The sequence below is a fragment of the Empidonax traillii genome, unplaced genomic scaffold (genome assembly GCF_003031625.1).
Source record: "Empidonax traillii isolate 1590-97213 ecotype Southwest subspecies unplaced genomic scaffold, ASM303162v1 scaffold1004:size452305, whole genome shotgun sequence".
NCBI classification, from domain to species: Eukaryota; Metazoa; Chordata; class Aves; order Passeriformes; family Tyrannidae; genus Empidonax; species Empidonax traillii.
This window is the reverse complement of record NW_020956197.1, coordinates 257,419-326,321: the sequence shown is the minus strand read 5'-3', so window position 1 is coordinate 326,321 and position 68,903 is coordinate 257,419. Positions and strand designations below refer to the sequence as shown.

General features: G+C 52.8%; 2 protein-coding genes across 23 annotated transcripts in view; both read left to right on the top strand.

Moving 5' to 3' along the window:
• The window catches only part of PCBP3 (poly(rC) binding protein 3), a 54,260-nt gene extending 32,214 nt beyond the window's left edge, over positions 1-22,046 (top strand). For 4 of the 22 annotated variants that reach the window (XM_027903990.1, XM_027903992.1, XM_027903989.1 and 1 more), the window contains 7 exons: positions 1-58; positions 2,564-2,605; positions 6,560-6,638; positions 7,147-7,206; positions 10,398-10,450; positions 13,192-13,361; positions 21,680-22,046. The exon at positions 1-58 is cut by the window's left edge and continues 86 nt beyond it. In XM_027903990.1, coding sequence (XP_027759791.1) covers positions 1-58; positions 2,564-2,605; positions 6,560-6,638; positions 7,147-7,206; positions 10,398-10,450; positions 13,192-13,361; positions 21,680-21,725 — 508 coding nt within the window. In that variant the 3' untranslated portion in view covers positions 21,726-22,046. Of the gene's footprint in view, positions 59-2,563; positions 2,606-6,559; positions 6,639-7,146; positions 7,207-10,397; positions 10,451-13,191; positions 13,362-15,129; positions 16,090-21,679 lie in introns of those variants that run through there. The other 18 variants (XM_027904008.1, XM_027904000.1, XM_027904007.1 and 15 more) reach the window with 15 other exon arrangements.
• A 7,569-nt stretch (positions 22,047-29,615) lies between these two features.
• COL6A1 (collagen type VI alpha 1 chain) lies at positions 29,616-51,651 on the top strand. The gene is made up of 35 exons (XM_027903985.1): positions 29,616-29,927; positions 30,671-30,800; positions 32,423-32,623; positions 32,854-33,013; positions 33,179-33,301; positions 33,397-33,417; positions 33,610-33,630; positions 33,730-33,774; positions 34,101-34,154; positions 34,921-34,965; positions 35,071-35,097; positions 35,380-35,406; positions 35,506-35,550; positions 35,789-35,842; positions 36,399-36,461; positions 36,966-37,028; positions 37,200-37,253; positions 37,336-37,371; positions 37,512-37,574; positions 39,459-39,521; positions 42,885-42,947; positions 43,648-43,710; positions 43,822-43,872; positions 43,959-43,994; positions 44,566-44,628; positions 45,088-45,153; positions 45,578-45,613; positions 45,926-45,962; positions 46,796-46,804; positions 47,583-47,716; positions 48,845-48,954; positions 49,249-49,432; positions 49,640-49,814; positions 50,195-50,224; positions 50,970-51,651. Exons 1-35 carry the CDS (start codon positions 29,816-29,818, stop codon positions 51,578-51,580), a joined length of 3,075 nt encoding a protein of 1,024 aa, XP_027759786.1. The 5' UTR covers positions 29,616-29,815; the 3' UTR covers positions 51,581-51,651.
• Positions 51,652-68,903: the final 17,252 nt, after the last annotated feature.

The window sequence follows — 68,903 nt, the reverse complement described above, 5'->3', positions numbered from 1 at the left end:
CCCGCTTGCAGCCTCCACTGCCAACCTCAGCCTTTTACTGCAGCACCAGCCGCTGCCCGTTAGTGCACTCAGGTTTCTTGCCTTCTGACTTGCATGGTGTCATCCCATCTGTTGTGTGCCACGGCAGCTGGACTGAAAGCTCTTGGTAGAGCCGATGGCTTGCCTCCTCTAATGGGTGCTGGAGGCTGAGAGGAAGGAAGGGGCCAGCCCGGAGAGGCAGGGTGTTAGCTCTGCTGAGTGCTCACGCACAAAGAAAGCCTGGAATTTGCTTCACTAGGCCCAAATTCAGTATTTGTCAGTGGTTAGGAAGGAGAAAATTAGAAAAGCATCACTGAACAAGAGGCCGTGACTGCTTTCTGGCGTCTCCTGCCCAATTAAAAATATCTTTGGCGAGCTGTAATTGATCCAAGATAGGAAGGGCTTATCCCAGCTCCTGAGGGGCTGCGCTGAAACCTCTGCTCAGGGCAGCCTCTGTGGAAGAGTCATGTCCCCATTCCTCAGGATGCTCAGCCGTTTTGGGGTGCTGCCTCCCCCCAGCAGGAGAGCCTGTGTTGCATTGCCCTCGGTGACATTGCAGCCTCGCAGACACAACGTGCTATTTCTGGCCACCCTTGGGGACATTTTGCCTCTCCAGGATAACTGTGGAGGTTACTCTGCAAACAAAAATCAGCGGATACAGGAGCAGTTTTAAGCAGACAGCTGTTTCTAAGCAGGGAACTTGCACCATCGCTTTTTCCACCTCACCTCACCCTGGTGACTGAGGACCTGCCTGTAGATGCCACCATAACGTGGTACATCAGATCTAGCAGTAGATGTCCCCTTCCCAAGAGCTCCTGCAGCCAGGTAGGGCCAGCACCATGAAACCGCAGCTGATGCCACCCAGAGCAGCTCCAAACGAGTTATTTCATCTCTCCCCAACCATAATAAATAGGAGGACAAACTAAGGATGGGAGCAAAGCCCAGAGCACAGGCTATTTCAGGCTGGATTAGTCACTGCCGGGATCAGGAGGAGTGTGTCACTCGGTCTGAGCAGCCATCCTGGAAAAGAGCTTTGAGTCCAGCTGCTTGGTGAACTATCTTCTCAAAAGGGAGAGTAAGATGGAGGTAGCATTTCTCCTGCTGGTGAATGGTTGGTGTCTTGGACAGAAGGGATGTCACGGGAAGAAGCAACCACCTCTGAAATGAGAGCTCTTCCCAAGGCTGGGGGCCCTTTGGCTCTGCCCGAGGGGTGGCACGGGGTGGGTGTGCAGGGGACAGTGACAGTGGTGACAGGTGTTTGGGGTGGGATAAGCCTTCAGGAGCTCAGCAGGCTGAGGGATGCAGCAGCTGATGGCAGCTGCCAAAGGGACCAGCCCCATCGCCCATGGGCAACGTCAGAGTTGAGTTGCATCTGTCCAAGACATCTTCCTGCCCTTAATTACCTTTTTGCACTCAATTTTTCTAGTCAAAAAACAGTGACCAAATTGCACCACCAGGACAGGCAGCTCTTCAGTGAAGCCTCTGCCATATCCCCATCATGCCAAGGTGTCAGTGGGCCCTGGGATGGCCATTTCTGTGTTCCTCCTTCATGATTTTGGGGGTTTTCCTCGCACAAAGCACTTTGCTATTTGCAAACAATGTGGCAAATTTGCAGGACGTTCCAAGGGCCTTTTTTTTTCCTTTTTTTTTCTTGGCAGTCTTTACTCTCCCTTTTCAAAGTGTTGTCCATCTCTTTTGTCATTTCTTTCAGAATCATCTGAATAATGTGTCAACCAGTGGGATATGTTTTGCTAGCTGGTTAAGTCCTAAATATTGGGCTCTCTAGTGTCTGACTCTTCACCCACATCCGTGCTTATTTTTGGGTTATTTCCAAAAAAAAAAAAAGTGGAGAAAGGATTGTTACAAAGGATGGAAAAAACACACAAAGCCATTTGCCTGGCAGATATCTGCATGGATTTATCAGTTAAAGCTGGTGAAAGGCATTGCAGTGCAGGCAGCCTGGCCCTGAGCCCTCACCTCAATGCCTTTCCAATGCCCCAGCAGAGCACTGGAATATACTGGGTGGATGTTGGGCATCCACTGGGAGTCGTGCACCTGAAAATATGGATGGGCCCACATCACTGGCTTGCTTTCTGGGATCACACCGAGGTGTGAGGGGCAGCGGTGATGTCACTGTGCACCCGCCACACGGTTAATTAATTCTGCTCATCAATGAATCACAGAATGGTTTGGGCCGGAAGGGACGTTAAAGGTCGTCCGGTTCCAACCCCCCTGTCACCGATCCTTATTTTTTCGTACTGCAAAGCCCAGTCACGATCTGAGATTCCTGCTCCATGCAATGCTGGCACCTTTAAAGAGCTGTTTATTTCCCTTTGGAAAAGCCAAAGCGAGCCCAAGCCCTTGAGGTCAGGTAGCTCAGGACTGCGCCAGGTGGGATCAGGGGTGTGTGCGTCTCCCTTCCCGCCCCAAGGATTTGCTGCCCTGGGGAATGTAATGTGGCAGAGGGGGGTCCCAGCAGAGGGATGGAGTGTTCTCTCACCCTGTCCTACCAGCCCTAGTAACATCTTTTTTTTTTCCTTTGCAGGCCTATACAATTCAGGGACAATACGCTATTCCACACCCGGATGTGAGTTTTACCCTAATTTTTCTTATACCCTTTTCTGCCACCTGCATGCTACTGTTAATTCACATAATATTAATATTAGCCAATAATATTAATAACATATTTTCAAAGTAACTGGCCGTTTGCAGTATCTGTAATACCTCGAGTAGCCTTTTAACCTGTTAGCACTAAGCTTTGTTACTTCCGAGGACTTGGCCTGATGCTAAATTGTTTCCATTGTTCAGTGCTATCCCTTCATTCCCAGAAAAACCACATTCTATGCATTTTGTGCTTCAAAATGATCAAAACAAGAAGAAAAAAAAAAAAAAAGAGGAAAAAATTATACTTTCCCCCGTATTTTCCCCTCATCCTTAAAATGTTGGTAAGCCAAGGGTGTATTTAGTTGCTGAGTGCCTTGGTGGACTGGGGAGCAGCCAGAGCTCCAGGGCAGGGCAGGTCAGGGGGACATGCCTTTCAGGGAGGGGAAGGGCAGGGGGGCCTCCCAGAAATTGGGAGCCTCTGCATCTCCCAGAGGGATGGAGAGGGTGCTGCCTCTCACCTTGCTGAGGGCTCAGTGCCTCCCCACAGGAGCGGCGGGACCTCAGACTCATGTGGTCACCCTGGGTTTGACGGCTGTCTCAGTGGGTTTGGGTGGCTGTCACCCAGGGCAGGGACATTGTGGGGACAGTCCCCACTCCATCTCAGGCTCCTTGGTGCAGGCACAGGCACCACTCTGACCTGGGGTTTGCTGATACTCAGATCCCCTGGGCTCCCAGCCCTGTGGCAAGACATTTTGGTGGGGGGACGTGTAGGGCTCGTCAACTGCAGTGTCTGCGCCTAAAATTACCCACAGAATCAGAAAATTAATCTGTTTAAAGGATTTCTGCATGGAAAGCAGAGAAGCACCGTGATGCCAGCAGCTGCTTGGCTTCTGGGGTGGTCTCAGCTCTTGGAAAACGCTGGGACTTTCTAAATGTGTTTCCCGAGGAGGTAAAATGAGTTCCGTTGCAGGGGGGGTCCCTCTTGCTGTGAGTCAGGGATCTGCAGCGGGGCTGAGGATGTGGTGGTGGGTGGAAAGCCTTCTCTGGCCATCCCAGCCCTGGGAAGGGTATGATGGAGCTCAGTGTTCCTCTTTCCAGTGGGTGCATTGGGTATTAAATCACGGAATTGCTTTTTCCGTAATCGAGGAGGTGGCCAGGCTGGTTGATAACCACAAATGATCTCTCCACATGGGAACCTTTAGGAGCCGTAGGCTGGGTTTTCATCTTAGGAGAAGTGATTTCACTGGAATTAGTAGAATCCAGGCTTTGGCTTTCCATGTGACACCGGTATGTGTGTACTCTGAACAGCCTGCTGTGATGGTTGATAAGAAATATTCTTAGCTGTGTACTGTTTGCTTTTGTTCCAGAAGCAGAATATAAATAAATAACCTGTGTATTTAGGGTAGGTCAATATGGTCTTTATCCTAGTTTTTCTTTGCAAGTGATGCTAAAAACTTAAGTCTTTTCCTTCTTAGCATATTCCTCTGATTGTCAGGACTGAAATACATTTTATATGTTTGCTGGCTGAGCTCTGCCCCACTCCCGGCAGATTTGCTGAGGCCTGGGAAGAATTGTTGGTACAGGGCCCACACACTCCATCCTTTACTCTCATGGTGCTCTCACAGTGATTGGTCATTTTAAACAATGTTCAGTGCAGGATCCAGTCATGAACGAGATTTTAGGGTATTTTAAACACATTCTAGATGGCTGTGTTTAGTGGGTGCCTTTGGCAAAGCGGGCAGGATTTTGAATTACAAATGCATGCTCCTGCCCTGATTTTCTCCCCTGGAAAAAAAACTGAGGACAGGGGCAGTTTTGGCTCATGAAGAGCTTCAACACTGCCTGAATACTTGCAGGCAGTTTGGGATGTGATGTGTAGGTGCCTGCCTTCCCAAGAGTTGTGGGATGCTAGAGTCACAGAATGGTTTGGGTTGGAAGGGCCCTTAAAACTCATCTCATTCCAACCCCCTGCCATTGGCAGGGACACCTTCCACCAGCCCAGGTTGCTCCAACCTGGCCTTGGACACTTCCAGGGATGGGGCAGCCACAGCTTCTCTGGGCAACCTGTGCCAGGGCCTGCCCACCCTCACAGGGAACAATTCTTTCCAAATAATATCCTGCCTAACCCTGCCCTCTGTCAGTGGGAAGCCATTCCCCCTTGTCCTGTCACTCCAGACCCTTGTCCTCAGTCCCTCTCCAGCTCTCCTGGAGCCCCTTTAGGACCTGGAAGAGGCTCTAAGGTCTCTGTGGAGCCTTTTCTTCTCCAGGCTGAATACCCTCAGCTCTCCCTGCCTGTGTCCAGAGCAGAGGGGCTCCAGCCCTCGGAGCATCTCCGTGACCTCCTCTGGACTCGCTCCAACAGATCGATGTCCTTGCTGTGCTGGGGACCCCAGAGCTGGATGCAGTACCCCAGGTACAGTCTCACCAGAGTAGAGGAGAAGAATTCCCTCCCTTGAGCATGGAAGATGAGCTGGAAGAGACGGATAGAGCAGCTTCCACTGTGACACCTGGGTGCAGCCATGTTCTCCTCTCACAGCCTTATTTATTGTTCTAATCATGGGAGCTGGCTAAATACCACTATTCAGATTGTGTCTGAAAAGTCTACTAGATCAGCATTAGAAAGGATTTTGGTGTTTCCCCAGACATAAGCCAAGTAAAGCCAAAAGAAGCGTGGGGAGGGATGTGCAGGCACCTCTTTTCGTGGAGACCTCTCACCAGAGCCGGTGGAGGCTGGAAGTCTTCAGTGCCTCTGCAGGGAGAACAGGGATGCCATGGGTACCTCTCTGGGGACTTGCAGGTGTTTCACCAGTTCCTGCTGCCTCCCTCCAGCCTCCCCGCGGTGTGTGCAGCCTCCCAGCTCAGCTCCTCCCAGCATTTTCCCCTCACTGCTGCCGAGCCAGACCTCCCCACATTCCCTCCCCAGCCATGCTGCAGGAGCAAGGAGGAGTTTGAATCTTACTGACCCCCAAAACCTTGAAACTGTAGCTCCTGCCTCTCCATTGCCAGGGATAATGGGCACAACAAGCAGTTTGAGTTTGGGGGATGATGCGATGCTGGCAATCCCCACCCCGAGCACCTGTGAAAAGTGGGAGGTGATAAAGAGCCTCCCTCCTGCTCCTTGCCAGACTTAAACCCCCTTTGGTTTGTTTGTTTGTTTTCCTTTATTCTTTTTTTTGTTGTTGTTGGTTTGTTTTTTGGTTTTGTTTTTTTTTATTTGGAGCAGTGAAACCGAGCACAAAATGTATTCCAAACAAAACACTTCTCTATGCAACCGCTTCCTGACCGGGCACCAAAACCTACCCAGCACAGCAAGGGATACAAGGATCTGAAATACCTACTGGTCACGGCTGAAGCCCATAAATCCCCCCTATTCCTGATGAGTTGACATTTAGAAACACATTTTATCCGTCTCCCGGAGGCACCTCCCATCAGCGGCACAGCACGAGAAGGTGTGCTGTGGGGGACAAGGGGTGACAATCTGGTCCCCCAAAGAGAGTCTCTGGGTGCTGGTTGTGATGCCCACCAGCTGACCCTGTGCCAAGGTGGAGGAGCTGAAACTATAAATGGGCTTCTTTCTGGTATCGTACTTCAGACCCTGACCAAGCACTTCTGCCCAAGATTTGGACTTTATTGCACTATAACCAGGCCAAGTCCTTCTGCTAATGTTTTTGCCATGTCTCACCATGGCTCCCTGCTTTGGTTTTTTTTTTTTTCTCTTTTTTTTTTTTTTTTTTTTTTTTTTTTTTTTTTTTTTTTTTTTTTTTTTTTTTTTTTTTTTTTTTTTTTTTTTTTTTTTTTTTTTTTTTTTTTTTTTTTTTTTTTTTTTTTTTTTTTTCCCCTCCCCTTCCGAAATAATTTTGTTCTTGCTTTTCGGTGTGACTTGTTGTAACTCTATGACAATAACCTTCTTAGCTCTAATGTCCCTCCTACCCCTCAGCAGTTGACCAAGCTCCACCAGTTGGCTATGCAGCAAACCCCCTTTACTCCCCTTGGACAGACCACCCCCGCTTTCCCTGGTACGTACCCACACGCCCTTTCAAGATATCCTTCTCTTACCTGTAGAGTTTCTCTCTCTCTTTCTAAACTCATGCTATGTAATGGAAACGAGCAGGGCAGGTAAAAAAGTTGCAATGTCCACGGGGAAAGGCTAACTAGAGGTGGATATTTTGGGGGTCCTCGAGGGCCAGCCCTCAGCCCTTTGCCTGGACTCGCTTCCCAGCTTTGCTGGGAGCCAGGCAGGATGGCACTCCCGCAGCAGGAAGGAGCTGTGGCTGCAGGGGGGCCGCGTTGACAGGAGCACAGCCGGCCCTGGCGTGGCTCAGAGCCTTGTCCTCAAGGCTGGCACGTTCACGGTGACCTGGGAAGCAGGTAGAGCACAGGGGATGGAGATGATACTTAGAGGTCTGGTTGGAAATGCCTTTTCTGACAGTATGTTCATCATATTTTGAGCTTCCTAGATGAAGTGACATTGCTTATCTCCTTGAAGGCAAAAAGCATTAAACCTGTTTCTTCTTTGCTCTTCAGGAGAAAAGCTGCCCTTACATTCCTCCGAAGAAGCTCAAAATCTGATGGGCCAGTCATCAGGTAAAACACAAAGCTAGAAGGGAAATAAGCAGGCTTTGGTTGAAATATATAGATATATTCTGTTATAGGACCATGCCACTGTTGTGCTCTGAGAGAAATTGTGGTGTTTGTGGAGCAGACAGCAGGTTTTCTTGGTGGGCAGGGAGAGGCCAGGCAGCACCGTTCTCCTCTGGTACAGCATGTAGAAAGAAAAGTGCCTGCACTTTATTGCCTGGTTTTGTGATATTTGTGTGTAACTGCCATAGAATCACAGAACATCCTGAGTTGGAGGGACCCACAAGGATCATCGAGTCCAACTCCTGGCCCTGCGCAGGACAGCCCCAAGAATCCCATCATGTGCCTGAAAGTGTTGTCTAAACACTTCTTGAGCTCTGTCAGGTTTGGGGCCGTGACCACTGCCCTGGGGAGCCTGTTCCAGTGCCTGACCACTGTCTGGGGGAAGAACCCTTTCCCAATGTCCAGCCTAAACCTCCTCTGACACAGCTCCAGCCGCTCCCTCAGGTCCTGTCACTGGTCATCGGAGAGCAGAGGTCGGTGCTGCCCCTCCACTGCCCCCCATCCGCGATGAGTTCTCCCTCAATGCCATCCGTGGAACAGGAAGATGCCAGAGCCATCACCCTTATTCCTTCATTTAATCTTGCCTAAACTTTGCTCAGAAACAGCAGAAAAGTGCCGGTGGGAACAGCAGTGACATGCAGCTTTAGCCATCTCCAAGCCATTCAGGGTGAGTTGCAGTTTTAGTGGGACAGGACCCTGAGGAGCCAGAGCGTGGCTGCAGCCTTGGAGAAGCTGTGGTGGCAGAATGGATTTGTCTTTTGTCCCCTGCTGTTGCTTAGAGGAGCTATCCTGAGACCTGGAGGCTCACAGGCAACATGAACCAGACCTCCCTGGGCATACCTGGGCCACGCAGCCGTCCCATGCATGCCTCAGAATTTTGGGGACGTCACCTAGCTGTGAAAGCAAACGCAGCCCAAGTAAACAGACCCCCACAGGACTGTACAAGTAGAGATTTCCTGATGCTGACCTGCACAGCCATGTTTTTTCTGCATGTCCTCCTTGCCCTCTGCAGTCACCCAAGGCCACTAATCCTGCCCTGGCACCTTCACTGCAGCCTCAGGGACTGCTTGTGCCTATCAGAGAGGGAGGATCTGGAGTGCTAAAATAAACCAGTGTCCAGGTAATGGGGAGGCCACTCCTTGATGGCTGTGTGATGCAGGGATGGTGCAGTACCGTGGCACCTTGTGTCCCAAGGGCTTTCAGCAGCAGCCACGGCACCTGAGGGCAGGATGGGGCAATGCCACCCGTGAGTCTGGGGAGCTTAGCTCGTATTCCCAAAGACCCCCTCAGTGCTGCTCTGAGCCCAACCCCAGTGCTCTGCTCCCTTCAGAAGACATTTTCTGCCATGCCCAGGCTGCTGCTGAGCTGAGCTTCGTGATGTATGGCCGAGAGGCTGGGACACCCTCCTCTGAGGGGAATATCTGTGTTACCTGCAGTCCACCTTGCCTGAACTGTGAAGAAGCTCAGTGTGCAAGACAGTCCACAGCTGGTGAAATGTGTGCTGTAAAAGCCAGCGTTGAGCATTGCCTGTGGTGTAATACCTGGGCAGGATCTGTTTTGTGCAGGGTTTGGCATTTAGCACCCCTGGCAGGGTGGAGGACAGCAAAGGGCTGCCTAGTGGAGGATTTGCATCCCCAGTCCTTTCCATGCTTTTTTCTCCTCTCCCTGCTCCCAAGTGAAAAACGTGGTGAGGAGACCTCCTGCAAGGGAGGTGTGTCTGGGAAGCTGCATTCAGGAAAGCACAGGACTCATAGACTCGTAGAATCATGGAATCATTTGGGTTGGAAGCAGCCTTAAAGCCCATCGTATTCCAACCCCTGCCAACCCCCACTAGCCCAGGTTGCTCCAAGCCCAATCCAACCTGGCCTTGAACACTTCCAGGGATCCAGGGGCAGCCACAGCTTCTGTGGACAATCTGTGCCAGGGCCCCACCACCCTCACTTCTTAACAGCCTAACATCATGCACAAGCACATCAAAGATACCTGGAGCTCCTCTTTCTCAGTGCTGATGCCCTAGATGGAAATATGTGAGGAATTTGGTGCTGCTGCTGTCTTCTGTTGCAGCAGCCCTGCATTTCCAGCCTCCTTATTTTCTTCATTCTGCACCTACTTACTCCCCTTTCCACAGATACAGGCCTGGCAGTCTCTTGTGCTCTTAAAAGCCTTTATCAGTGGTTTATGTCATAAGGATAAGGGTGTGGGTTTTTTCCAGTTACTGAGAATTCCTGTCAGCCACCAGACAGCTTCTTTCTTGCAGATTTGGCATAGGACATCCCTGCTTTGGCACTGAGGTGATTTAATATGGAAAATCGTGGGAGAGGCAGGCTTTGACCTGGCATGGTGTCCTCTCACCTCTGGAGCTGCACACACAGGGTATGCTGCTGGCTCCAGCAATTCCTACCATGGAGGAGAGAGCTCTCCCTGATCCAGGAGAGGCTGGGAGGAAGCACGCCACTGCCTTTGCTCTTTGACGTGTAATTTTGTAGGGAAGCAGGATCTGAATCTCCACACCGTTTATCTTGCTTTCCCTTGGGACTGAGAGGGACAGCTGGTCCTGGGTCCAGCTAGGTTGCATGTCTTAGCAGTCTGGCTTAAATTTAGGGTGAGTCTGCGGGGCTTTAACTTGCAAAGGACCTGTGCCAGTGCTGCCGGATCCCCAGGGGAAACCGGTTTGGGGGCACCAAGCTGATGTCATACCCGAGCAGCTCAATGGATGCTGCTGCATCCAGAGAGGGCTGGAGGGTGCATGGGCAGCATTCCTGCTGGGCTGGTGGGGGTTCTAGCCGGCATGCTCTCTGCTGCTGCGTGGAAAGGTGTTTTTCCCACCTCTCCCTGGCGATGCTGGAACCTTGCACCCTCCTCTGAAGCCGTTCCCAGCGGGAGGAGGAAGGGTGGGAAGGAAGCGAGGCACTCATGGGGCAGCTCAGGGGATGCAGGGAAGGTGACACGCAGCTCCAGCAGAGTCAGGTAGCAACCATCTTCCCCCTCCTTGTCCCAGAGTGTGTGATCCCCTTCCCCTCCCATCCCGGAGCAGGACGCAGCCTTTGCAGTGTTGACTGTTGCGGGAAAGCAGCGGAGCTCCACCGGGCTGCCTCTGCAAGCTCTAATAACCCTGTCTCCTTGCATATGCCCAGGTTTGGATGCCAGTCCCCCGGCCAGTACTCATGAACTCACCATTCCCAATGATGTAAGTAGATCCAAGTGCTTCCTTGGCATGTCTGTGTGTGTGTCTGTGTGTATATATATAAGTATAAGCTGCAGCCAGATGGCTTTGTTAAATATATTTAGAGATGCCCCTTCACCATGTTCCTCATCCATGTGCAGTCCGTTGGGTATCAAGCTGCAGCATAAAGTGCTCTGTCGGTAGCTTCCCTAGGTACAATCCTTAATGCTCTATTTCCCTTTCCAAGTGAACTCAGTGCTCATGAAACATGCCCAGTTGATAGCACTGGGAAAGGGAGAGAGCTCCCATGCCAGCCCTGATTAAACTCTTAATTGCTTAATCGGGCACTGGCACGTCTGAGACGATGTTTCAGCTCAAGGGTAGTGGAGGGGGCTGGGGGTGGTGTGGAAAAGGAGGTAAGTAAATAACATTTCTCGTGCCACAAAGTGCCACACGAGCATGTGAAGGGCGGTGCGTCTCATCTTAGTGCTGGTGGCAGGCAGCTTTGGGGTCTCACAGATGGAGGCGTTGTGGTAATGTGGGTGTTGGACTGGGATAATTGCCGGGACGAGGCCGGAGTAACGCTGGGCAGGGTGCTTGGGGATGCTCCGGAGGTGGGATGGAGAGCACAGCACAGCCAGCACCTGGATTCACGTGTCTCGCTTGCTTCTGGACTGGCCCACCGGTTTCTGTGGATTAGAGAACCGATCTGTGCTCAGATCAGGAGGAGGGCAAGCAGCAGGAGGACAGCCAGCCTCTGTCCCCAACTCCATCACCAGCAAGCACCTTCAGCCCCTCCTTATCAGGGGTTTCTGGATGGGGTGTGGCAGCTGTTGCTGCCTCTTCCTGCTGTTCACTGGCACCCAGCAGCGCGAGGGAAGGGCAGTGAGCCCGGCTGAAGCTGCCAGGAACCTCTGCCAAGACCTTCTTCTGCCCGAGAGACCTGGCAGTGCCACAGCCTCTGAGCATCTGCCGGCTGAAACCCCCCAGAGATGCTTCACCCCGAGGCCAACCACCATGGAAGGGATCTGCAGGATCTGCAGAGTCTGCGGGAGATTGATCCCCAATCATCTGCCTCTGTCCGCCCAGCAAGGACCTCTCCCCAGGATACTTCAGGGAGCTCCGCAGGTGCTCCCGAGGTTCCAATAGCTGTGTCCCTGTGGAGCTTGGAGGATCACAGCAATCTTCAGAAGTACCAAGAGACCCCTTGCAAAAGGGTAGGAGGAAAGGATGCGGGGGACCTCCCGGAACCCAGGAGCACTCAGAGCGTTCACTCGCCGGGGACCCGGCTCTCACCAGACCTGGACAACTTTAAATGTCATCACCTGCATCTTGAAAAATTCCTCCCTGCCTCTTCTTCCTGTTGTTTTGGAGGCTTTTAAATGCTCACAGCCACCTTCCCTGGAAGCAGAGGACCGGTTTGATTTTCTTTAAGGGTCTCCTGGCATGTTTTAGTGGTATAGCTTGGAGTTGTGCTGCAGTTGAAGGGAGTCTGATTATGAACATCTTGCCCCTTCTCTGACTGTCAGGAGAAACTTGAATGCTGTTCAACTTGGGTGTTGCTGCACATCTGCCTGAATGGTTTGATTCCTCGGGTCTCCCTGTCAGAGTTTAATTTGCTGAAACATCCCCGAGTTATTTCTGTGCTCTGAAGACCAGGATGGGCGGCCATTGGGCTGAACAACCCACTACAGCCCCCAAAACAGTTGATGCCCTTCCAGTGTATATTCAACTCCACATGGGACAAACCACCACATGGGAGCCCCATGGCCTGACCAAAGGATCAGCGAACATTTGGAGGAGTAGTCGTCTCCACTTCTGCCGTGGCAGAAATCCAGCAGCTGCCAAGATGAACATCCCACAGATAAAATGCCCAGGCGCAACCTCGGAAGAGAGCTCAGAGGTCCAAAAGGGGATGCAGAAACACCTCATGCCTGTTTTTGGTCAATCTGGATATCTTGGTATGTGCCACTAAGCTTCAGAGATCAGGTCTGAGGGAACTATCGTTTGATGCACAAATGAGCAAAACCAAAGACCACTGAGGAAATTCAAACCACTGAGGACCACTGAGGAAATTCAAGGGATGGATGTTTGCGTGTATTCAAACCCCCAGCTGGCTCTGATTTTTTCACAAGAGTGTGAAAGGTGTGTTTTTAAGTAGGAGTCACCTCTTCTGCGGGTCTCCCGTGCATGCCAGTGAGCTGTTGGTTTGCACTGAAAGAGACAGAGGGGGTAACAGAGGCAGTGAGGGCATCCCAGTGGGACAGGAGGAATGTGGGATGGGGTGACTGCAGCAGCTGACAAGGGGGCTCCTGGGGTTGGGCTGTCCCCAGCAAAGGCAGAGGGCTTGTTTCCTTCTAGTAACATGTCCAAACCACCTCTGGGTTTGCTGTAACTGGCAAAAGGATAAGTAACTTGCAAAACGTCGGCCATTTATTAGACCAGAAAAATTATTATTATTATTACTGAAACAAGCCCTCCTTGAAGCCCTCTGAGATGCTGGGCATGGTGTGGAGGATAATGCAAGGGTTTTTTTACCCCCCTACCCCAAGGAGCAGAGCAGGACAGGCTGCTGGATGAGTCCTGGGAGGACCATGCTCGTGTGCAGGTGGGATTCACACCCCCCGCCCCGGGCTGTCCCTCTCCTGTTTTCATGAGCACTAAGGTCACCCGCGCCCCAGGGCCACGCAGCTGCGCTCGCGTCGCACCCGGCGACGGCCAGAGCTGCCGCTTCTCAGACCTTCCCTCCGTGCTTTCTTTCCCAGCTAATAGGCTGCATAATCGGACGCCAAGGGACCAAAATCAATGAAATTCGGCAGATGTCGGGAGCGCAGATCAAAATCGCCAACGCCACGGAAGGGTCATCGGAGCGCCAAATTACCATCACAGGAACCCCAGCAAACATCAGCCTTGCGCAGTACCTCATCAACGCCAGGTGAGACCCCCCGCAGACCTCCGCCGCCTCCTGCCACGGCCGACCCCCGTCCTGCTGGCCTGGTGGGAGCAGCCCTCGCTCCCGGCACCGCTCCCGGGCCAGGAGGGGCTCCCTGAGGCGGCTGGGACGGAGGGTGTTCTTGCTGAGACCTCTGAGCGGGGACCAGACGTCGCCAGCGGGACATCTCCCCCCGGGCTGGCGCTTTGGCTGGGGACCGGGAGCCTCTTCACCGCCGGCGGGCCGCGCCTGCCCACCCGCCACCCTCGCTCAAGGATTTTGCTCACGGGTAGGGCAAAATCGCCGCCGTCTTTTCTCTGTGGATGAGGCAGGGGACAGGGACAGGGATGGAGCTGAGCCGATGGCAGGGAGGCGTCACCTGGGACCTGCTTGCTGGGATCCCAGCATCGCTCGCTGCCTCTTCCGCCGCGCTTCCAGACCTCCCAGAGGCTTTCCTCCATTCAGTGAGAGTAATCAGCCCAATAAACACAAGACGTGGGAGCGGCCTGATTGCTTCCTTTCCACCACGAAAAGCTTGGCGCAGCAGGACTTCACAGCGGCCGAGGGTTCCCAAAACTGCCGCAGGCCTGGGGGGAGATGCAGCCCGCGCCAAGGGGGACCAGGGGTCCAGCAAGGCGCTGCGAGGGGAGCGTGCAGGGGAGGTGTAGCTGGAGAGACGAGTCGGGGTCTAGCTCCTTGCTGGCAGTGAGCTGTGTCCGGGGCGCTCGCTCAGACCTGTTTGCCTGTGTCTGTGGACTCACGGATAGCGAGTTTAAAAGGGGATGCGGGACCTTCACGCTGGCTTTACACCCGCCTGGCACGGCCGCCCGAGCAAGCCCATCCACCCGTGCGTGCCCTCGGCTGCGGGCAGGATCGATGCCGTGCCAACGCGTCGGATGTGTGCAGCTGCAGGAGGCTGCCGGCAGGGTCCCGAGGACGGGGGGCTGTTGGCGGCGACTCTGGCGTTTGTTGGGGTGTGGGCTGGGAGCACCGGTGAGGTCTGTATGTGCTTTCTCCCCCTTGCACCCAACCCGCCTCAGCCCCGACCCGCAATTAGACCCCCGTCATCCCTACCCACCCTGCTGTCCCACTGCCCATGCCCGTGGCACCTCTCCACCTCTGTAGGTGAGGGGTGGGGCCAGGCCCCCCCCCCCCAATCCTCCACGGGCATGGCTGAGCAGCTTTCCCGCAGCTCCTTGCAAATCCCCCCCCCTCCCACCTCCTGAGACAAGAGAGAGAAAGAAAAGAAAACCAAGCGGCTCTTCACTGCTGGGAAGGGCTGGCTGAGCTGCCACCTGTGCAGAGATGACCTGATGGGCGGGGAGGGGCAGGATGGGGCTCGGCTTTTCTCCCACAGTTTCCAAACCAGAGCAAAACAAAGCAGCCGGGGGAGATGGCACAGCTGCCTGTCCCCCGTGGGAGGGACGCTTCTAGAAGGGAAGCCGTGCGCTGGGTTGTCTCCTGCCTCTGGTGGGTGACATCTCTGCTACAACACGGTGATGGTAACGGGCACTACCTGGCAGCTTGTGAGGAGTGGGGAAGGCAGCCAGCCATTATGGTGGCTCTGTGCTCCAGCCCCCCCCCCCCCCGCCGTGCCCTCCACAGGGGACCCCAAGCCACCCAGAGCTGCTCTGCCCACCCCGTCTAAGCAGGGCGTTGGCAAGAGGAGGAGCACTGCCCCACGGGGTCTTTGTTTTCTTTTCTGCTCCGGTGATTAAGCGCTTGTTTTTTGTCTCCCCCCCACCCCTCTCTCTGCCCCTGTCTATTCTAGGCTGACGTCTGAGGTCACTGGAATGGGCGCACTCTAATTTCCACCCACCATCCTCCACTCCGCACCACCCGACCCTCTCCAGCCACCGGCACTCCACCCAGCCTGTACTGCCTGTACATTTACCGTCTTCCCTTTGCCTCCACAGATACTCTTTTCTTTACTAACGAATATATATAGATATATATAAACACACACACGCATATGCACACACTGGAACGGGTCTTTACAAGCTCCTTGCTGTGCTCCCGAGGCTGCTCCCAAACTCTTTGGTTATGGTCCTTGTTTTCAGCGTACGGTGTTAATATTTCATCTGCTTTTGGGGGATGGGGGAGGGGGGAGAGGGGTGGGGTTTTTTTCTCACTGGTGAGACTTCAGGAGATGACAGGGTCTCTCTAGTGTCAGTCTAGCGTAGCTACTTACACGTTTGAGTTGACATTGGCGGTACTTTCTGTAGCCTATGGACATATGTGATGCCAACCAGAGCTGTGCGTGCTTCAGATGACTTACTTTTCTCACCCTCCTTCCTTTGGTGCTCCCTCTTGCTTGTCCTGGCTCACCTTTGCCGCCTCACATCCCTGCCCTTGGGGGGTTAGGGCGTAGTTTTCACCCTGTGTTATTTGGGAAGCGGAAGGTGGGGGAGCCAAGGTTCACCCGCAGGCTTCTCTCTTTGAACATGGCATGGTCCAGACAAGCCCTTTTTCGTGCTAAATTAAGGGAATCACACACACACACACACACATACACACACACACAAACGCTCCTTTTTTTTTTTTTTAACTAATCAGAAACTGGAAGTGGGAAGGACTCAGCTGTATGGGATTCACACCCCCAGGGGCCTTTGGAAGCGCTCTTTTGGCAATTCCCCCCAGGCAAAACCTTTGGACGATAGCTCAGGAAGCTCTGTGAGCTGGCTGTGTTTGTCGTTGTTTGTGTTCAATAAATGTCTGTGCAGCTCTGGTACCAATGGGCTCCGACTGTTCTTCTCCTGGGTCGCCCCACCAACTCCAGCCCCATCCTTCCCTCTGCATTCTCCCACACCTTTTTAGCTGCTTGGAGGGAAGGTGGGGGTTGTATACCATAGTTCTTCATTGCTATTATTATTATTACCATCACCATCGTAATTTTTTTATTTTATTTTGTTTAGAGAAGGTCCCCACGAGTGATGCACTTCCTAAGTGATTCCACGCTTTCTGTCCTTTTCCAAAGGGAGAGTATTTGGCTTGCATAATCTTTTGGTTTTCCTTAAGATTGATTTTCAAGTTATGGTACAACAACCAGCATCTCTCACTGCCCCCTTGTCTGGACGGATCTGCCATGTCTGTGCCCCACACCCTTCCCCAAGACCCTCTATGCCCAGTCCTGCCTTCTGTTTCCAAGCTTCTATTCTCTCTCCTACCTCTCAAACAGGAAAACAAGTGTGTTTTCCACCTGTTAATTCCTGACTGTCCCTTTTCTCAGACTGCAAATGAGGGGATCATGATGCACCATGTCCCCAGACAGCTGAAGCAGCCGCACGGTACAGTTTTGCACTGTACCACATGGGAAATATATTGTTTTTCCAGGTGAGCCCCAAGACTTCATGGCCTTTCCCTCTCTTCCACCCTCAGTGCCAGCAGGGACCACTGGCAGCTTCCCACCTTTCTTCCTGCTGGGATGCTGGATCACTTCTCCTCCTGCCTTCAGCGCTGGCTGCTCAGCACTCACAGGGACCTCGGGTGATGCCACCGCATCAGCGGAGCCAAAGATGGGCAGGGGGTTGTGGGCTCCAGCAGGGAGCTGGCAGGGATGAGAGCACAGCTGAGGGGCTCTGGAAGGTGAAGGTGGCTGCCAGCCCCTGCTGCCGGGCATCAGTCATTTGCTCAGCCCTGGTGTCCTAAAACAGATACATGCTCGGCTCTCCGGAGCATTCGGAGCCTCTGTGGTTACAGGTGCTCCCAGATCCTCCATAAGATGCTTTGTTGCCCGTTCCCAACCCCTTGCTCTGCTCCTCCTGGCACTCTGGGTTCAGCTGTGCCTTTTGGGGTGGTCCAGCAGCAGACATACTGAAGACCACCCCCTGATTCCCCATCTGGAGAAGTGGAGATGCTTTGGGCAGTGCTGCCGTGGGCTCAGGTGGAGCCAGTAGCGTCCGCTGGCATCACCTCCCCCTTGTATTTGTGCTGATGCTGAGGATGGAGGGTGTCAGGCACCAAATGGTGCCTCCCCCAGGTTGGTGACTGTCCAGCACAAGCACAGAACCACCTGCCAAGGTGGTGAGTCAGTTGTGGGCAACTGGCACTCCTCATCTTCTCCTGTTCCTCACTCTCCTTTAGACCAAGTATTTTTCCCACTGAAGGGATGAAATATCCATGTGTGAGACCCAGCATGAAAATAACCACCCAGCAGCATGCCCAGAGCCACTCTAGTGGCCTGGGGATGGGGGGAGAGCCATGGCAAAAGCTCCACATCCCACTGCCACCACCAGTGGGAGCAGTGGCCTGGGGTGATGCCCCCTCGGAGGGGAATGGTGCATGGAGAGAGCCAGCCCACCTCGCCATTGTCAGCTCTTCCATGGGGCTGGAGAACGAACCAGAGCACAGGGAGACCTTCCAGGTGATGGAGACACAGCAGCAGCAGCAGCAGCACCACCACCACATTGACCAAGGCCGAGAAATCCATCACAAGCCAACAACACGGTTGTGGGGTTTGTACATCTGGGGGCACCAACAACCGCATCCCGATGGCAGCGAAGGTGGAAATGGCTTTGCCTGGGAATTGGTGGTTTCTGCAGATCACATCTGCCCTGAATTCCTTTGCTCTGTGTGCGCTGTGCTCCCAGCGCCGTTCCCCACCTCCACTGAGACAGCACTGCCCAAAATAGCAGATGCCAGATTGGGTCTGCCAGATGCAGCCGAGCTCAGAGGCTACTGGAGAGGGGGAGCAGACAGCAGCAACTCCTCTACACACCTCCCCACGCCAGCAAACCCACGGATAACATCCCCCTGCAGGTGCCATCCCCAATCCAGCCACGCTGCCACGCATCCATCAGCCAGCCAGACTGCGGAAAAGCCACCACAGGAATGGATGGTGAAGGAGAGGAGGTTGGATATGGATATGGATACCTGTGCTCAGGGGAGCTCTCCAGGGAATGGTGGACAAGGCCACAGGGGACAAGGGGCAGTCCAAGCAGTAGCAGTCACCTCAGGAGAACTGTACAGTCATAGAATCGTGGAATATCCTGGGATGGAAGGGATCCACAAGGAACATACTGGCCCTGCACGGGACAACCCAAGGCACCCCTCCTGCTGGCAATCCCTTTGACTTTGCAACATCTCTTTAGTCAAGCTTATCCATCATCATCTGGGCTTGAAGGTGCTTTGGAGAAAGAGGTGTTGGAAGCGCTGCAGCATCCCCTGGGAGCATGTTGATGACAAGGAGGATAACAACAAAATCACAAGGAATGGATCAAGCTCGGCTTTGGTTTCTTCAGGATGGCTTAAAAGGAGATTTGCTGCTTTCTTTGGAAGGAGCCTCGGTGTTTTGCTTTTGATTTGCGATAGGTCTTGGGTTTCCATTTTGGATGGACTTAAAAATGCTCCAGTGAGGCATGCACATCCATGCCTCTGGGAAAAACTTCTAATATTGTGCTGAATATTCCATACAAGCTGAATGTCCCAGCTAATCAACAGAATAGCTTTTATACGTTGCTTTTCTCTCCCAAAACAATGCATTTTATCCAGCCAGAATAATTCAACATTTCTAGAAGCATCCAGCTCAGTCAGACTCTTTGGGAATGAGTTATTTTGTGGGAAATTGTGACTTTGACTGGAAAGTATTGGTCCAATGCCCCCAGAGTGTGGGGGTCTCCATCAGGGAGGGGCCAGCTGAGGTCTTTCTTCAGCCCCTTGTCCTCAGCTGAAGGTCTCCACTCCCCCCATATATCCTTGTTGTGCCCCCCAAATTGTTTGGAGTATTGTTATATACTACTCCCCCTCCCCCCACCCCCACGACTGTATTTGCAAATCTAGTACATAATAAGGTTGAAAAAAAATAGACCGTTTCCCTTAAGGGAAAGTGACTTTCACCAGGGAGACTCTTTAAATTTCATACTCTCTTTGAGCTGTTTTTCGGGGGTTTGTTGTGTATCCATGCTAGTCACTTTTAATTATGCTAATTCCAAGCTCATGGCCCATTAGCAAGGGTAATTTCCCCCCTCCAGTGCCAGCAGAGGTGGGGTTTCTGAGGGATCGCTGCGTGCCGCGGCAGGGATCAGTGCTTCGTCTCATTTTCTCCTTGGCCCCAGGGAGGGAAGGCATCTCTCCCAACCCTGCCTGGCCGCAGCCGCCAGGCCCGGGAGAGGCATCCCGATCCCCAGCCCCGGGGCCCCCTCGGCTGGTCACTAGGTGTCCCCATTGACCAGCTTTTGTACGCCTCCTGCTCCAGCCGGGATGTGGGAAGCGCCGGGACGTCCACTGCTTCCAGCTTCTGATCCATCTCGGGTCATACCGGCCGTGCCAAGGGGTGAGGTCGGTGGCACAAGCCACCACGTGCTGCTGGCCCCAGGCCGCTCAGTCTGGCAGAGGGACAAGGTTTTGCAGGAGAGGTCCCGAGGGTTTCCATCCCTTGTGGCCTCCGGGAAGGCCAGCACTCCCGGGCGGGATGCTCTGTCCTGGCTGGCAGCAGGAGCGGCTGCAGCTGGCGGGATGACTTACAGGAAGGTCAAGGTCTCAGTGCAATTCCCCTGCTCCCACGTTGGATATCACAAGGAGCTGGGACTCTGCTGAGGGGGGGAATATTTTTGCTTTTCCTTCGAAGAGAATGCAGCTGCAGATCTTAATCTGCTGTGCTGTGCAGCGAGCCTCAGGCCCCTGTCCAAAGGGTAACGTGGCAGTGACTTTTAGGAAGTACTGAATGTACCAGATGTGCAACTCCTTCCACTCCAGATGTGCAGTCCTCCCCCCCACACACACACTGCCTCGGCGCAGTTGTCCTGCAAAGAGGAAGATGAGGCTCCAGATCACTCAGAAAGCATCCCATGGACTAAATCCAGCCAAGTGCAAAGCCAGACTGGCCCTGGATTCTCACACTCATGTTTAGGCAGTTAAACCACAGGATGTCTCTTCCCAGAAATGATTCTCGTGCCCGCTCCACACGTGGGGAATAAAGCCAGCCAGAAGACGGAGAACAAGATGGAGCAGCCGGGAAGAGGCTTCCCATCTGAGCGCCTCGCTGAGCCACAGCCCGTGGCTGATTCAAAACACACGTGCTATTTCTAGAAGGAGCTGCTTTGATCCCAAAAGAGGAGGCTGTGATGTGCATGAGGGCTTGAATATTTGAAGCACTCTTTGGAGCACTGTGTCCCGGTTCCCTGCAGGCACTGTCACTATTTATTCCTAGAGAAAGCCTGTGTCTAAGAGCATTTACATCTGGATCAAAAAGGGGGATGAGTGACACTTGGCTCTGGAGCTTCTCCAGGTTTTGAGGCATCAGATGAGACTTGGTGGCGTGGGATGCTCCGTGGAAGCAAGGGCACAGTGGAGGAGTGAGATGCGTTGTGGAAGTGGGGGCATGGTGGTGATGGGCCACCACAGCCAGCTGGCAGCAATGGGGAGAGCAGGATGGAGGGATGGAGCAGCATCACTCTGGAATCCAGGGTTGCATGCATAGCTTGGGATCAAACCACAACGGATATCCGACGGGATTTCCCAGTTCAAAGGGGGGCAAGACGTGATGTGCTCATCCAAAAGCACTCAATTAGTGGTGTGGGGTTCTTTTTTTTTTTTTTTTTTTGGTGGGAAGACATCGATGTAGCAAGGATGTAGCCTGAGGCCTCTGCTGCAGCTGTTGATATGGTTTTCCCAAGGGATGCTGCTAAGCACCCAGCCATGCTCCCAGATGTCTTACAGGAGAGCTGCAGAGGAACTGTCTGTACAAATCCAGTTAGGGATGCATACCCAACAACCAGGGAAACCACCATCTCCTTGTTTAAAGCAAATTTCCAGTTGCATAGCTAAAATTTATTTCCTTGCCATGAGTAGATCTCCCTGCACAGGATGGTGCAGTGCAAATGTTGTGCAGGGGTGTGTGCCCTTCCCCACTGTTCCTCCCTCAGCTGCCCATCACCCTCAGCCCTGCGATGCCCTTGCTCATCACCCCAAATCTTGCTGATGGGGGCCAGCAGCACCAGCTCTCTCGGTCACCATCCTCATAGTGATGGGTTTGTAGGGCACAGAGATGGCTCCTCTGAAGCTCCCAAAAAGTCACTCTCAGCGTCCAGTGACTGTCCACAAGGCAAACACACAGCACACTGGGCAGCCACCTCGGCTCACGTGGCAGCCCAGCTCATGTTGGATGTGTTTAGGTGCAAGTTGCCCTGGGAAAAAAAGGGAGGCTTGTTGTGGCGTAGCAGAGCTCAGCGTGGGCACAGCTCCTCCAGCTCGGCTTTTGGGGTGTGGGTGATTCCAGCGTCACGCTGCCGAGTTTCTCCGTGTCTGTGTAGCCTAAGGGGCCGGGAGGCACCGGTGTTGGAGCCCTGGCTGAGCCCTGACCATCTCCCTTGCTTGCCCCCCAGCTCTGCAGACCCTGATCCCCACGGGAGGAACACCTTTACCGCCTGACCGGAGCGCCGCAGCTGACGTGGTGCCAGTGGCTGACGCTTGAGCCCCCTCTGAAGACGCTGCCGGCTTCCCGTGAGCTTCTCCAACTCCTCCGTGGCACCCTTCGGGCCAGCTGCCCAATTCCCCCTGCCCGTGGCTGCCCAGGCCCTGCTGGGGCAGCAGCGGGGCTGGGGGGGCTCGAGCAGCGGCTCGCAGGGGGACAGCAGCTCGCAGCCAGTGCCCACTCCCGCGAGCCAGCGCTTCCCATCGCCCCCCTCTGCGCTCCGTCATCGCCCCCCGCGCCCCCGCCGCTTTGCAATGTATTTCGTGGCTGATTTGTGTCATTGCAATAAAGCTTTTGTTGCTCGAGGTGCCCCCTCCGTGGTGAGTGGGGTGAGGCTGGGGAGCCACGGTTTGGGCGGTGGGGTGTCCGTGGGGAGGGTGATGGGAGGGATGCTGGGGGTGAGCCCCAGTAGCACAAAAGCCTCGTTCCTCCCAGGATGGTTAACAGGGAATCACAGCCCACACAGACCCATGGAGCAAACCACGGTTTGGAAAATGGGCCTCAGAGCCCTGGCTCCACTCGGCATCAGGAAATGATCCCACACGGGAACAGAGCTGCCAGGAGGGGAGGGGGGAGAGGGACTGCGAAGAGAATCCAGAGCTTTCCCAAAAGGCGGCGACAACCGGGATTCATTATCCATCGGGAGACGTGTTTATAGCCAGCGTGAGTCACTGCTGGGCCCCGGGTGGGAGCAGCCCACGTCAGGGGCTGGCACCGTTTGGGATGGGTCTGGGCTGCCCACCCAGCCCCACACAATGGCAGCTCTCAAACCAGCCCCACCAGGGCGCCACGCGCCAGCCCTGGCCCTTGGAGCAGACCTGGTGCTATTTTTGGACACCTTGGGGCATGGTGGTTTTTTTTTTTTTTCCCTCTGGAATGCTTCATTTCTCACTCGAGAAGAGAAGCCAGGGCACTGCCCCAGCTCTGCACGTTGCCCTGATGCAGCGAGGGCCTCCATCTCCAGCTGGTCCAGCCGTGGGTTTTACACACATTCAGGCACTCACAGAGGCCAGCAGTGCCTGCCTGGACCTCTGCCCCAGGGGGAAACAAAGGCAAAAATGCCCATTTTGACCTTTTTCTCCGTATAGAGTTATCTTTTCCAAGTGTACATCATCCCTGCTCCTGTCTGGCCCTATGAAAGGGCTGTGGGCAGGCAGGCAGCCCCCCTGGGTTTTACCCCTATTTTCACCCTTGCACAGCCTGCTCCCCAGGGAACACCATCCCCAAATTTCTATGGAAGCTGGAGGTCATCCTCCCCTTGTTTGTGCTATCCCTGACACTCCCTTTTGGCTAAAAACCAGAATTTTCTGGGTTTCTCCTCCCAGAAACTGTTAGTAGGCTTTTGCTTGGAGAAAAGCCCCCTGTTCCTGTCCCATTCCCAGAGCAGCAGCACCACTGGAGACCCTCCCAAAGCTAAGATGGGTGCTCTGGGAAAGACGGCTCAGGGCTTTCTTCCCACCTCCCTGCAAGACTTCCACAAAGCACCTTGCCTGGCCACACACCCCTTCGCTGAACTGGGAGACAGGGACAGCCCTGGGGAAAGGACTCGGTGAAGCTGTGAGTGAAAACACTTCCAACGTTGTAACCACCACACAGGGCTAAGAATCCCTGCCCAGGCTGGACAGCTGGGATGCAGAGGGGTGTTAACTACCTGCCTGCACTAACCTATCCTCATTAGCTGAAAGAGAAAGCATCTGTGCCCAACCGAAAGCATTTAAAGGTGCACATGCCTTAACACCCCTGTCTGTTGCCTCCAACCCTTTGCTGGAGGGCGTCTGACTGCGGCTCCCTGCTGAGAGGGTGAGTGTTTGGAGATGAGAAACAGCGTGTTTGCTTTTGGCTGGGCCTCTAAAAGATAATGAAGTAGTGAAAGGGAGATGCTTATCTTTAGGGCTTGCTGGGATTCCCCTGGCTGCAGCTTGTGCTGGGAGCTGCTGCGTGGAGCAGGGCGGGTAGGCTTGAGGACAGCAATCACTGAATCTCAGAATGGTTTGGGTTCGGAGGGACATTAAAGCTCATGTCATTCCACCCCCAGGTTGCTCTAAGCCCCGTCCAAGCTGGTCTTGGCCACTTCTAGGAATGGGGCAGCGACAGCTTCTCTGGGTAATACTCGCTAGTGCCTCACCACTCTCCCAGCGAAGAATCTCTTCCTAGTATCCAGTCTAAACTTACTTTCAGCTTAAAGCCATTCCCCCTTCTCCATGGCTGAATGCTTCACATTTGCTCCTCGCTGTCTGTGAAAGATCTGAGGAGGATGCTTGGCACTGCTCGGAGTGGGCTGGGAAGGCACCTTTGCCAAGAAGGGTGGCTGCCTTGTTTTAGCCTTCTAGGAACAAACAGGCTGCAGGCTGGCTCTGACTCTGGTGTGGAGAGCTCAGCTGCACGCCTTGCTGCATCCCAGGACTGCTCTGGAAGGGCACAGCCACCCCCAGAGCTGCCATGGCTGCTGAGGTGGTAAATGTGACGAGTATAAACATGCACACAGAAAAAAAAAATGTGAGCAGGAGCAGCCTGGGAAGGGGCTAACGGGGACCTCTGGGGGTTTGCCACGTGCAAGCTCCTGGATTTGGGTGGATCATGCCCACGGAAAAGCATGGAAAGGGGGTCGAGCTTGCCCTGTGCTGCACTGAGCCATGAAGCCAGTGAAGGAAGATGCTTCTCTGTGCTTCCTGAGGCTGTGGGATTTGATGCCCACTTCCACACGGATGCAGAGACGGGGGCTGTAATCCATGGCAGAGGAAAAGCAGCGTTTTGCCCCGTCCCAGGATTTTGCAGTTTGGTGATGCAGGCTGGGTCCCGGGAGTGTGGGGCTGGGTGGGACGAGCCAGAAGCACTTGCAGTCCCCCCCCCCAGCTGCAGGCAGGGCTGCGTCTGGCAGCTGCTCGGCTGTTCCTCGAGCGCCTGATGCCTCCCTTCCCCAAGGAAGATGTGCCCAGCCTGGCAAGCACGCTCTGCTCCCTGGGAATCGCCCAAGCGACGCCTTTTCATTGCAGAGAGACGGAAAATTTTCCCTGCTCAACTGCCAGAGGGCTTAGAACTCTGGGGTTTCCACCCATTTTTCCTGGATGTGCTCCACGAGAGAGGGGTCCTCTGTCCCCTGTTCTGACAGTGGTGTCCCCAGGGCTGGGTGTGGCACCTCCCGGGGTGCTGCTTTATCTCTTAAGAGCAAAAGGACACTGCAGGTGCTGCTGATTTTTCCAGTTCAGGCCAGTTTTATGCCCGAACCACGATGCTCCCAACTCCCCAAAACCCCACGCTTTGGGCTCTTTCTGTTTTCTGGGTGTAAAGGGAGGGGGGGGGGGGAGCCCTAGAAGTGAGCTTTGCTGCTTGCTTTGAAGTCTCGGGATGAGAGTAGGACTCTTTTCACCAGGACACTGTGGGGAGGCCCTTCCTAGTATCCCAAATGTGTGACGTCCTGGTATCCCGTGGTCCCCCCCTGTGAGTCCAGGATCCCTGCAAGCCCTGGGGTGGCCCAGAAAAGGGATCCCGAAAGCGTTATCTCCTCTCCTCCGGCTCCCACGCCGCATCCGCAACCTCCCCTTCTCATTCGACCCTCTCATCTTTCCTAAGAAGCTGAGCCAAGCTTTCCCACAGACCCAGACAGCTATTAGGGAAATATTGTTACCAGATGGTTTGGTTTTTTCCATAAGAAGAGGCCAGCGTGAGGTAATGGGGGAAAAAAAATTAACCCACCATGCGCCAGCCTGGGCGTGGGGATGTGGATTTGGTGGTGGAGCCGTGCCACATCCTGGCTGTGCCAGCGTGGAAGTGGTTTGAAGGGGGAGGGATACTTGCACCCCATGTGTGCTGGAGGGATGGCAGCTGGAAACCACCCACTGGACTGGTGGTGACCCCTTGAGGTGGCTTGGGAAGGAAAGAGTGTATCCCCAAACAGTGCTGGGAGGGAGGGAAGGGTCCCCCCAGGCCAGCTCGGGCTGGTGGGAGCAAAGCCCAGCTGGCAAACAGCACAGCAGGGGAGTTTTGCCAGGTCAGCAGCTCGGAGAAGCGCCGTGTCCTAGCTGGGCTGCCCCTTGTGGGGTCAAAGGAGAGGGTGGCAGGAGGGCACTTAGAGTAGGGGTGTCAAAGGCTTTGGAAGATGGAGCTGTCTCTTCCCCTGGGTGTTTTTTGGAGGTGGGTGGTTGAGGGCAAGACCCTCTCCTAGTGCTGCCAAGGCCCACTCTGTGCTCATGGTGGGATGCCCAAATGGCAGCACCTGCTTGTGCTGAGAGAGGGTGATGCTTTCCTGCCCAGAGGGGTTTCTCCGCTGCCTCCTCCTGCGGAGAACTGCTGTGGGAAGCTAAATTACCATGTGCAGAAGCACCACAAGCCGCATTCCTTCCAGTGTGGGGTCCGTGGTTCATGCTGTGCTGGCCTCGCACCACGGCTGCTCCTGGTGGAGGTCTGAGCGTGGAAGAGGGGAGGGTGAGCCTTGGGGGGGGTCCTACAGCCAGTCTGGGGGAGGCACAGCCCTTGGTAACCAGACACGCGGAAACCTCTCCCTGAGAACGTCCATCCTTCCAAACGTTTCCACCCTTGGGCACTCAGGTCCCCAGGGGTGGGGGGAAGGTGGCAAAGATGACGCAGGGCAGTTGTCAGGAGACCAGGGTGGTGACGACCAGGGAAATGTCAGTGCTCCTTAGAATTGTGGCATTTCCCAGCACCGTGTGAAAGGACAAAGTAGTCCCAGCTGCAGAAGATGGAGCTGGAAACCTGACACTGGATGCTGCTTTCCAAAGCACCCTTTGGTTGTGAGCACGCTGGCAGGTTCAGTCCTGGCTTTTCCCATGGGAATTCATTTTATCTCACTTCCATGTTTACTGTGGAAGCACAGTTTTCCAGTTCCAAGTAGACTTGACTAAAGGGAAGGAGAGGTTTCACGAAAGAGTTAACATCAGAAAAACAGAGCAAACTCGTTTTCTTCTCAGTCTCTGGGAGGAGAAAAAGCAAAAGTTCTGTCCCGAGTGTAGATTCTTTTTTCTGCACCCAGTTTGGTCTGGAATTGGACTAAGAGTTATTGCAGTGCTGTGGGACTTGGGAAGGAGAACTCCCATTCCCTGGGGCACGTTGGCCCCATGGAGGAGCTCCCCTTGCCCATCTGCACGGCATTTGGGAGGGAGGCTGATAGATGGAGGAGGTCCCCTGCTCCTGGGATAGGGCAGAGGCACAGGGCTCAGTTTCCCTGACCTCCTCTGAAGAGGAAGGGAAAGGAAACATTCTTCACAGGCATGTGTCCTTGGATTTCAGGACATGATGGCATGCTGCTAGTCCCAGTGATCTGGGAATTTTTTTTTTTTTTTTACTGCAAAACTAGCCCACACTTTCCCAAGAAAATGGCTATTCAGTGTCCTGGGGACGCTGCTGGCTGTTGGCCACGGTTTAGCAGCGCAGACCCGGAAAAGGCAAGGATTTAAAATGCTTTTGGAGCTGGACACTGCTCAGATCCCGCTGTCCAGCCAGATGCTCCTGGGACATCACGCCTGATAACAGCCCCTGGGGGGTGGTGGGTGGGCTCTGGGCACAGATTGGGGTCCCCAGTGAGGCGGGAGGAGCTCCCTGGGGCACACAGAGTCCGAGAGGCTGCAGCTGTGGGGAGCCATGTACGGTCAGCAGGCGCCTTACACGGGCCATACCATTATCATTAAGTCTTTGCTGACGCAGCCAAACTGGCCTCCAGATTGCTCCAGCTCCACTGGAGCTGTTCCTGAGCGGGGTGTGCTTCTCCCTTCCTGCAGGGAGAGGGAGATCGGGTCCTTCTGCTGCTTGGGATAATCCCCTGTGAGGGAAAGGGAGAGAGGAAGAGAGAAAGCTAAGAGGAAATGCCTCTGGTGTGCAGGTTCACAGGATGACTCTGCTAAGCTGAAGCAGGAATACAGGTCCCTTCCCTGCTGCCCCCTTTCTGGGAGCTGCTGGCTGGTTTTCAAAACCCCAGATGAGCTCCCTCAGGGGAGCATGAGGAGCTGTGCTGGAGAGCCAAATCCCCCATTAAGTGTCATGCAGCTGGACTTGTCCCTGGGCACGCTTGTTCTCTTGAATAGTATCTTCAGTAGGTTTGAGAGGTCTTGAAAATTTGCCTTGTAGCGTCCTCACACCTCCTGGTGCCACCTGTGCAGCTCAGCAAAGCCCACTCACCTCAGTGCCCAGGTGGTTCGTTGCACCAGCCAGGTTCACACTCATACTGAAGCTTTTTGGATGGGGGAGGAACACTTTCCTCAGCACAACCAACCCCTTGCTATTTTCTGTGTCCAGAATGTCTCTTCCCACCCTCAGCAATTCTGCCCAGCCAGCTCCAGGGAGCTGCCCTGTTTTTCTGGCTGCCCCTCAGCCAGAGCACGTGGCGCCCTGAGGCTCTCCAGAGCCCTAGAGAAGCTGTGGGGACAGGCTGCAGGGGTGCTCAGGAGTCATCCTGCCCCTCCTTGAGACCACCAGATTGTTCTCTTTGCTTTAACATCAGCTCCCACAGGTGCACCTAAATTTGTGTTGGAGTGAAAAAGGGCGCCTGTTTTTTGGGTTCACGAGGTTTCAGTTCAGCACAGTCTGCAGGTTATTTTCCACTGATTTTGGATGTTGTTTGTTCCAAGACTTGTTTAATTTGATGCATCTGCCTCAGTAGTGTGGACAAGATCCTCCTCTATTGCAGCTTGTAACCCGTGGGGCTGCTGGGTTCTTTTTTGCTGTCTCAACTTGAGAGACATCCGACAGCCGAGCCTGAGATGTTTCCTCCTGCTCACCCACACAGAGATGCTGTCAGAGTAGTTGTGGGTGACAGTTAGGGTGGCAGAGGTGGCAGCCAGCTCTGCATGTGGCAGGTCTCCTCCTACCCTCACGCTATCAACTCTGGTGCAAGCCATTTGTGCTGGCTGCATTTGTGCTGTCAACTCTCTGCCCTTCAGAACAATCCTTCCAGAAGCCATCAACTTTTCATTTCATGACAGCTTTTGGTCCCCTCCCATGCTTTTTGGGAGCAGGTTTTGCAGCTGCAGCTGTGAAAACCTTGAAAGCAGGGTCAGCCCTCAGGTATTTCACCTCTACCCTCCCCTAGCAATGACTGCTGCCACTGTGACGAGGGGTTTGGCAGGACCTGGCACTTGTCTCCAGTTCTGGCCATGAAGAGCAAAATAGTCAATACCACCTTGGGATGCCTTGCTGTGGGGGTCCAGTTCCCCACTACTACAGGCCCTCAGCCTCTTCTGCCTTCTTACAGAATGGGAAGATGCTCATTTATGGGTCTCCCTAAGGACTTGTGCTCCTACTTCTACCACCTAGGCTTGACAGCTTTGACCCTGTCCCCACTCCCTGACCCTAGCATGGGCCTGGGGAGAAGGGTTGTTCCCAGTCTGGGATGTCCCTGTGGGTTTCTTCTCAGCTTGCCTCTCATGTTCCTGGCTGGCTTTGAGCAGAAAACCCTGAAACTCAGAGAAGAAAGCGCTCCTCCAAAAATGCAGTGCCTCCATGGCGCCCCAAATCCCTGTGTGGCCTCGGGACAGCTCCAGCTCTGCCATGTGGTGGGGACTCCCCTGGGACAACACAGACCAGCTCTCGTGCACGTTGGGATGTGGTGGGAATGCCTGTCCCCTTGTCCCAGCTTTCTTGGCCCAGGAGCTGAGAGGAATCTGCTGGCAGGTACCCCAAGCCCCCCTGCCCCAGCGAGCAGCTGAACTCAGGGAGGATGCTGATGCTGGGCACTGACTCCACCAGGGCTCCCTGCGTGAGCCTTGTACAGGTCCCAGGCACTGGTGGCCACGCTGCTCTCGCAGGTACAGTGACATCCACAAAAAGGGTAAGGAGAAATGCTTCATTAGGTTCTGACTCACAGCTGACAGCCCCTGATCCCTCCCTCCCTCCCTCCGTCCTCAGGCTGGAGAAGTCTCCTCCTCAACCTTACCCTCCTGCCTGCTCTTCCTCCCACGGAAACCAAGGGGAAAGCGGTAAAAAAAAAAAATCTTCAGCAACTCCCGCCTCGGGACTGTGGCCTCTCTCGGCTGCTGGGTTCTCCTTCCCTGCTTTTTTTCCCTTGGATGCAGCTCAATGGTAATCTGAACGAGGCGACATGAGGCTGCAAGACTTTCTACTCGCTTTGCTGCTCCCGGCCGGCTTCCTGTGGGGGGGCTCGTACGCTCAGCAGCGCCCAGAAATCTCCACCCGAGTCTCCAGCGCAGAAGGTAAGCCTGGGATGCTTTCCAGGGTGGTTTTTCTTCCCGGGACCAGCAGAGAAGCCTGACTGCTGCTCCCCTGCCGAGCGGATGCCTCCGCTGCTGAACACACCACAGATCTGTGGGGACGTTCCTGCTCGCTGAGGAGAGCAGTGGATTAGGAAGGATCTGCAGGACGCACTCACTTTTCATGATTTTTGGGCTCTCTTTCCTTGACTCTGTCTGGTTGGGAGTTACCAGTAGCACTGGGATGCAGGAGATGGGGGATAACAGCTGATAACAGTTCAGCTTTCTGAATTATTCCGGGTTTGACACCGGCTGTTAAGGAATGATTTTGTTATTGCTCTTTCCTAAAATTATATATTTGACAGGATATGTCAAAAAAAATGTTGGTTTCTAATTGCATGAATTGCTAAAATGTCTTGGTTTGATTTTTTTTTTAAGTGGTTCTTGCAGCTGCATGTTATTTTTTATAATAAGTAGTATAGGACTTGCAGAGATATCCCTTGAATGGAAATGTGGGAGACAGTATAGGAAAGTGTTAAATGCCACCAACTGATGTTTTCTGAAAATGTAATCTTGCTTACCCTCAATGCCAAGGGAGTCAGGATGTGAAATCTTTCCCCTAAGCCCAGACTCTGGGAGCCTGCTCGGAGGAAAACTGTGTGGGCAGTGCAGAAAGCCTGGGACGGGACGGGGGAGGTGACGCAGCAGGACCACCGGCCAATTCCTGCCTCTCCACTTCTTTCCAGACTGCCCTGTGGACCTGTTCTTTGTCCTGGACACCTCAGAGAGCGTCGCCCTGAGGGTGAAGCCCTTTGGGGACCTTGTTACCCAAGTGAAAGATTTCACCAACCGGTTCATTGATAAGCTGACCAAGAGGTACATCTCCCAGGGGTTTATCTGGGCTGCTTTAGGAATGGAGCCGGCTGGGATGCTGAGGAGGCAGAGGAGGAAAGCAGGGGATGCTGGGGAGGGAGATGAGAGCCTCTCCTCCCTCTCCCAGTCCTCAACTGTCCTCTTTTTGCTCTGTCTGTGCTGGGGGCAGCAGTGTGGCTCGAGCAGGGCTGCCTGCACCCATCCTCAGGGAAGAAAGGAATTCCTGGACTGGCAGACATGGCATCCCAACCCCACCACCTCTGGCTGGCTGTGTGGTGATTCTGCAGTGCCAAAGCAATGCTGATGCCTGTGCTCAGGCCCAGAACAACCCGGGTGCTTGGGTGGCAGCAGGACACCTCTGGTGTTAAACCCAGCAGCCAAGAGCACCCCACAGAGCAAACCCTCCCTTGCAACTGGTGTACCCCATGACACCCAGCTTTTGGTGCCCTTTATCCACCCCATTGCCCAGCCCTTTATCTGCCACCTACCCCTGCAGCCACCAACCCATGTCTGCCCCTGGCTTTCCCAAGGGGAGGTCATGCAGAGATGCCCAAGAGCACCAAAGCTCTCAGATCCCACAGGGAGCGATGCTGGGCTTGCCTGATGTTGGGAGATCCAGGGATGCACAGGAGCACTGCAAGTCCTGGGGGCACGTGGGTCTTCCTGAGCTCCTCGGGACAGCAGGAGATGTGTGCTGGTGCCCAGAGGGGCACCATGGGGATGTTCCAGTGCTGCACCAGCTGGAGGGGCAGTGCCCCATCTCAGGATGGGTAGGAGGGGATTATCAGCTCATCAGACCATTGCCCAGGCAGCAGAGCTACATCACAGGGCTTTGAGTGACCAGGAGCCCTGTGCTTGGGAACAACCTGCCAGGCCTCCCTCAGTGCAGCACTCTCCCCTAAGTGAGGCTCTGGACTCAATCCAGAGGCAGCTGGCAGCAGTGGGATGGAGGGAACAGCAGTGGACAAGGTTCAGATGGCTTTGGGAAAGGAAAGGTGTCCTGCTGGGCAGAAAGAAGATGAGCTTGAGGAAATAAGGGAGACGTGCAACACTACCCCTTTGGGATTGGTCCCCAAGTTCCCCAAACACCTTTTCTGGGGCAGTGACCAAAGCACAGGTGGTGCCTCTGTCCCAGAGAGTCACAGCTCTTGGATGTGCTAGTGCACAGGGCAGGGCTTCAACACCTCACACTCATCCTTCTCTGGATCACAGCATCCTTCAGAGGGAGGCATTCCTCTCTGATTTGAACACACCTAGCAGCAGAAAACCTCTGTGTGGGGTGTTTCAATGGTTACCCGCCTTGCACTCTCACCCCTGCACCTGCTAAGCTGCAACCACTGCAGCCTGGCACCTCTTCCAGAAGGCTCTCTGCCAACCTGTTTGATCCTTGCAGATGCCCACCAGCTGCATCATTTTGCCCTTCCACCCACTGGACAAGCTGCCCTGGTCCCTTGCTGTGATTTCCATGGCAAGCATGTCCCTGCTCTGCAGGAAAGCAGGGAGCCCTGGCAAATCCCTGTTTCACAGAGGGTTTTCACATTCCCTGGCAGTGAGAGCAAAGTGGAGGCAGTGGTGGTGGATCTGGGTGGAGGTGCTGCAGTGCCTGTCCTGGTGTGCCCACGCAGGTATTACCGCTGTGACCGCAACCTGGTGTGGAACGCGGGGGCTCTGCACTACAGCGATGAGGTCGTGCTCATCAAGAGCCTGACCCCGATGCCCAGCGGCCAGAGCGAACTGAAGAACCGCGTCTCGTCCATCAACTACATCGGGAAGGGCACCTACACCGACTGCGCCATCAAGAGGGGCATCGAGGAGCTGCTCATCGGGTAAGGCGGCAAGCTGGGAGCTCCTGGGTGAGGACGTGCCAGTGCTTTGGCACAGAGCTGTCCCCAGCCTGGGAAAAGAGGTCGCCCAGGCATGGAGTGGGCAGAGATGGGGCAGTGCTCCTGCCTTGCCCTGACCACAGCCCTGGGGTGGGTGCCTCGAGGTGCCCAAACCACTCCTCTCCCCCATCAAAATCCCTGCAGCTTTAAATCCCATGTTTAAACCCTTTCAGCGGTTCCCATCACAAGGAGAATAAATACCTGATTGTGGTGACTGATGGACATCCCTTGGAAGGTTACAAGGAGCCCTGTGGAGGCCTGGATGATGCTGCCAACGAGGCCAAACATTTGGGGATCAAAGTGTTCTCTGTTGCCATCTCCCCCAATCACCTGGTAGGGACCACGTGGCAGGGATGCTCCCTGCAGGGGTCCCGAGTGGGACCACCAGACCCCTTGTTGGGGTGAAGGAGGCCCTGAGGGGCGCTCTGAAGGGAGAGTGAGGGTCCCCAGGGTGATCTCTAGGGACGGACCACTCTCCCCTCCCCACCCCGACCGTAGGACCAGCGGCTCAACATCATTGCCACGGACCACGCCTACCGCCGCAATTTCACCGCCACCAGCCTGAAGCCGACCCGGGAGCTTGACGTGGAGGAAACCATCAACACCATCATCGACATGATTGTGAGCACTGTCTGACCCCCCTCCCCACGCCCATCCCCTGCCCAGGCTCACCTGTCCCTCTCAAGCACCCCTCTCTTTGATTTCTTGTCTTGCAGAAAGTTAACACGGAGCAGTCGGTGAGTGTCCCCCCCACCCCGCGCCTGAGCCTGTCCCCCGTGGGTCACCCACGGCCAAGGTGGGGCTCAGTGGCACAGCCCTGCCCAGAGGCAATTCCTGCCAGACAGGAGAGCCTCCCCACCGAGCAGGGTGCAGTCTGACCCTGCTGCTTCCCGCTGCTCTAATGCTGTTTTCTCCTTCTCTCTGGGCAGTGCTGCTCCTTTGAGTGCCAGGTGAGTCAGACTTTTGAGACCCCTGTTTCCTTCCCTCGCATCCCTGTGGTGCCAGGCTGTGCCTCAGTGTCTGGTCTAACCCATACCTTTCTCCTGCAGCCTCCTCGAGGGCCCCCTGGACCTCCTGGTGACCCAGGCCATGAGGTGAGGGACTGGTTGTAGCTGTGCTGTGGGACCTGGGCAGTGGGATGGGCTCACTGGGGATGCTTAGAGACTTAGAATCATTGTCATAGAGTTATTAAGATTGGAAAAGACCTCTAAGATCACCTGTGGGGCGTGGGTCCTCGGCATCCCACCACTGCCCCAGGGAGAAGTAGATGAGGACCTATACCATTCCCATGTGACCAGCATCATCTGGTCCCTATATCCATGGGGCATTGCTGCTTCCATCCTCCCTGCTCTCCTTTCAACAAGTCATTGTCCTATTCCTGGAGATGATGAGCTAACTGTATTTCTGTCCTGTATTGCAGGGAGAAAGAGGAAAGCCAGGCCTTCCTGGCCAGAAAGGAGAAGCTGGAAGCCCAGTAAGTGAAGGACCAGCCCTGGTGACTCTGCACAGGGGCTGTTTTTTGGCTGCCTGCGGCCAGACCTCTCGGGCGCATCCTCACCAGCATCACCCTGTTTCCATGGGGTAGTCATGGCATGCACTGGGGTGGCTCCTCCTCTTGCTACAAGGCTTCCTTGTTCCTCACCCAAAATAGCCATCCCTCCTGGAGGACTCGCCTCTGACTCATGTATGCCAGCCCAGGGCTGGACTCTGGGCTCCCTCCTCTGACACAACAAGCACAGCAGTGTTACAGGGAAACCTTTGGTAAATAACAACCTAAAAGCATGAGGGTACTATTTCCCTCCTCCTCCCTTTTTTTTTTTTTTTCCTTTTTTTTTTCTTTGCTGGGCACACTTTATTTTTGGGAGGCACATTTCTCCCACACACATGTGCTTGCAGTTACCCACCTTGCCTGTGCCCAGCTTGGAAAACCCATGCCATGCATTTTTCCTTCCCAAGGGTTTTCTGCCCTTCCCTTTCATCCCAAATGACGTGTCCCCAAGCGCCTGGTCTCCCTCACCCCTAGGAAGGGCTGGAGATGGTGGAGGAGAAGGCAGGTCCCCTAGGCCCTTCACAACGATCCCACGCTCCCAGACCAGGAAAACGAGGAGCAGAGTCATGGGAGAGCCTCCTGTGGAACAATGTGGTGGCTGGGCATGAGCCCCACATCAAGAGTCTGAGGGGGCACTCTGCCATGGTAGCGACCTTGTCTGCCTCTGTAACACTGTGTTTGTGTCCTCCAGGGCAGGCCAGGGGACATGGGACCTGTTGGCTACCAAGGAATGAAGGTATGTGGGGTTGAGGGTGGCAACCATGGTTCCTCAGTGGGCCACACAGGCTTTCAGCTGCAAGTGTTTTCATGCTCCCATTTCCCTCTCTCTTTTCCTCTCTAGGGTGACAAAGGAAGCCGAGGAGAAAAGGTGAGGACAGCAGGGATGTTTGGGGGAGATCCCTGTGTCCCCCGGCTTGGTCATCCCGGGCTACCCCTGCAGCTGGATGGTGTTGGGGTCTGGTATGTGCCCTCAGTTCCATGTCTCCTGCCAGCACTGCCTGAGCCAGGAGCAGGGATCCAGTGGGATCTAGTGGTGTGCAGAGGCATGGTGAATGTCTGTACCCTGGGACTGAGATGGTGTGGGGACCGCAGTGTGGTGGGGGGATCTGCTCTCCATGGGAGTCTGACATCTCTCTCCTTCCCTTTGCAGGGCTCAAGAGGAGCCAAAGGAGCCAAGGTCAGCCTCTGCTTTCGCACCATTTATTCTCTAATTTGATGTCTGGAAGTAGAAGCATCTCTTTGGGAATCACTTCATGATCCTTATTCTCTGTTTCAGGGTGAAAAAGGCCGGCGTGGAATCGATGGCATCGATGGCATGAAGGTAAATCTCTGCTCTGGGGTGCTTTGCTAGGCCTGAGGAACCCCGGCTTTTGCTCCTCCAAAACCACTGTGGGATCCAAGAATGAAGCTGGTGGGGCAGTGGAGCTCCCTCACTGCGGAGCCATCCACCCGCCAGCCAGGGACAGGGCTGGAATGTCCTTTCCAGGGGTCTGGAATGACGAATGGCACCTTCCCATGGGTGCCACTCATTGGAGGCCCCCGTTGTGTCTGCCTGACAGGGTGAAGCTGGATACCCTGGATTACCTGGATGCAAAGGCTCACCTGGATTCGACGTACGTACCCTTTGGGTGCCCCTTGCATGCAAGTGAGCGGGTCTTCCATGATGCTGTGTGGAAATGGGGAACCCCCTCAAGATGGGGAGCTGTGGGAGGAAGCTTCTTGGACGTATGGAATGCTGGGATACCACGCATGGCACCTTGGGGATGTCCCCAGGGCAGTCTGCCTTGTCGTTGCCTGGAAACTGTCCACACTGCGCAGGGCTGCTGGGACGCCGCTCTGGAAAACATTATTCTGACATTGTATTTCTACAGTTTTTCTGGGTTTTTTTCCATGCTCCCAGGGTGATACATTCGTGGTGGCAACGGTGTCGCTGTGATCCAGCCACAGCAGCCCAACAGCCACCTTTTCTGCCCTTTTGCCCTGAGCTTCAGAAGCGTTTCGGCAGTGTGGGCTCAGTGTTGCTTGCACGACCCCGTGGTGTCACATCCCTCCTGTCCATCCCAGCAGGCAGTTGTGTGCTGGGCTGCCGGGATGCTCAGTCTGTGTCCAGTTTCCTACAGATGGTGTCACCAGTTTGGGGTTCAGTGATGCTGCCTTTGATTTCAACAGGGAGCCCAAGGCCCACCTGGACCAAAGGGAGATCCTGGTGCTTACGGACCCAAGGGAGGAAAGGTGAGTTGCTCTGCCCAGCCTCATGCAGGAAGGGTGCTGAGATCCCTCTTCTGCAAGAGGGAGAGGTTGGCAATTCCTTGCACTATGTGGGGCAAGCCTATCACAGAATCAGAATGGTTTGGGTGGGAAGGGACCTTAAAGCCCACCTCGTTCCACCTCCTGCCATGGGCAGGGCTGCCTTCCCCTAGACCAGGATGCTCCAAGGCCCATCCAACCTGACTTTATTCTACAGGATGCCCCCCATCACCCACAGTGTGCCCAAGGTTAGGAGGTGCCCACAGGCCTGGAATGAGCATCCCTGAGTTATTGGGGGGCTGCTGTGAAAAGGTGGCTCTCACGAGAAGTGGAGTAGGGTGGGATCTGCTGGATGTGGGGAGAGACCACAACAGCCCTGAAAGAGGCTTGGGGTGCACTGGGGCTCCTGACAGTCTCTGTGCTCTGGGAGCTGCGATCCGCCACTGGGTTCTGGATGCAGTCTTGATGGTACTTTGTGTCCTTATGAAGGGGGAGCCTGGGAATGACGGAAAACCTGGCCGGCAGGGGATTCCCGGCAGCCCTGGAGAGAAGGTGGGTGAAGGAGTGACCGTGTGTGAACATCCCCTGCTCTCTGTGAGAGGGGAGAGTTCCCCTGCTTCAGCCTGGGCTTTGAGGCAGAGCTTGCCCAAGGCTCTGCAAACATGAGGGGTTTTACTCCAAAACTTGACTTCTCATTTGCACCCCTGTGCCTTGTTCACGCAGGGCGCTAGAGGAAACCAAGGTGAGCCTGGGCCCGTAGGAGAGACTGGTGATGAGGTGAGTCCTCTACCTGGGATGCCCCTGTGTGTGATTGCTGGCCACCCCCACTGCCTGACCCACCCCTCTTGCTTCTCCACAGGGCGCTCCGGGTGCAGATGGTCCTCCTGGAGAGCGGGTAAGTGAGGGCACCTCTGCCAGGCACCCCCCTCTAGAAGAGGAGGAGGGAGGCTGGGGGCGAGCCCCACTCAGAGGTGGGCAGTGAGGGGGAGGATTCTGTGATCCCAACCATCTGTGATCCCAACCATCTCTTTGCAGGGTAGCAATGGAGAAAGAGGAGCACCGGGCTCACCGGGTGACCGCGGGCTGAGAGGAGAGCCGGTAACTGTGCCCACAGGGCAGCTTTCAGCATCTGCTTGCAAACAGGGGGATGCTTGGAAGCCAGGGGCTTGGAAATAGGTGACCAGGGGCTAACTGCACCAGCCTGTGGGTCAGCAGGCAAGCTCAGTGCCTCTCCTGCCAACTTGGGAGGGACCTGTCGCTGTCCCCCAGGATTTGCCCCTTTACACTGACAGCTAATCACCAAACAGCCAAAATCCAGAGGAGAGCATGCCCAGCAAGTCAGGAGCAGGTGAACAATGGCCAGTTCCTTCCTCAAAGCTGGAAAACCAGTTGATGGAGAGGAAAGAGACAAGGTGCCTCCTCCAGGTGCTCAGGGGCTGGGAGGGAGGGCACAGGTACCATCAGCAGCAGGGCAGAGTGAGTGAGTGGGTGTGGGTGGAAGGGGGAAACGCTCTTCCCTCCCCTTTTGGGTGGGAGTCACTAGGAAAGTATTTTTCCTGCCTGCCAGGGGTGAGTCAGCGAGGGTGAGTGTGGGAGGGAGACAGGCAAGAGCCATCAGCAGGCCAGGATAAACATGTGGCAGGCGACAGACGTGCCACAGGGAAGGACGAGGGGTGCTGCTGTGCAGGGTGGGGGGGGTGTTGGGAGCCAGGGCATCCCACAGCAGCATCCCGTATTCCCACTGCTGGGCAACCACCATGGCACCGCTCATCCTCTGTCCCTGCAGTGAGGACCTCCCACCACCAACAAAAACTTGGAGGGAGGGGCAGGGTTTGCCTTGGGGAGGGGGCAGCTCTGGCAAGGGGCTTCTGGCAAACCTCCTCCTTCCTGTTTACTGCTCGGGGAGCTGCAGTGCTGCCGCCCGGGGTGTGCGGGGCAGATGTGCGCGGGACACGAAGGCACGCCAGCGTCCTGGAATTAAATCGTTCCGCAGACGATGGGCCATTTCCTTCCAAGTTTCAGTCCAAGCACGAGGCTGCGGTACCCTCGCCAGAAACGTCTCGGGGCCTTTTGGAAGTTGTGTTTTATATTTGCTGTTTTGGCTTGTCCATCTGGAGGCTTCTAGGTTGCAAACAACAGCTTTAGGTCACCAGGAGGCTTTCAGCTGCTCCCCTCCAAGTTCCCTCTCCTCTGCCTGCCGGACTTGCTCACTTTTGGGATGCAGCTCTGCTGGGCTGGTGGAAGGCTGTTGAGTGGAAGTGAAACTGAGCCCAGTATTGTTGTATTTCCTTCTGTTGGAACTGGTGGGGTGCAAAAAGGCTGAAACTCAGGTTTTCCGGGCTCTCCTGGGCTGTTTTCTGCAAGCAGGCCTAGCCTGGCTCAGGGTGCTGGGTGTTAGCAGAGGAGAGAGGAGAACATTGGTAATGGGAGGTGAGGGTGTCCCTCTTCATCTGCTGGCTCATTCCCTTCGGAATCACCTTGGGTCCTCAGGTAGGGCAGGCTGGGGGAAGGGGGGGAGGAGGAAGGATGCTGCTGCCCTGGAGGCTCCTCTGCATTCAGTTTTCCTAGGGTAGGAAGAGCAGAGGAGCAGCTGTAGTTGCAGAGTGTCACTGGGGTGAGTCCAGGGCCAGGTCTGTATATCTGCAGAAGGCTTGGAAGGTAAATCTCCCCAAACATTTGCTTTTTTTTTTTTTGGCACAAAACGGGCTGAAACATGTCACCTAGAGGAAAGCTTCAGGAGGTCTTCCTCTTAGGGCTGCCTTCTTGGATTCAAGGTGCCTTGAATAAAGACAAACCTGTCTTTATCTCCATGCATCTCTGATAGTTTCCTACTCAGCTCCCCAGTCTACCTCAAAACCCTCCGTGTTTGGGTGACTGCAATTCCATCCGGCTATTGGTGCTGCTCCTCATTGCACACAGGTCGCTTTGTACCCTCCATCTGTCCCTCTTTTTGTTTCTTATGCCCTCTCTGTGTGTTTTCAGGGAGAGCCTGGACCACCTGGTGACCAAGGGCGAGAAGGACCCCTCGGACCACCGGGCGACCAGGTAAGAGCTTGTGTGAACCTTCTGGCTCGAGATGGAAGTGGTTTGGACAGGGGGGAGTGGGGTAGGGGGGGTTAACTGATGCCACAGCATCTTGGAGTGACTTCTCAGCACCTTCCAGACCAGGAAGCAAAGTTGTTGAAAAGAGGGGCAGGAATTTCTACAAGAACCCAGGATATGAGCAGGACTTAAAAAAATGGAGACTTATTTGCTGGGCTGTGGGCAGAGCAACCCTCGCAGCATTTCCCGATTCCATGGAAACAGATGTCAACACATATGACAGAACTGGAAACTGGCAAGTGCAAGCTGCAGCAACGCACAAAATGTTCAGGCCTGGGGCCAGAAGCTGCTCACCTCAGTCAGGGGAGTCAATGAGACATCTTGTGTCGGTGAGGATATCCTGACGTGGCCCCAGCGGTGTCCCTGACACCCTTGGCCTCTGCAGAGACAACCTCTCCCAAAGCCAGCATTCCTCAAGCCTGCCTGCTGCAAGGTGTGGCCCTCCTGCTCTGGGGACTGCTTGTCCTCAGGGAACAGATCTCAGACCCCACGGGCTCTCTGGAGAGCAGAGCTGGCTCCCTCCAGCCTGAGGGAGGGAGGCTTCTGTCCCCTGCACAGTTAAAGGCTTTTTGCTTCACAAAGGTGTACTCAGGTGATAACTTTAGGACTGGAGGAGTTGCTGGGTCAGTCCTCCACGTCAGTAGCACAGATTGTAATGGCCCACAGGGTCTTTGCACCTGAGCAGGCGTGCTTTGACATCACCCTTGGAGGGGCTCTGTGGGACAACTCCCCTTCTCACCCATACCATCAGAGTTCTGATGGATCCCAAGATACAGGGATGTATTGAGATAAACCTTCCCCCACTGGTGGAGCAGGACTTCCATGAGATGTGAAGCATAGAGACCAGTGTGCAGACAAAGATGAGACAGCTTTTGAACTCCTCTATGGTCAGCCAAGTGTTGAAGAGCCCTTGGAAGACATCTGGAGTTGCAGGACAGGCATGAAGAGGTGACTGTTGCATTCACATCACCCCCAGCGTGGGTGACCCCCAGAGCAGACCTGCTCCATGCCATGGCCTGGGGAGAGGCTGTGTTTGTGCCAGGGTTGTGCTTCCTGGAACTGGGCTTCCCTTGAGCCTGTCTCGTGCTAGTGAGGAGCACCAAATCCACACAGGAGGATTGTCCAACTCCTACCGTCCTGATATTGTCCAAATGTCCTGTCCAGATCCTGTGGGAGCTCCTGCCACAACCAAAGAGCATCTGGCAGCATCCAGCTGAGGTGTTGTTTTGGGAGGTGGCCCTGCTGGGAAGGCATCTCTTTGGATGTGTGTGTATTGACTCTGCACTGCAGGTAACACCAGCAAAGGAGGCTGGAGCTGGAGCTGTTCTCCATGTGGTAGAAGGCTCATTCCAGGTTGAAGGCAGGAGAAAGACCATGCAGAAGACAGAAAGTTGATGCAAGCACGGTGGGGAGCCAGGCAGGGATAGATTCTTCTTCCACTCAGCTTTCACTATTGGGAAGGAAGAGGAGAAAGAACCATATCCCTGCTGTCTCTGAGCCTGTGGGACAGCAGTTTTCCCTCCCCACCACTGAACTCGAGTCAAACCCCTGTCAGAGAGAGAAGCATTACACAAGCAGCTCCAATGCCTTCCCAGATCAGCAGCTGCCTCAGTGCCTCCACCACTCCAGGGAAATTTGAAAAGTAGTTGCAAAGTGAGGATGATTTTTTTCCATAAACCGAGGAAAAAATTTTTTTCAGAATTAAAAAGAAATGCATAATTGGGCTTGGGTAAAAGTAGGACTTTGGCAAACACGAGTGTTTTTCAAGCCGTGTTATCTGCAAGCTCTGGATCTTGGAGTGTATTTGTCTTGGCAAGGGGAAAGGGCTCCTGCTAACCTGTGACTCCCTTTCATCCTGTTTCTATCTGAGGGAAGCTGAAGGCCAGCATGCTCTTTCCCTGACCCTCTTGGACAGGTTTGGTGGCCCTTCTCTCCTTCTGGCCATGACACCCATCCCTCCTGTGGTTCTTGTCGCACCCAGAAAAGTAGTGGACAAAGATTCCCTCGTCCAAAACCCCGTGTTCATCATCGTGAACTCTTCCAGGGCCACGAGAGATTTGTGCTGTGTGCTGCTGCAGCGAGGACAAGTATGGCCAGTGCAAGCCAAGGGTGCAGCGGCTCCAGCCTTGGCTGGTGCGAGGGATCACAAGTTCCCGTCCCTCCTTCCAAGATTTCTCTCTTCTGGGCCTTTGTGCAGAAATAAGGTCACATGCCTCGGAGCAGTTCAGTGCTCTGCTCTGCGCAATTTTAAGTCTTTTGCACCACCTTTCCTTGGAAGAAGGGTGGGTACAGCGTGTGTGTGGATGTTTGGCACCAGCTCCCTGCCTGCCTCTGTGCTCTCCGTTGCCTGGGGGACAGCTGTGCACCCATCTCCATGGGAAATGCCGCCTCACTTGAACATTTGGACCAACGGGCAAGAGCCTCCCTACCCGACAAATGCCCACCCTCGTTACCAGCCTCCAGGAAAGCAAACCCCACAGAGGGCTGTCAGCACCGAGCAGAAGGTGGAGGAGCTCCCTCGGACATCTGCAGAGCTCTTGGGGAAAAAGGACCCTCCTCCTGCCTCCTCTCGTCTCTTGCTGTCTCTGGCCAGCCCTGCAGCTGACGGAGCGAGCGCCCACTGCCCCAGTGGGATGTGGCAGAGCGACAGCTTTGCTCCGCTCCAGCACCCACTGCCAGAGCTCTGCAACCTCCAGGGGACAGAAACTCCCTGGAGCCACAACAGGGCCTCTGCCAACCTGGCTGTGCCCCAGATGTGCCCGAACCTCAGGATATGGGGAGGCTTGTGTCACCTTCAGGGTGATGTGCTTGCACCGAGGGCTGACCCCTGTCACAGCCACTGTGCAACCCAGCTGTGCTTTGGTGCCAGAAGGCATCAATCCTCCCCAGTCCTCTTCCCACCAGCTCATCTATTGGAGGAGAGGGCTGTCTTTGGGGGCCTCGGCCACCACTGGAAGCATACCATGTTCAGCCCAGTCCTGCAGTGTCCCACCTTGCCCCAGAAAGCTTCTGGGTTCAGTTCATGCTCAGCAGGGATCTGCTTTCAACGGGGTTTTGCAGAGAAAAGTGCATAAGGAAGCATGGGGGGAGGCAGGAGGGCACGGGGAGGGCCAGGCACAGCTCCAGGCACAGCGTTAACTCCTGTGAGCGGGTCTTTCCTTGGGCTGGCTGAGGTGGAGGTGACTCACTGGTGAGTGCAAGGCACAAGGTGGACACTCGTTATGAAGTGAAGGCACCGGCTGCTTCAGTGCAGGAGCAGAACCAAGAGAAAAACCCTTGCTGAGTGAGCTCTCTGTGTTTCCCTAGGGGGAACCTGGACCCCCAGGACCCAAAGGCTACAGGGGAGATGATGGCCCCCGTGGCAACGAGGTGAGTGCTTCTTCATCACCACATCTTCTGGGGGGAGGGAGGATGAAGGGACTACCAGGAGGTGCTGCCCTTGGGGGTTTTCCCTGTATCCCTCGGATACTGGAAACCTATTGTAGGTACAAACTGCAGTGTTCCTGGCAGACCCATCCAGGCATTTCCCATTTAAGGCCATCACTGGCTTTTCTCCCACCTCCCATAGGTCATTTCTTGGAGAGGGTATAGCCACACCCTAAGCCCTGTGGCTTCCCATCACAAATACTGGGAAAGATGCCCTCTGGGGGCAGCCACCTCAATCTCCCAGCAGGTTTGATCCCCAGGGCAGGGAGCAAACTGAATCCCAAGCCCAGCTGTTGGCTTTGATAGAAATCATAGAACAGTTTGGGTTGAAGATCATCTCGTTCCAGAGATGGGCAGGGACACCTTCCACTTGCCCAGGTTGCTCCAAGCCCCATCCACCCTGGCCTTGAACAATTCCAGGGATGGGGAAGCCACAACTTCTCTGGGCAACCTGTGCCAGGGCCTCCCCACCCTCTGAGTAAAGAACTTCCTCCTCACATCTAATCTAAATCTTCACACTGTTCTTGTATAAGCAAAACACCTCCTGTGGTGGGCTCGTGTTGGTAGCTGGTTACCTCAGAAGTCATCATCTTCCCAGCTGAAATTATGTGCAGTGTATGACTTCTTCTTGTGCTCCCTCCAGGGCCCAAAGGGATCGCCTGGAGCACCTGGGCTGCCTGGAGAACCCGGTCTGATGGGAGAAAGGGTAAGTGGTACTGCTGTGGAGATACCCTGTCCAAGGAGAGCAGGATCCTGCTGCCATGCTGTCTGAGGGGTTACTTTCCTTTATCCCCTTTATGTCTCCCTTCTTTTCCAGGGAGAGGATGGCCCTCCTGGAAATGGCACTGTCGGATTCATAGGTGCCCCAGTAAGTTTTTTTTGTGCTGCCTTGAAACTGTAAAACCATCGTTTGTCCTTGTCCAACCTAACGTGCTTCCTTTTCTTCATCCCCAGGGGCAGCCAGGAGACAGAGGTGACCCTGGCATTAATGTAAGTGTGCTCCTTCTTCATACACCCAGAGTTTACCCTTGGTTAGGCACTCAGAGCCTCTCCATCAGCTGCATGGTAGAATGGGCTCCCTGAAGCAGCCTGCTCCTCCCAGGCCCTCTTTTCCTTCTGCCCATCCTTCCCTGCAGTGGAAGTTTCTGGTGGAAGTGTCCTGCCTTGGTAATAGTACCCAAGGGCAGCAGCCTGGGCTGGGTGCTCTCTGATGCAGTCCCAGAGCCAGAGTTTGAGGTTGGGAGTGCCACCCGGGGGGGGCACTGGAGGGTGCTCTGGTGGGGACATGATTTAGGGATGGACTTGGCAGTGCCAGGTTGACAGCTGGACTAGATCTTAGAGGCCTTTTCCACGCTAAATGGCTCCATGATTCTATAGCAGGGAAAACCACCTAAGAAGTTCTCTCTCCTTCAAGAGCCCTGAAATTTGGTACTAGGGACACCTTACGCTGCTCTCCACCCCCTCCCAAACCGGCTCTCACAAGGTTACCACATGCCAGCACCGATTTCACCACACTAACAACAGCTATCCATACAGGAGTCTCTTTTGTGTTGTTTTTCAGGGAACAAAAGGCTATGTTGGACTTAAAGGTGATGAAGGAGAGGCTGGAGATCCTGGCAATGATGTGAGTATTCTGTGTGATGGTGAATCCTCTTTCCCCGTGAGAGCAGTGTAGGAGCTTTGGGCTGGATCTCTTACACTGGTGGGTCAGACTTTGTAAATCTTCACATTTTGCTGCTGGGCAGTGTCTGAGGGGTGGCAAGGGGAGCTCTCTCCACGTGTTCATTTTGTGCCCTAGAGGAGACAAACCTCCAGATTTGTTAGGCTGAGGTGGGCATCACCTCTGCAAGACTTTGCATGCTTCCAGGTGGCACTGGTGGTTGTACCTGTGCTGCACCATTGCCCCATGGAGGGAGATTTTCCCAGTGTCCATCCTGACCCTTCCAATTCCTGGTTTGGTTGGATAAACAGTATAATAGATAGCATTTCTGAGGTGAAACAGGGCTCATCAGACACCTGGAGGGGAAGGTGCTGCCCCGCGACACACACAGATTTGTGGGGTTTGTTTTTGTTTTCATTCCAGAACCCAAACCCTGGCCCCAGGGGCATCAAAGGAGCGAAGGGCTACAGGGGACCTGAAGGTCTCCCGGTAAGTAAGGACCCTGGCAGGGTTTGCACTGATGGCATCCATCCATCCATCCATCCATCCATCCATCCATCCATCCATCCATCCATCCATCCATCCATCCATCCATCCATCCATCCATCCATCCCCTGGGTGCTCAGGGGGCAACACTGAGCCATGACACACGCTGTGTGTGTTCTTGCTGCCTTCCCACCTCAGTGTGCATGGCACACGTGGAAGTGGGTCTCCTCCCCTACCTCTGTGCAGCACTGGGGCCTCATGCAAACAAGCAGATGTACCTGCTTCAAGCCCAGTGCAGGGGCCAGCAACTGGGAAACCAAAAGACTTTGCCCAGCTCTGCCTTGCTTAGCAAGGTATCGGCAGGGTACGCTGCAGGTAGGACTTGAATGCTCTTGTAACTCCTCTCTCCTGTGCTTCTGTTTGACAGGGACCACCAGGACCTGTGGGGCCTCCAGGACCAGATGTGAGTGGGACAGGACTTGGGGGCTGCTTGCTGGCCTGGTCTGTGCTCCCCCTGGCTCCTGGGAGGGGGGACACTGCTGTGGGAGCCTCCTGCTCCTGGGCTCGGTGGTGGCTGTCCCCCATTACTGTCCCAGCAAGTCTCACTGGACAGATTTCCTTCATGCCAGTCCATCACCAGCCCGGCCCCACTTGCACATCATGCATTTCCAGACGTTTTGGCTTGTTTTGGGCATGCAGAGCAGCACCAGGGGTGATGGGCAGTCAGGAAACTGCTTCCGCTGTTAATCAAACATTCCTTTTCCTCTGTTTTCAGGAATGTGAAATCTTGGACATCATCATGAAGATGTGCTGTGAGTATCCCTGTACCTCTCCTCCCACCCTGCTCAGTGCCTTGCTAAGTGGGAAATACCAGTGGCAACTGATATTTCGCTGTCCCGTGCAGCAAGAAGGGACCGTCCCCAGGCAGGGCAGTGCCATCCATGGGCACCACTCCCCTACCATGAGGCACAATTAAGTCCCCTTGACCCAGGGTTCTCCAACTCTACCTCTGGAGTAGCTCATACAGCTGTGTCTCACTTGTACATGCTGTAGACTGGCTCTGTACAAGGAAAATATGAGCAAAGTTGTGGAAAATCCTCGAGTTGCCCATTTTACGATTTTGTTGTTGTTGTTGTGTTTTTTCGGGTTGTTTTGGGGTTTTTTGGGTTTTTTGTTTTTTTTTATATATCAGGGTCTAACTTTTCCCTGGGAAAAGCAGATCTCTTTTGGGGTGTCCTGCCATGGGGAGAAGCAGCACACATCTGCTGCAGGGTGTTTCTGGCCCATGACCAGTAATGAAGTGCTGGAAGGACACAGGGTACTTGGGGAACTGAGTTTGAGCTCCATACTCTGGTGACTAACTTAATCCCTTTCGGGTTTAGCTTTTATTTTTATTTAAATAAAACACATAAGCACGCGTGGAAACAGCTCTGCTGCGTGCAGCGCTCCGGGGCAGGGCACCACAGCCTGAAACAGGAAAGGCATCTGGGTGTTTCAAACGGGAGGGAAACCTCCCATGAGCTTGGATTGGCCACGCCAGTTGTCTCTGGGTTTGCAGAAACACAAACCTGCAGTCTGTATGAAGGTGTGAAAAACCCCTTTGTCAAGATTTTAACGTTCTCTCTTTCTCTCCCTTCTCCTCCAGCTTGCTGTGGTGAGTGTTACTTGGCAAAGCTGCTCTGCAAACATTTGCTAGTCCTTCTCCTTGCTTGCACCCCTCCCTTTCCCTGCTCCTTGCCTTCTGCTATGGAAGGAAGGACCCCACAAGGGAGGACCAGGCATGAGCTGGGCAGGGGAGGGCAGTGAGCAATCCCCGAGGGTGCCACATGGATTCAGAGGCTGATGTGGCCGAATTGTTCAACTGGAAAACTGTTGTCAAGGTGCCCTGTGCCAGCAGGGTGGATTCTCTCCACCCTTTTTTCGGTTGGGATGTCTGCTCAGAGCACATTGCAGTGCTCTGCCCTCTTCCTTCCAAATCCTGTGCTGGTCAGCAGAGGAACGTGCTGGGTTTTTTTCCCTGCTGCTGTCCCAGTAAGTGGGGTTTTCAGTCCAAAAGCTTGAAGGGAAAGCCAAGGGCACATGATGTCCTTCAGCTCTGGGAAAGAGGGGAGCAAGCTGAGTCAGCCTCCTCCAGCCCACCAGTGTCACCTCTGTCCTCCTGGGCTGGGTGAATGGAAGAAGTGAGAAGGCTTATGAGGAAATGGGTTGTGGAAGAATTACTGGGTTGTTTAAGGGTACTCATGGCCTGGAAATGCCATATGTGTTATAAGGGAGCAAATGCAAATAGAAGAATTCGTAAACTGGCTCCCAAGTCTCCTGTGCAGCTGTTTTGCTGCGTTATTTTAGGCTGTGGGTAGGGCACGGGCAGGGTGATTCCTGTGGGGATGCCTCCCTTCCAAACCTGTCCCTCCGCTCCCGCACCTTTGCTGCAGAGTGCACCTGTGGTCCCGTCGACCTCCTCTTTGTGCTGGACAGCTCGGAGAGCATCGGCCTGCAGAACTTCCAGATTGCCAAGGACTTCATCATCAAGGTCATCGACCGCCTGAGCAAGGACGAGCGGGTCAAGGTGAGATTTGCACCCAGTGGCTTGTGTGCGCTCGCTTTTTTACACTGCAAGCAGGGAAATGAGGAGATGCCTCCGCTCCAAAAAGCCTCCACGGGGTTTGGCTTCAAGCTGCGGGTGGGTCTTGATTCCTCCCAGATTCATAAAGTGATGGGGATTAGACAGCAGTTTGTTGTCCCAAAATACAGACATCTCACTGTTTCTGGGCAGAAGGACTCTGCCCGCTGTGGCTGGGAACAATTTGTCCATGTCCCAGAGAGCAGATGGCTCATCAAGCATTCAATCAGGTTGATTAGTCTCTTCCTTGTCCCAACTAGCATTCCAGGTGTCTGGAGTAGAGGTGTGTTGGAAGTCTCTGATGTCCAGCCCCCTAGGCACCCTTCTTTGCCCCCCACACTTGGGTTTAGGTTACCAGTTAAGCACACTACTAAAAAATGACCTTTGCAGCCCAAAACCAGCAATACCATCCCTGTAATGAGCCTTTCAGTCTGAAAAGGGACACACAAATGCTCGCTCTCCTAATTCCTCTCTGGTAACCTGCTGTGTGTGGGAAATTTCATTTACCTCTGTGATGCTGAAAGGGGTGTTTGGCATCCAGAGTTTCTCTAAAGTGTAACCTGCCACATCTAAAGCACACAATCTGTAAAGACACCATGACTTGCCGCTGAACACTTGTGTGGGGCGTGCATGGGATTTTTGGATGGCAGAAAGCGGAAAGGCTGGAGCTGGGCAGCAAAGCCACTACGCTGGAAGAAAACCAGGAGTTTTGAAAACAGATCTTCCCACAGAACCATGGAATCTCCAGAGCTGGAAGGGACCCACAAGGATCATTGAGTCCAACTCCTGACTCTGCACATGGGACAAGCCCAAGAATCTTGCTATGTGCCTGAGAATCCAATGATTTGTGTTGAGACCACTGAGCCTAAATTTGGGCCTCGTTTCACTGACTGTCTTACCAAATTGGTCCCCATGTGCATCCACTCCTGTTGGGGTTCTGTCTGCCTGGAATAAAGCAGAGGAGGAGCATCAGAGCCTGGCATGAAGGCATTCAGGACGGACCATTATCAGGATTCTGAGCCTGGGGGATCCCTGAGGTGTCTGACCCTTACTGGCTTCTGTTTTGTCCAATAGTTTGAGCCCGGGGAGTCCCGTGTGGGCGTCGTGCAGTACAGCCATGACAACACGCAGGAGCTGGTGGCCATGGGGGATGCCAACATAGACAACATCGGGGCGCTCAAACAGTGAGTCTGTGGGGTCCTGGCACATCCTGGCACATCTGATCCAGGGACACCTACTCACCTCCCATCCTCCATCTGCAGGCCAGCAGCTCCTGCAGCTGCGATGGTATTAAATGTTCTTTAGTGGAAGGTGGTGGTTGGTGGCATTGTAGGAGCTCCTGAAGCCAAGGAGCTTGCCGGTTTTCCACCCAAATCTCCAGGCAGGGTGTCACCTCGGTCGCAAGCATGTCAGCAATGTATGTTCTGTCTCCTCCACTACCCATGGCTTGCAGGTTTACTTTGTGTCTGCCTTTGCAGGGCCGTCAAGAACCTGAACTGGATAGCTGGGGGGACCTACACTGGGGAAGCCCTGCAGTTCACCAAGGACAACCTGCTGCGGAGATTCACCTCCGACAAGCGCGTCGCCATCGTCATCACGGACGGGCGCTCCGACACGCTGCGGGACCCCACCCCGCTCAACTCCCTGTGCGATGTCACCCCGGTAAGGGCACGGGGGGCACCTGCCACGCAGCAGCTGTGCACCACAGCGTGGGCTCTCTGGGCATCTCTGTGTCTTTGCTACCTTAGGCTAGGGCGGGGGGACACAGCTGTCACTAGAAGCACCCTCTCACAAAGTGATAGGCACTCGCTGTGGCGAATGCATTAGGTGATAAACACATCCAGTGATGGACTCTTAACTTCCCTGCAGGTGGTTTCCCTTGGGATAGGTGATATTTTCCGGAACCCTCCCAACCCAGATCACCTGAACGACATTGCCTGCTTGAGCAGACCAACCAGGCCAGGACTGTCCATTCAAAGGGACAATTACGCCGAGCTCCTGGATGACACCTTCTTGCAGAACATCACCTCGTACGTCTGCCAAGGTGGGTGAAAGGTGGTGACTGGGGGCAGTGAGGAAGGCAGTGAGGCTTGCCTCAGCCAAGGAGTGAGGGGTGCAGGACGCCCTCCCTTGCGTTCCCCCCGTCATGCTCTTAAGCAGGTGTTGAGGGAAGAAAACAGAGATCAAATTTAGTTAAATAAGGGACAGGGACATCTCAGGTCTCAGAACACTTTGCAATCAGGCCCACGTCCTCACCTGCTGCAGAACTTCTCTGTCCACAGGATTTTTAAAGCACATTTATAGCCTTTGCACAGTGCCTTGCACAAGTGACCACGGCGAGTGTCTGTCCCTCCTGTGGCTCCGTGGGACAAGTGGTTTTCATGGCTGAGTTGGTGACACTAATCTCTCTAATTTTCCCAACAGAGAAGAAATGTCCTGACTACACCTGCCCAAGTGAGTATTGATTGACTCCTCGTGCCACACCCAAAGGTTGTGGGTGCTGTGGTGGGGGAAGTGGGAGTTTATGGGGGTGCATGGCTTGGACACTTCTTGCAGTGGGGAGGCTCCTGGTCTGGGGAGGTGAGCAAGGTCTGTCAGACACTCTCAGGGTCTCTCTTACACACATGCCAGCCCAAAGCACACCTGGAGGAACGCCTAGATGATTGTTTCTCTGGCACCTCAAACCTAGCGAGGAGGCTGTGACAGTCTGTGACCCTCCCAGGCTTTACTGGATGCAGGTGATGAAGTCAGTTGCTATTTAGTGATGGGAGAACGAGGAAAAATCATGGCAGGGATATTGGAGAAAGCTGCTTGAAAAGTGAGTACAGGGAGGATTTTAATGGAGTCAGAAGCACATACAGTCCTCAGACTTTCCATGGAAGGAAGCGAGGCGAGGGAGATGAAGTGGTTCCCCAGACACGCAAGGAGAGCCACTGTATTTAAACAAGAGTCACCAGATCATCTAAGCCAAACAAACACCTGGGGATGCAGCCTGGCCTAAACCAAATAAAAGAAGGAATGAAAGGGTAAAAGGACAAGCATAGGACAGCACTGGGGTAGGGGAAACAAGGCTAGCAAGGGTAGGGATTTCCCGAGTCTGACAAGGCAGGAAGCCTATGAGACAGCCGGTGACCTCATCGGCTTTCCGTGGAAGAGGCAGGAGCGCGGCATAACGAGCCCTGGGCGTTTCCCCTTGCAGTCACCTTCACCAGCCCGGCGGACATCACCCTGCTGGTGGACAGCTCCACCAGCGTGGGAAGCAAGAACTTTGAGACCACCAAGAAGTTCGTGAAGCGGCTGGCGGAGCGGTTCCTGGAGGCCGGCAAGCCCGCCGACGACTCGGTGCGCGTCTCGGTGGTGCAGTACAGCGGCAGCAGCCAGCAGAGAGTGGAAGCCCAGTTCCAGCACAACTACACGGTCATCGCCAAGGCCATCGACAACATGGAGTTCATGAATGATGCCACGGACGTCAACGCCGCCCTGCAGTATGTCACGCAGATGTACCAGCGCTCCGCCCGCGCCGGGGCCAAGAAGAGGGTGCTGGTGTTTTCCGACGGGCACTCCCAGGGGATCACCGCGGGCGCCATCGAGAGGGCGGTGCAGGAGGCCCAGCGGGCCGGCATCGAGATCTACGTGCTGGCCGTGGGCAGCCAGGCCAACGAGCCCAACATCCGCGTCCTGGTCACGGGGAAGAGCGCGGATTACGACGTGGTCTACGGGGAGCGCCACCTTTTCCGTGTGCCCGACTACACCTCCCTGCTGCGTGGCGTCTTCTACCAAACTGTCTCCAGGAAGATAGCTGTTGACTGAGCGTGTGGGTGGGTTTCTGCCAAAGCCATAGCATCTTCTGTCTCGCCTAAAAAAAAACAACACAGAAAACCTAAAACCCAAAACAATACAAAAAAAAAAAAAAATTAACAGTGTTTTTGACCAACCTGAGGAATTTGCATCTATGCAGATAGCCATAGTGCCACAGCCTGGCTCTACATAGTCCCCTTCCTCTCCCCCTGCTTCATCATCTGTGTCTCTTCCCTGTTAGCCTCTAACTTCCCTCACTGCCCGTGACTGCCCTCCCTCCCCACAAGTACACCTAGCAATAAGCCATCAGAAAACAAATACCAACCTCATCCCACTGTGTCAAGAAACAACCAGGATGAGGAATTTGTACCACTAAGAACTGGCCTGGTCTCTTGAGGCTTATTATGCTCTTTTCATATACTTTTTTTTTTTTTTACTTGTTGTTAATTTCCTTCTCTGTTTCATACATCAGTTGAGCCATTGCCCAGCTCACAATGATCCTGACCTAGTGCTGTGCTTCAGGTGAAATATTCACACTTAGCAAGCTTTGAGAGGGGATCGTTGTCACAGCTGGCAAGTTTGGTTCATATCTCCCATGCTTGGGGAGGAGGGGAGGGCTGGACTGCATTACCCAAGCTGTGTGGAAGCATCTCTGGCCTCCAGTGCCATGGGAAGGGATATTCCCTTCCCAGGGCTGGGGTAGAGGTGGGTGGTGGAGCATTCCTTGGCACTGACACTCCTATTCAGGGCAGGGAGGCTGGGCACTGACCAAAGGTAAGATGGGCAGCAGCCACTGGGGAGGGGGAAACCCCGGAAGAAACTGCAAAACTGCACTCCTTCACTTACTGATTTCATGGTTCTACAGTGAAACCAGGAACCTCATGAATTACCTGATGACTTGTGTAATGGTTCAAGCTCCATTCTGGAAAATCTCTCTGAGCCCGGTTAGTGGGATTTTTTTTTTAATTTTTTTTTTTCCCCCCAAAAGAGCCAAGCTGACTGACTTCCAGTGAGCATTCAGAGAGTACTGTTTCTATAGGACCACCTAGGAGTTAGGCACCTGGGCCTTAGGGAAACCCACTAACTGCAATATATATTGAATTAAGGCCTCATCCTCAGCCCAGCAAAGTCAAGGCTGCCATCATCTCCCAGGGTCTTTGACTCACACCCTACAGATATACTGACAAAGGTGCTATCACTTATGTGGGTGATGTGGGCCCTTGGTGTTTACACAGTTGTTTCCAGGACCACAGTGAAGATGTTATTTTTGGCTGGGTGAGATTTTGTTTCAGTGCTTCCATTGGTGCTCTTGCTATGAATTCATGCACTTCCAAGAAGTCAACAGTGTTTGCCAGGTATCAGCACCCCAAACTCTTTACTTTGTATCTGAAACCCCATTGTACGAGTTAGCATTATTTTATGCCTGTGTTCTACTAAAATTGTCCACTTTGGAAATTTGTCGAATAAACTGTTTTCCACAGTCTCATTGGAAGTTTGTCTGACTTGAATTTCCAGGTCTCCAAATGTTCAGAAAGTCACCTGGTAAAATAGAGGTTGCTGGGAGCTGGCAGGACTCCAGCAGAATTTCTGACATAAAACTGAGGGGTGGAAGCAAAGAGATCGATTGGCTTTGCATCACATGTCTGGCTGTTATTGAATACCAGGGGTTTGGAATATACTGTGAACCCCCCTCACCTATTAAATAGTGCAAAAACATTTACGAGAAGAGCACTGAGCTCCCAGAGGATGGGAAATGCTTGCACAGCTTCTGTTTGCAAAAAAAAAAATTCCCAAACCCTACACAGCTGCATTTGCTTTTTTATTAATGTGCAGCATCTCTCCTTAACACCTCATTTCCCTGGGCAGGTAAGGATGCTGCTCTGGAAATGGGGCTAGTGCTGGAGGTAGGTGTAGGAATAGTTGTGTTTTCAGATGAGTTTGTAACGGGGAAGCCAGACACTTATTTTTGCTTAGGAAGCCTGCAAAATGCCTTCTCAAGCGGGTTGGATTTTTTTTTTTTTTTCCTTGTCTGCAGCCCAGAGGGAGTTGCAGAGAGAGCTGTGTTATCTCTTTCTCTGGAGAGAGATAAGCCTAACAGACTTGTACAGAGGCCTTGGGAAGGCAGTGGAGAAACAGAGAGGATACTAAAGGCCCTGGAGAGGGGCTTGCCTTTTTCTGTCTGGGGCCTGGTGCTTAAATAGCACTGTCAGGTACGTGTTTCTCATGTTCTAAAGAAGCTTTTTGAATTCTTTCCACTGCCTTGGCATTTCTGTGGAACATCTGCATTTCTTAGTTCACAGCATCAAACATCTCATCCAGCTTTGCCAAGGTCAGCGCTCCCCAAATGTTGGTTTTACATCCTAAGGCAGCTCCTGAAAGCTCTTTGGGGAAGAGCTTTTTTTCTTGTTCCTTCTCACACCCCAGCTGGGCCACGTCCACTACAGAGATGTAAAAGGCCCCTGGGGAAAGATCTCTCTGTCTCTGGGTTGATTTACAGCTCTTTGCTAGAAAAGGTAGGTGGTAGGAGGGATCTTTCCTGCTCCTGTTCATCTTCCTCCTCCACCCCTAAGCATGCCCTAGCATTTTACCCCTGCAGAAAGGAAAAGAAAGTCCCCCAAACCAGCAAAAAGTGTCTGTTTCTAAGCCTCAGTTCTGGAGGGTTTGTCAGTTTTCCCCATGAGGAAAAAAAAAAAAAAAAAATCCAAATGTTCAGTTCAAATTCCAGTTTGCCCAGAAGAAACAATTTTAACCAGAGCCGGGTGGCAGGCTGGCTTTCCCAAAAGACAGGGACAAGCAGGAATTTTTCAGCAGTGTCCAGCACCCTGTGTTTAGGACTGTTGCCTTGTCTCTCCCTACTCCTGTGCACCCTTCAGGCAGGACTGCAGGAGCCCTTGCCAGGTGTTTGGGCCGAGGTTGGCCCCAGTATGCTGGACTCATTTTGTCTTCCATTTCTAGTTACATTCACTCCCCTCTTTTCAGTCTCAATTTTTGTGCTTCCATTACAGGGAACGTCAAAAATGCCTCTGCCTGCGGGCCTGCTTTGTTAGACTTCAGATGTTCTCCAGATGTTCAGCGAGGGGGTTTATGTAACAACAACAGAATTTGGGCCACATTTCTCTCTTTCCCTCTGACTCAATGCTCCTCGTTTGAGGCAACGCTGATTCACAGCCCTTCGTGGGAAGGTGATGGCTGGGGAAGGAGATCACTGAAGCCAGTTTACCAGTGTGGTAGGACTCCTGAAATGCATACCCAGGTCATCTGGAACGATTTTGAACTCTGTACTTAAGAAGAGCCTTTCTTGTGCCTACGGTTATCCCAAGGAGCAGAGGTCCATTGCCTTGCCTCTCATAGCTGTGATGGCCAAATAACTGAGTGTTCCAATCCCTCTCGCTCTCCTGTGGTTTGGGGTTTGCTTTAGCTCTCATTCCCAAGTGTGTTTCAGTTTACCTTTTGCATTATTCTGTCTAATTGCACAGCTTTTCCCCTTAAAAGAAGTAATATTATATATGGAGAAAGAATTGTGCAGTACATGAGCTTGTGGGCAATGAGCAGAGGAAAGACTATTGTTACTATTAATACAGAAATGTGGGGTTGACGCACAGAATTCATTCTGAGCAAACTCAAGGCAGTGGAGGAAGACCATTCTCCCCCTGTCCCCAGCACACACTGTCATCATCCTCCTCCCTCTCCAGGGAAAGGATTTAAGAAGCTGATGACCTCCCACAATGTTTCTTGGGATGAGGGAGCATCACCAAAGCACGGGGCAGCTCCGGGAGACTTGCATTTGACAGTTTCAGTTTTTGCTAATTCCCATCAGTAACTAGGCCATTTAGATTCTAGAAACCTGTATAACAATGAGATTAAATAAGTTGTTATGGTTTGACCAGGCTGAGGCACTTAACACGTCTTCTTGGTTGTCCCTAGCTACGCCCATGGGCAAAAAATGCTCTGCCAGGGTCTTGCCCCTCAAAATTTCTCCTCACTGTCTACTGGGAGTTCAGGCTGGGTCCACATGGTCTGTTTTCCATGCTTTTGCACAGAAAGCATATATTTCATCAGCCTAGCCTCCAGGACCTGTGGCAGCAAGGAGATCTGGAGGACATATGGCAGGAGGGTGGCTGCAGCCAGCTGGGCCAGCGGTTGCCTCACAAGAAGGTGAGATGTACTTCTGAACACAGTAATGGGCACTGTTTAATTTCTGTTTCTTTGCCTTTTCCTGTTTCTTTTAGTTTCTTTATGGGTGTGGCCGTCCCTGTCACACGTGGTGACTGCAGAGGTGCTCACAGGAGCACCCTGAGGCAATGACATGGTCCTTCCAGTGAGGACTGGGAATGCATGGAGTGACTTATCCCCCTGAAATACTGCTGCAACCCTTCCTCCTGCCCCTGGCCTCAACAGAGTAGCGCTCCCGGTCCCATCCATCACTGCAGACACCAGCAGGAAACACTTCCCAGCTTTGTCATCCCTGTGAAAATGTTGGAGTTCAGCATCCAAGCTGCTGAACACAAAGAAATGCAGCTGGGGTGTCTCTTCTTGATGGTAATATATTAAAAAGGGAAAATAGAAAGAAATAGCAGAAGCTGGAGGCAAAGCAGACGTTTCCTACCCTTTACCTCATGCATTTGGAGAAAAAATTTTTTTTTCTTTTTTTTCTTCAATTCTGGTTACGTTACCTTATAAAATCATAGAATCTTAGAATGGTTTAGGTTGGAAGGGACCTTAAAGATAATTTTTTTACACTCCGTGCCATGGGCAGGGACACTTTCCATTAGACCAGGTTGCTCCAAACCCCGTCCAACCTGGCCTTGGACACTTTCAGGAATGGTGGCATCAACAGCTCCTCTTCTTCTTTGTTCTGGGTGCCTCCAAAGGTCTTGGGAGATAGACTGTTTCTTGAGATGAATTTTCTAGTGAGGAAAAACCACGCCAGAAATTTTGGGGGCCATCTATTGTTACAACATCATCTGATTCGACTGCACAAAGCTGTAGCAGTCCTGGTGCAGCCAGAGACTTCAGGCTCTGCCTAAAAACTCCTATTTTTTTTTTTTTTTCACAATCCATTGGCCACATAAAGATGCTACCTCGTTGAACTCAGGTTTCTTTGCTCACTGAAGCACTAAGCATAAGGAGTGAAGATGTCATTAAGCCCATTTTCTACCTTAAAGGTATGTTTTGCCCCCCAAAAGAGATCATGTTTCCTCCTTCCCTTACAGAGTCATTTATCTACTCAGATGTCTGAATTGTGTTCTCTTCTCTCTCTCATGACCTGAACACCCATTTCTTGTTCACAGCATCAGAAGTCTGTGGGAGCGCTCCAAGCTAATGGCAAAAAGTCCAGAGGCCTCTTCCCAGCCATGCCACCTATGGAGAAGGTCCTCATAGCAGACAGGCTCATCACAGCAGCAATCTGGAAAACTCCAAAAGGGTAAGGAGTCTGAGGGCAGTGCAGGTCCCCTTACCCCTGGTTCTGGGTCTGTTGGGGGTTGGTTTTGTATGTCATCAGACAGCCTGCATGGCCACCCTTTCTTTTCTCTTAATTACACAATTATTATTTAATTTTGAGACCCCTACCCACCGTAAACATATTGTAGGGACACGGCAAAGCCATTCGGGGGGGCAGGTTGGAACCCAAACTAGACTTCTGGGCAAGAGAACCTGGAAACATTTGTTTTGCACAGTTGTCCTCGAGACTAGGAAGGGATAAAGACACAAATTGTACACAGGCAGCTTTGAAAGAACCTTCAAGGAAGGCAACCCCTGCTTTACATGTGGTTCAGTAGGGCACTGCTGGGGTTATCCCTAAGCTTACACCAGCCAGCAGCAAATCATTTTTGAAGCTGCAACTTGAAATCTGACCTGTTACCCTGGAAAATAGGAGGCTCAGAGAGCTCCCAGCCACAGAGGGGAGGCCAGGAGGTACTTGACAAGGGGAAATAAATAGCATCCCTCAGCAGAATCAAGCTGAGGCAGAGAGAGCCTCATGGTACCCACATCCCTCGGATGTGCAACCGTGATGTGCCCCTCCTGGAAGAGATTGGAGCAACCTGATCTGTGGAAGCTCCTGATCTCAGGAACTGCATGAGCTTTAAGGTCTCTTCCAACCCAAACCATTTTGTGATCCCATGGAAAGCCAGTCCTTTCTCAGGACGATCTCAGGATCATCCCCGCACCATCCCTTCATTTTTTCCCTTTGATGAGGATGCTCCCTCTTGGCTGCCAGATTGAAAATCACTAGAAATAGGCAGTTTCATTGTTAATCCCTCCTTGCCCTGTGCATGGGGGGGTGGTGGCTCTTTGATGTCCTTCCAGCTTTCCAGAAACAAGCTTTCCTTGTGTTAGGACTGGTGGGATTAACGCCTGCAGAGAGAGATGAGACCTTGAAGATCCTTAAACGTGATTCCAAGGGTGCTCCCGAAGCTTTTCTCTGTCTCTCTTCTCTTCTGTCCCAACAACCAAATTCCACTCCCCTCAGCTAGCCTTTCTTGTGGCTTAAGAGAAAGCGAGCAGGGGAGGAACAAGCAGGAATAACTTAGATCCCACAGTTTTTCACTGCTTCAGAAGCGTGGGCAAAAGGCATATCTGTTAGACCCTGGATGGTGTTTCAGTCCTGGCTCAGCTCTAGAAAGCAGTTCAAACCTTCACAAACATGGATATTAACTCAAAGCACTTGCCTATAGCTTCTGAAATCCCTGCAAATCCCCCTCTCTTGCCCTAAAAGAATCCAAACCCTCAGGAGCCACAAAGTGTCTGCTCCTTCATCTGAGTTGTGCTTGTTTATGCATAGATGGGAAATTCAGCCTGGGATTATTTCTCCAGATTTCTGGTGGTAAAATTACCCCTGCATGCAAAACTATGCTTTGGTTAATGTGAGAGCTAAACACAGTTACATATACAGTATTAGCCACAGGACTTGAAGTGCTTGAGATTTTTCGAGGGCAGCTTGTAAAACCAGCGTGCTGCTTTTCTAGGGCAAGCCCGTCCCGGATAAATCCCAGGCCGTGAGCAGCAGACTGCAGTTTTTTCTGGCTCCGAGAGCCAAGGAGGGAAGCGCTGGGCACGTACCAAACAAGACAAGAGCCGAGGGCGGCTGGATGAGTCCCATCTGGAGCTCCAACAGCTCCCTTTGAAAAGTGTGTCAAAAGGGGCCTGGCATGCGGGGGAAATGAGAACATGTGGCAGATTACTGTGACTGAAACCCGGCCGTCCCAGCGGCAGCCTGGGATGTGACTCCGGGCGCCACAGGGCCCTGCTGGAAGTGCCATTTACTGCCAGGCAGGGACAGGCTGGCCTTGCACAGATTTCCCTCTGCAGCATCCCTGGTCTCACGGCGACTGGAGAGTGCACAAAGAAGGGCCACCCCTCAGGAGGATGGTGGAGGGTCCAGAGGGGAAGGTGTATGAGGAGCAGCTGAGGGCACTTGGGTGTTGTTCAGCCTGGAGGAGACTGAGGGGAGACTCACTGGGGTCTGAAACTTCCTCACAAGGGGCAGCACTGATCTCTTCTCTGTGTGACCCATGACAGGACCTGAGGGAACAGCTGGAGCTGGGTTAGGGGAGTTTTGGGTTGGATATTGGGAGAAGGCTCTTCCCCCAGAGGGCTGTTGGCACTGAACAGGCTCCCCAGGGACACAAGGCTGACAGAGCTCAGGGAGCTTTTGGACAACACTCTCAGGGACAGGGTGGGATTGTTGGGGTGTCTGTGCAGGGCCAGGATTTGGACTGGATGATCCTTGTGGGTCCCTTCCAACTCAGGATATTCAGTGAGTCTATGACTCTCTGTTTCTATCAAACCCAAAGTGAGTGGCTCTACCTCTCATCATCACAAGGGGATTTGGGATTTCCTGAAACTTCAGAGATCCTTGGTTTCACAGTCTACACTTTTTTTTGCAGGGCCTGGGAAGCCCCTTATTGATGTGGCAAGATGTGGCCAAAAAAACCACCCTGATGCTACATAGATGCTCCATGACTGAACGGTGAGTCAATAATGGAATTCCTTACCCAGAATTCAGGCATTGCCACATCCCAGGAGCTGCCTTGTATACTTTAGACAAGGCAGTTGACAAAGATATTTGAGTAATATTTCTTCTTTTTTTTGTGACGTCTGGCAGGTTATTAGGTAAAGACAAGAGCAGAAAAAATATTTTGGGGCCTGTTTAGTTGGTGACGTCTTGCAAAACAAAGAAATTAGGAGTTTGCCTGAGCTCAGAACTGGAGGAGGCGTGGGAACTGAACCTCTCTCCCTTGATTCCTGTGTGAAAGAGATTTTGAAAGATTCTCTTCACAGCAGGGACAGGAGGTGGACATATCTGAAGTAAAGTTATCCACAACTGCATCAGGCAGGTCAGAAGGTGACAAACTGGTCCATGCAAGTGACATTTTGAGGCTGTGACCACTTTGTCCCCTTTTTCTTTCAGTCCCATGATTTTGGTAGCCAATTTAATTTCACTGTTCAGTTGTGAAATTGAGACTGAAATGCTCAGTTGACAAATGCTGGGGGTTTTTTTGTTGCACTTAAATTAATGACTGCTTGTTCAGCCCTGGATAGGACACATGTGCTGCACCAGTAAAAACAGATGTATTACTATGCATATTTTTTCCCAGGAAATTTGCATCAGAGTGGCCCAAAAAGACCCTTGAATTCTACTAAAACATTTGAAATGTAGTCTTAAATGTTAATCATTCTATGAATCAGAGCCTGATAGGTTTCACTGTACCTTAAGAGAAAGTTAGTAATCAAGGGATTTTGATAGGGCAAGAGGTAACAAACTGAAACACATGGAATTCCACCTGAACACAAGGAAACACAGAGGCAACAGAAAGTCCTCCCTGCAGAGCCCTGGGTTAGTCAGGTTTTCAGAGGAAAGCAGTCTGCAATCCCAAGGCACTACACCAGGCAGAGGAAAATTAAAGAGGGATCTTCTTGCCTCTTGAGCACATCACCCTGGCTCAGAAAGGACTTGAAAGTTTGGGGTAAGGTTTATAGACTCAGAAACGGTTCCTGACTTCTTATTTCGACGTAATCCTGCTGGATTTGGGACCACCCCTGCTTCGAGAGCGCCCAGAACCAGGCTTCAGGAGCTGGGCACCCCCTTGCCTACTATCTCCAGTGTCTTTGCCTTTGTGTTTCTGATCACCAAGCTCTATCTGGGGATAGTGGAGGAGTTGCAGGGGGTGGGGGAGGGCATCTGCATGGCTTTTGTCTGTGTGAAAGAGCAGCAGTTACAGAAAGTGCAGGATCTTGTGCCGATTCTGGTGCTTAGTCATCCTGCAGTAGCTGTGACTTGGCAGCTGGTCTTACCCCATTCCTTACAAACGTTTCCATTTATGGCTGGGATTTTTTGATTTCCCTTTGCCTCCAATCACCATGCAGCTGGAAAGCCTCCAAAAGGGAGAAGCCAGGGGTTTACATCAGGAGAAACCAGCTGTGTGTATTCATACCTTACATTTCAAGTCAATCTTATGGGAACACGCCACCCGGGATGCTCCGGGGATGCATTAGGGAGCGTTCTGGCCAGAAGTGGGTGCTGTGCCTGTCTGGTGGGCAGGAGCACAGATGTCACTGTGGTTGCCAATATTTTCCTTGCCCTAGGCTCAGATATGCTGTGAAGGAGAAAGCTGCAGCCATGTGACCTGGTTGTCCCCGTGAGCAGCTGGGTGCTGTGCCTGGCCCTGCCAGGGACACCGGAGAAGGGACGGCCACGAGAGCAGATGCTGGACACCCTCAGGGCTGTGTCCATCCCCTCTCCAGAGCTGTAGCTCCTGAATGCTCCTTCCTGTCCTCTGGGAGGAGAGGATCTGGTCACAGAGACCGAGCATGTGGGATCCAGGTTCCCCCCATGTGTTGCAGATGTGCAGGTTTACGATGTGCTCTGCTCCGGCAAAGCCGATGGAAAAAAAAGCATTCCTGGCTTATGAAGAGCTTTAGGGCAGATAAAGCAGAGTCATGACCCAAGCTGGAAAAGGCATGTGCCTGCTGCAAGTTTATTGCCGTGGCTGGAGCTGTTGCCTCTAGGGGAATGGCACTAGGATGCTGCCCCCCCCCCCATCTCCATCCTGCTCTCACAATTTGTCTTGTGCCCCTTTCCCATGTCCTGCTCACATGGAGAACATGGAGCAGCAGGCTGAGAACAACTGAGAAATAAAACCCAATGATTTTCCTCACACAGGACGGTAGATTGATAAAATAACCGATCTTTCATCTCAGGTCAGGTTCTAGCAAGGCACTGAAAACCCTGTTTGTGCTTTTTTGCTCCTGCTCCGTGTATTTTTGTGGTGATTTGGTGTGTGGCTCAGTGAAACCTGGACTGATCACCCAGAGGTGTGGCTGCAGGTGGACTCCCCTCCCAACCCCCCTTTTTTTAGAGAGAATGCAAAGATGGGAGTACTGACCTGGCAGCCTCCTCTTCATCAGGTCATGGATAACCTCACCATGTCTGAATTGTTTCCTTTCAACCCTTTGGATGGGTTCTGGATGCTCTGCAGAAACATGGGATTTCTGGAGAAACCTTCTGAAAACAGAGCCTTGGTTTTTCCAGCCAAAAAGGCCTCATCTCTGCCAGAGCCGATTCCTTCACAATTAAAGCATTCAGCTCCTATGAGCGGGGAGTCGCCGTGGGAAGAACAAACATGGTATTATTACCAGGACCTGCTGAGAAAGCCCTGCCTGCAGCTCTTACTGTGACAAGGACTCAAGGAAAAAAAGCTGGGAGCCATTTAAAGCCCTCACATCCCAGCATAGCATCCCTCACCCCACGTCTCAGGATGCAGAGATGTGAGCTATCCACTTCCCAAGAGCTTGAGTCCTACCCAGCCCTTCCTACACCCAAGCAGGGAGAAGGAAAGGAGAGGAGCTCTGAGAGGTGTGAGACCCCACAGCACTGTCCCCCAGATGAGAAGCCAGACTGGGATAGGTTCTGCTCCAAGCTGCAGGAGAAGCTTCTGTCACCTGTGGTGATGGTCTGAATATGGGACCTAGTCTGGGACCTTCACCACCCAGGGATGGAAAGTCCAGCTGACAGCTTAAGGGGTCCAAGGAGCTGCTGATGGGGCAGAAGTGGAAGCTCCCGGTTGGAAGGCAGCACTGAAGCTGCCCCTGGAGCTGCTGCAGAAGCAGATGGGGAGACGGGAGTGACCTCTCACCAACTGAGGGGGGACCCCAACACTTGGTACAGGAAAATGGGGGCCTGCTCCTGTGGTGGCTACAACGGAGCTGGTGGGATGCAGCTGATGGTTCATGAGAGCAGGCTGCTGGGACAACTGGTGTCCTGTGCAGGGCAGAAAACCTTGGGGAGGGGCAAGTGGAGGGATGTATTGGAGCAGTGGGTCAATCCTGCTGTTTTGAGGGACAGCCCCGTGGAGTGACAGGGCATGGAATTCCATCCAAGTGGTGGATGTGTTCGGGGATGTCTGTTCCTCACAGGGAACTGGTAACACCTTCTTCATTTTGGTGTTTTATAGGATGAGGAGGTTGTCATGTCCCACTCCAATCGTCTGTGAGGAAAGGTCACACCTACAGAACGTGTCTGTTGAGGCTGTGGTGATGTTAAAAGACTTTGTAATGAGTGTGTATTCAAACCTGTATCCAAATGACAGCTTTAAATACACATTCTCCTGAAATAGGGGGCTTTGGGCTGCATGAAAGCAACTCCCATCTGTGGCAACAGACTCTGAGGCAGCAAACTCAGGCTGTAACCTTTACTGGTGTTTCTGGTTCAGGTACTCTCTGGTGTGCTCCAGCCAGCAGGCAGGGAGCCCAGGTGTGTTTTCCTGGTGGCTGCAGCACCTATACCAAATAGGGGCAAATATATATATATATTCACCCTGGGGGGCAAATATAGACCTGGCTCCTCCTGTGCTCCCACACCTCTTCCCAGAGATTTCAAGAGCAAAACTACAGAGCAGAGGCAAGCTTGCTCTTTGCTCCCAGGGACAAATCAGGACAGGGGCTTTGCCAAAACCAGCTGCTGACTCCCTGCTGCCAGTCCTCAGTCCTTCCCCAAGGAAATGTCTTTCCACTGTGGTCTCTCAATGGGATCCATGTGTTCTTGATGAGAGGCCTGGGGAACTTAATCATCCCTGGCCAGGGGTTTTCTATCTAGCACTCCTGCAGCCTTCAATTATCTGGATTCCCCAAAAGGGATGTGGGAGGCTGATTTTCCCACAAGTCTTCCAGCAGCTCCTGCAAGTCCTTCCTTCCCCAGTCCCTGTTCCAGCATCGCAGAGTCACAGAATACGCCAAGTTGGAAGGGACCCACAAGGATCATCAAGTCCAGCTCCTGGGCCTGCACAGGACCATCCCCAAGAGCCACCCCACACGCCTGAGTTTATCATCCAAGCTCTCCTTGAGCTCTGCAAGGCTTGGTGCTGTGACCACTGCCCTGGGGACCCTTTAGGCTGCCAGAGGGGAAATGTCAGTGTAAAATTTTCTGTGCCTAAGAAGATAACTACTAAAGAAATAAATAATGCCTGATTTCTTACTCGTTTCTATGTCTCTCTTGGCATTGTTATCTTTGCAGATGGAGGCTGTCAGAGCCTGAATGGAAGAGGAACACAAGGGAGGGTGAAGAAGGTGAAAGAACTGCAGGTAAAAAGAAGAGCTGTAAGTAAAAGAAGAACTAGCAAAAGGACTGTATTGTAAAAGAATCGTGTGCAAAAGAACTGTGTGTAAAAGACAGTGACTACATGCTTTACTTTCCCCTCCCCACTCTTCATTTTGTTTATCTCACACTGAAGCTGGAAAACCTCAAGCCTCTTTGGACTGGAGATAAGCATTTCAGTTCCACTGGCAGCCTCAAGGAAAACGAGTATAAACACAAGATGTTATTTACTGTGTGTATGTGATCAAAATTTTGCTTCCCTTTGGTGTTGGAGGTTGGGCTCACATTAAGGCTGAAATGAAGGGCACAGACATTCAGCTACCCTGGTAAAAGGGAATGTTGCACCTCTGGCAAAAAATATTTTAACTTCCTCGTGACCCTGATGTCTTGTCTTGGTTTAAGGTACCATCCAAAAGGAGTCCAAGGAAGGATGGAATACAGCTCTCCTAACTTGCTCAGCAGAGTATTTGCTTTGTCTCAGGGGAATACCAGTTTAATAATACAACTTCTTTTTGTTTGTTTTTTTTTTTTTCTTTTGAGAAGGGAGGCATTTGTTTTACTTTTTAGTAAGGCCTTCAAAACTAACTGAGATAAGAATCTTTTTCTAACCTCTTATTACGTATCTAATTAAATTGCATTTCTTGCATACCCAAAACCGCTGTTCAAACTTTTATGACTGTTTGGTGCAAATACCATTTTCCTTCTCAAGTTCACCTGACGGGAGAGGGGAATTTTATTGCCGTGCTGCATTTGGCCAGGAGGACATTACAAAATTATACATTTCTTCAGCATCAATACAGCCACAAATGGGACGAGGACCTTGTTTTGTGTTGAAGCAAGAGTTCCAGCGTGTGTGTCAGGGGAAGGGGAGTTAAGTGTTAAGTGCCGTGCCAAAAGCACAAGCTCTGCTCTACGTGACCTGGGAGCTGAGCCCAAGAGCTGCACAGGGTTCCCTGGATTCACATCAAATACGTGAGAAGCAGCAGCCAGGGAGCAGTGGAATAGCTCAGCAACCCCAGGAACAGCAGCTGGGTGGCTGCCCACCATCCTCCCCGAGCAGGGGTGCCTGCAGAGCTCCCTGCAGCCTCCACCCCAGCAGACAGAAGCAAGTCCTGGAAGGGCTCAGCACATAAAATCAGTCCAGGGAGGGCTGGAGGCACGTTGGGATTTTGCTTCCTGACTCAGTGATTGAGGTGGATGCAGATTTCAGAGTCCACTGTCACTCACTTCAGAGGCACATCTGTGTGCCTGTGGCACAAGCTCTTAGCAAGACTTGAATCAGCTGCAAAATTTTGGTTTCTCAAGTTGTTTTGCAAATCACTATGATTACAAAACTGTGCAAAAATTTTGCAAATTATTGCTAGCTTGACCTGTGAAAAATTTGGCCCCGTATTCAGGTCACGAAAGGGGCGACGATGGAATCCCCTGCTCCAGGACTGCACTGGTCCTCCAGAGAGTTTGGGGGGTATGTTGTTAGCCAGCAGCCAAACACAGCTCCCTACCACTGCAGAAGCTCAGTTCTGAGCCCTTCCACTCCTGGGGGGTGGTGAGGATTAGGGGTTTTCCAAACCTCAATTTAATGCTTTGTCTGGATGGGCATCTTTAGTTGCTGGTTGCAACCTTGAAGTCACAGACTTTCATTTAGGACCTGGATCACAGGTCCCTAAAGCCAGTAAAACCCCTCCCTTTGGTTTCAGAGTCGGTGTTTTTTTCACATTTCCTTTCTAATTCCTTTTCACAGCTCCCATTGAAATGGAATTACACATAATCTGCCCTACAGATTCAGCTCCATACAAGGGTTGACGTCGGAAACATCCATTTAGGACCCGAGGGCAGAATAGAATGGTTACAGAGGCAAAGCTGAGATTAAAGACACAATTAACATTTCAAATAAATCAGCTCAATTACTGAACCCTGAGGTGTCCTTGCCAGGCCACCAGACTCCTGAGGGAAGTCACTGGAACCCGGGCCAGCCCTCTCCTAGCCCAGCAGCCCACACTGCTATACCTCCAAATTCAGAGAAAAAGCCTTTTTTTTTTTTTTCTCCTATCTGCTCCCTTTCAGCCCCCTCTTTTCCCAGGATGAGGCACTAATTAATTCCTTACCTTTCTATTTATACCCATTAGTCATCATTGCAAAAGTGTCCCCTGCTAGATTTATGGTTAAACATAATGTGGGTGTCTTAAGGGAATTATTATTCATGCAGTTAGCTGAAATCTAACAGAGAAACTCTCTATTTTATTTGTAACCTTAGCCAGAGTAGTCATTTCGGGGGCGGGGAGGGAACTGGGGGGGGTGGCAAGGATGTGCAGTACCTCCAGGCTCCAGCAAATGTTTAGATAGGGAGGAAAATGAAATTTCTTTCTTAGGTCTGTACATGGTGTTAAGGACTGTGGGTGGGGTGGGATGTGACTAAGTTCAAAAATGTACCTTTTTTTTTTTTTTTTTTTTTTTTTTTTTTAACCATCACTAGTATAAAGCTAGGGAGGGGAATGAGGTTTCCTCTATAAACTATGTGGGTTTTTTTTTTTTTTCCCTCTTAATTTACTGGAAACACCACTGCAAGTTTTTCCTTCTTGTTTCTCTGGTGACAAGAAAATAAAACAAATGCAGCTGGGTCGTTGTGCTCTCGCTCTGTTGCACTGCAAAGCCCCAAAGACACAAACTGTCTGTTTTAACTCTTTTTCCCTACCCAGGGCTGCGAAACTAAAAAAAAGATGGTTTGAAATCTCCACAAAGATACTCCAGACCACGGAGGCATCAGGCACCACTCTGAGGTCCTGCCCTGCCAGGGAGCTGGAATGCAGCTGCTTCGCTATGCAAAGGCTCTTCTCAATGAGTCAACAAGTTTTGGGACCCAACCGTCTTGACTGGCTGCCTGGAAAAAAATGTGCTGCAAGAGGTGAAAGCATCAAAAAGCACGGATTGGGAAATTGGTAAAAGGGGAAGTATTCTAGGAGAAAGGATTCCAGCCCATACTTTCCTCACTCTCTCTGCTCTCTTTCACCCATTCCTCGTAGAACCACACAATATCCTGAGCTGGGAGGGACCCACAAGGACCATCCAGTCCAACTCCTGACCCTGCCCAGGACACCCCAACAATCCCATCACGTCCCTGGTTTTGCTGTCCAAACACTCCTTGAGCTCTGGCAGCCTTGGGGCCGTGACCACTGCCCTGGGGAGCCTGTTCAGTGCCAACCACCCTCTGGGGGAAGAACCTTCTCCTAATATCCAATCTAAACCTAAATTTTTTGCTCGTTGTGTTCACACATGATCTTGTGTTGGTGCTACCTGGCACGTCTGGGAAAACCCTGGGCACCCTGAGTTTCCCTGGTATTGAAATGCCTGTCACAGCTCTTCCAACCAATGCATGGCAGCAAGGAGACCTGGAAATGGTCTTCCTGGAAGCCCTGGGAATTCACCCTGTCAGGAGGAATCAGTGAGCCACCACAGAAAAGCTGGCTCTAGACAGTAAGCTTGGACTGAGCACCTGAAGGTAAAATACTAATAAGTTCATAAATGTGGCCTTAATTACCTCCAAGACCCAAAGAAATTGTGCAGCTTGGCACAGGAGCCCTGGAGTATCCTCAAGCCAGTGTCCCCAAACCCACCCTGAGAAGGGAAATCTCAAGCAGAGGGGAAATAAATCTTGGAGCAAGGGTCTCCACACTAGTGGGATCTAAACAACTGTTTCAGGAGGATTATTAGAAATTATGGAGAAGGAGGATTTCTCACAAGTGTATCTAAACATCACAGAGTCCTGGGATGTTTCACTCTCTAAGGATCTTGAGCTCCAGGGAAAAAAACAACATGCTTAACAGGCCTGCACCAGGGAAGGCTTCAAAAGTGCTGTAGGTTGGGGAAACCTTGGGGATGCTGATAACAAAACTCTAGAAACTCCCAACAGTCCTTCCTTATGTGTTAGCAAACAGCAGTTTAGGAGCACACAAATGCTGTGTGTAAAAACTGGGTGCTAAGTAAATAGGAACTGCAAGAGCACGGGGGACTTAAAAGTTAAAACCAGCATGTTAAAATAGGAAAAAAGTATGCAAAGCCTCAGACTGCACTTATGTGTTCATGAGGACTCTCTAAACATCCTGGAGCAGTTGGCTTTAATGGCCTAAATCCCAGGAAATGCTGCTATAATATGGTATCAAAACATTTACTTTTTTCTTCGGAAAGGTTCCCCTTTGTGCCTCATTTTACTGCAATTTGAGAACGTCAGACTCAGTGGGGGCTGTTGCTCATGTGCATGACCTGGGTTATTCTAGAAAAATAAGTTCATTTCCTTTTTCTTTTCTTTTTTTTTTTTTTTAATATGTTTTTTTTAATAGATGTCTTCTCCCGGGCACTGGTGAGGACAAGCAAGACCTGACTTGGATGCCTCGGAGTCAGCCAAGTTGGTGCTCAGAGGATGGCCCAGCACAAGGTGTGTGTGGGAGTCTGATGGAGATCACCTGATGAAGGAGAGGAGCTGGATGAAGTTCACTTCGGGCACTTGGAGAAATCCTTTTACCCGCCCCAGGCCTAAGAGAGAGCAGTGTGGGCTGGCCATGGCCACTCCCAGAGGTTTCTGGAATGGTTGGAAGGCAGTTTCCCTGATGGAGGTGCTGAATGAGCCAGGTAAGAGAGGTGACCTTTGCATGCACTGTACAAACACCAAGAGGAAGTGGCTGAAAATGGGAAGGACGGAGACAGCACCGTCTCCACTTGGTTCTGTGATTAGGACACAAGAATTTC

What these genes read in the sequence shown, in the direction of transcription:
- COL6A1 (XM_027903985.1), top strand. Translation starts at nt 29,816, where the DNA reads ATGAGGCTGCAAGACTTTCTACTCGCTTTGCTGCTCCCGGCCGGCTTC. An exon ending in ATTGATAAGCTGACCAAGAG is followed by an intron (nt 30,801 to 32,422) that starts GTACATCTCCCA and finishes GTGCCCACGCAG; the next exon opens with GTATTACCGCTGTGACCGCA. An exon ending in ACACCATCATCGACATGATT is followed by an intron (nt 33,302 to 33,396) that starts GTGAGCACTGTC and finishes CTTGTCTTGCAG; the next exon opens with AAAGTTAACACGGAGCAGTC.